Source organism: Lygodium microphyllum, chromosome 19 (assembly GCF_053477565.2).
Source record: "Lygodium microphyllum isolate KBCC chromosome 19, Lygodium_microphyllum_v1.1.10, whole genome shotgun sequence".
In the NCBI taxonomy this organism is placed as follows: domain Eukaryota; kingdom Viridiplantae; phylum Streptophyta; class Polypodiopsida; order Schizaeales; family Lygodiaceae; genus Lygodium; species Lygodium microphyllum.
The window spans coordinates 134,026,567-134,098,655 of NC_141153.1; the positions used below are offsets into that span (position 1 = coordinate 134,026,567).

Genomic DNA, 72,089 nt, shown 5'->3' on the forward strand with positions numbered 1-72,089 from the left:
ATGAAACACCAGAATCCAAAAGACAGCACTGTGCATACATAGAGTGAACATCGGTCAATGACATAGCATCACAAGAACTAGCTGCAAGTATGTACTCCTCATCCGAGTCATCAGTCTGCATGACATTTATCTCCTTGATTTTCACATTGGATTTCGCAAGCATAGTGCTGCGATCAAAGGACTTTTCTTGTACTTTGTCTTTCCCCTTCTGTTTGCGCTTCCCATTGTGTAACTCATGACACTGTGGGCGTATATGACCCTTTCTGCCGCAATGATGACATGTCACATTAGCATTTCTCCCACGGGACTTGCTGTGCAACTTACCACGTGACTTAGACCTAGATTTCTGCAAGTCTCTACCATGGCCATTCCCATGGTCATTCTTGCCATCACCATCTCTGCCTCTAACAGTCAAAGCATGCGACACACAAGAGGCATCCATGTTCTTACAATTGATCTCTTCCTACAGAATATCACTCTCTACATCATGCAAGTTCAAAATAGTAGCAGGAGCACATAAGGTAGTGCAGAATACATCCCATGACTCACTTAGAGTCCCAAGAAAAAACAATGGAGTAACCTCATCATTAAAGATAATACCCTGCAAAGTCAAGTTCTTGAGAATAGCATAGAACTGGCTCAAATGAGCAGACATTGTCATATTCTCCTTCATGCGCAGGTCCATAAGCTGCTTCAGCCAATACATCTGACTTGCTGCTGGACTTTTCTTGTCATAGAGATTCTTAATTTTATCCCAAAGCTGCCAAGCACTTTGTGCTTCCTCAACCACATTGTAATGCACATGTTCAGTGAGAGACAAGATGAGGGTGGACTTGCATAACTCATCAAGCTCATCCCATTCATCATCAGTCATAGTTTCAAGCTGCTCGCCATGCATCCTTAGTGGCTTTATTTGCGATTCCTGCACCAATACCTGCCAAACTTGACTCTTCTAATATGCATAATTCGTACCATCAAGCTTAGTGATGTTGAAGATAGCACTGTCAATGGAAGAAGAACACATAATGCAGTCCAAAACAATGTAGATAGTTCAAAACTACTTGTTGTTTTTTTACTGTAAACAACCAAAGATACCACCAAAACCAAGGCAAAATGACTACGAACTAATAGCTAATGATGTTGCCCACCAAGTACCATCAAAAGTACATAAAATCAAGACGATTCAACATGAAAATTCCACATCAATCCATACATAACTACTTGTTGTAATAAATTATAGCCAGGTACAATGAGAGCAAACTGTAGGCAAAATCACTGCACCAAGTCAACCACCGATTGTCAAAGCATAACCAGCATCAAGCGGGCATAAATCAGCATATGAAAGTCAAATGGACATGGAACAAACACCCAAGCATGTCAAATGGATCCTTCAGTAAGCCGACACACCCCCTGTGTAATAGGGAAAAGTGTACACAACACTAGCAAGACCTAACACAAAGAGGTGTATACTTAGGGGGTGTGAAGCCCAAATCAGCCCAAGTACATTCATGAAAGGGAAGTAGAACCTAGGAGGAAGAAGCTTGGCAGTGAGAGCTATGGCAGATGGAGAGCAAGAGCAAAAGAGAGAGAAACTCAAAAGTGGAAAATGTGTGGCCGGGCTTTCCTTTATTCAAACTGTCACTAAAAGAATAAAGAATAAGTGTCTGTGACGGGCGCCCGCCACCTGCAGTGTGCAGTGGCGAGTACTGTCAGTGTAGTAAAGTGTAGTAATACATGGGCAGCTAGGCGGAGGCGCCTTTACCCCCAACAACCTCCCACTTAAAGGAGAATCTACCCTAGTGAGAGAGAAAAGAAAAGAAAAGATAGTACAACATGTACACATGTACAACAGGATGAGGAAAAAGATGTCATCTCATCCAACGCCCATCAATCTCCTGAGGAAGGCAAAGCACTCTATAGTGAGGCTCGTTGTGAGCAAATCTGTAGGATTTTGCTCAATCGGAATCTTGACAAGGTCAACAAACCTATTCCCTTGCATGGAAGGCCAACTGAATGGCACTCATAGAATCCGAATGCAGTGTAGGCATAGCATCTGTCATACTAAGGTCTGTAATCAAACGGCCTAGCCAGATAGCCTCCTTGCAAGCCTCTATGGTTGCAATATACTCGGCCTTTGTAGTAGAAATAGCCATACACTTCTGCGCCCTGGATATCCAAGAGATAGCCCCTCCAGCATAAGTGAACACATAGCCTGAATTGGACTTCCTACTATTTGCATGTCCTACATAATCAGAGTCAGTGTACCCCACGACTCCTATATCCTGGCTGCCATAGCAAATACACATATCTATTGTGCCCTTCAGGTATCTCATGATACCCTTCATGGCATTCCAATGTTTCTTGCAAGGTATAGCCATATAACGTGCCACAACCCCAACTACAAAAGCAATATCTGGACGAGTGGCTATCATGGCATACATAAGACTGCCCACGGCTGATGCATAGGGAATCTTGGCCATCTCGGCCCTCTACTCATCTATCTGTGGACAATCGGCCTGTGAAACCTTCACATGAGAAGGTAGTGGACAGCCAATAGGCTTAACATCCTACATATGGAAGTGCTCAAGGACTTTATGAATGTACTCCCTCTGTGACGATAGATAGAGTAGTCCCTGAGATCTGTCACGCGTAATGCACATGCCAAGTATATGAGAGGCCTCTCCCAGATCTTTCATCTCAAAGTCTTCTTGAGCTGAGCTTTAAGAGCATCTAGCTCCTCATGAGCTATCCCTACTAAAAGCATGTCATCCACATAGAGTACCAAAATCAGTAAAGAACCGTCACAGGCTTTCTTCGTGTACAAGCACGAATCCATAGCACTGCGGTTGTAGCCCTGTGACTGCATGAATGCATCAAACTTATGGTATCATTCCCTAGGTGCCTACTTCAAGCCATATAGACTCTTGTTTAGCCTGCACACTAGGTGTTCCCTACCAGGGTCTGCAAAGCCCTTAGGCTGCTCCATGTAAATCCCATCATGCAAGTCTCCACATAAAAAAGCCGTCTTGACATCCATTTGGTATAAGTCCAGGTCAAGTTGTGCAACCAAAGCCAAGACTAAGTGTAGGGTGGTCATCTTGACCATAGGAGAAAAGACTTCATCAAAGTCAACACCATGCTCCTACTTAAAGCCCTTAGCAACCAATTGAGACTTGTAGGCCGGCTTGGGGTATCCAAGAGTACTTTTTAGCATGTACACCACTTGCATGGCAAAGCCTTCTTACCCTGGGGCAAGGAAACCAAATCCCAAGTCTGATTCTTATGCAATGAGTCAAGCTCAAATTGCATAGCCCTCTCCCAAGAGTGACAATCACCCCTGTGCATAGCCTCATCATAAGTGAGAGGGTCTCCTACATCTGTAACTAGTACATAATCCATAGAGGGCTCAAAACGGTCAGAAGGTCATCTATCTCTAGTAGAATGTGTCAAGATTGTGGGAGAGAAGGAAGGAGTCTCACTTGTAGCTTTCTCACTTACACAATGGGGGAATACACACAAAGATGGACGCTGAAAACAGTTTTCCTCTTCTTAGTTGTGTAAACCAAAAGAACTCTAGTACAGAGAAATAGAAGAACCCTATATATGGGTCTGAAACCAAACTCAACTAACTAAGGTGGCATACTAACTGAGCCACGAACTAGAATAGATAAGGATAGCTGTCATCTAGATTTTATTCATGGGCGGTGTACCAACCGCATCTGCAGCTAACAAGTTGGTGACATAAATACACAACGGTCACCCTGGCGTATCACGAGTGGAGCTCAATATCTCAACACTCCCCCTCGAGCTCAATCCCAATTCCTGCACACCAAGCAGGTCTCTGAACTTGCGCAACTTCTCTGCGCCCAATGCCTTTGTAAATATATCAGCTACCTGATCCTCTGCGCTGACATAAACTAGATCAATAAGACCTAGTAAAACCCTCTCCCACACATAGTGATAATGCACCTCAATGTGCTTTGTTCTAGCATGATAGACTGGGTTATTTGCCAAGTGTATACTACTCATGTTGTCACAATAAATGATAACTCGCCAATATGTAGGCTGATGCATATCATAAAGTAGCTTATGCAACCAAGCTACCTCACATGCAGCCATTGATGCACCCCTGTACTCAGCCTCTGTGCTCGACAAGGCAACTGTAGGCTGTTTCTTGCTGCTCCAAGTGACTGCAGCACTCCCAAAAGAGAATACATATCCACTGGTAGATCGTCTATCAGAAATACTACCAGCCCAATTAGCGTCACTGTATCCATGCAATTATATCTGAACCCCAGTCTCATAAAATAGTCCATACTGCAATGTGGACTTCACATACCTGAGTATGCGTCTAGCCACATCCAAATGAGGTTTCCTTGGAGCCTGCATAAACTGACTTACCAATCCAACAACATAGCTCAAATCTGGCCTGGTAATAGTCATATAAATCAAGCTTCCTACTATGCGTCTGTACATAGTAGGGTCTTCCAGAAGCTCACCTGCATCTGCGCTCAACTTCACATTCTGCTCCAAAGGAACTGAAATAGGCTTACAGCCTGTCATCCCATATTTGGACAGCATGTCCAATCCATACTGCCTCTGCAAGAGCTGTATCCCACTTGGTGACCTAATCACCTCCCAAGAAATAATGCAGTTCTCCCAAATCCTTCATCTCAAACTTCTGCTTTAATAGCATTTTCACATGAAGGATATCTTCATCACTGTCACCTGTCATAATCAAATCATCAACATAAATGACAAGTAGCATAATGCCTTTCTCTATTTTTCTCACATAACGTGAGAAATCTGCCTTGCAAATCTGAAAGCCAATAGTGACAACATACTGTCCTATCTTGTCAGACCATGCTCTAGGTGCTTGCTTCAAGCCATACAAGGCTTTCTTCAACCTGCAAACAAACTCAAGATGAACAGCATGCACATAACCTGGTGGCTGCTCCATATAGACCTCTTCTTGCAAATCACCATGCAAGAAGGTATTCTTTACATCCATCTGATATAAAGACCATCCCTTTGATGCAGCCATAGCAATGGCTGCTCTTACGATTGCCATCCTTGCAACCGAATTGAATGTTTCTTCATAGTCAATGCCATATGTTTGTGCATACCCCTTGACTACTAATCTTGCCTTGTATCTGTTCACAAAATCATCTGTATTGTGCTTCACCTTATAAACCCACTTACAGCCAATTGCATTCTTACCTTTAGGCAAAGGTACCAATTCCCATGTAGCATTTGCTTCCAAGGCATCCATTTCTTCATCCATGGCTTTCTCCCATTTTTCTTTTCCCATGGCTTGCTCAAAAGAAGTGGGTTTTGGTTCATGTATCACTTTGACCATATAGGCATAGTGAATGGCTGTAAATCCATCATATTTCAACCTATCCACACGATACCTAGCTTTGGTAGACCTGCGCAAAGTAGGTTCACTCCCAGGTGCTCTCAAAACATCCCTGGTCTTCCTTACTCCAAGTGTAACAATAAAAGGAATACCCAACTCATCATCAATGCTCTGTTCTGAGCCACTGGATTCACCATCCACATAAGAGTGACCTGTATTCACATCAAACATGGGCTGATCTACCTTTTCTTTTCCTTTTCGTGATACCTGCATACCACTATCTGCATTGTTTTGAGAAGATTCTCCTGATCTCAATCTGCTTGTCCATGGCGAAGAATGTGAACCACTGCTAGAGGACACTCCAGGTCCACTAATATCTTGTGACTGCTGATGTGAATTCTGTGCAGCATTACCATTTTGTGCATCTACATTATCAATCACATTTACTGGTTTATACCAGCTACACATCTCATCAAAAACAACATCTCTGCTCACTGTAAACTTACGAGTAGAAGGGTTATAACATCTATAACCTTTCTATTGCAGAGAGTAACCAATAAAAATGGACTTCTCAGCTTTTGGATCCAACTTGGATCTCAACTCATTTGGCACATGAACATAGGCAATGCAACCAAAAATTTTCAAATGAGAAATATCTGGTTTCGTACCAGTATACCTCTCCTCTGGAGTCATCCCATGTATTGCTGCAGTGGGAGTCCTGTTCATTATGTAGACTGCTGTAGCAACTGCTTCAGCCCAGTAAAAATCTCGCAAGTCTTTTTCGTTGAGCATGGCACGAGATACCTCTCCAATATGTATGTTTTTCCTTTCTGTAATTCCATTTTGTTGTGGGGTATGACTGCATGAATATTGCTGCTTTATGCCATGCTCCTGCAGGAACCTTGCAACCTCATTTGAGAGGTACTCTCCCCCTCCATCTGACCTTAGGCATTTTATTTGCAGGCCTGTTTCTTTTTCAACCATAGCTTTAAGAGTTTTGAAATGCCCAAACACTTCACTTTTCTTTTTCATAAAATACACCCAAACTTTTCTACAACAGTCATCAATAAAAGTGACAAAATAATGACAGCCTCCAAGAGATGTAGCTTTAGTAGTCCACACATCAGAGTGGATTAATTCCAATGGCTTCTTACTCTCTTGAACATGTCTAGGAAATGGTTTCCTTGCCTGTTTTCCAAACTGACAGGCCTCACATACCTTATGCATTTCTGCAACCTTGAATTTTGGCAATCCTGCAACAATATTTTGGGCCTGCATTGATTTAAGTCGTCGTACATTAACATGACCAATGTGTTTATGCCAGATATCAATATCTGCAACTACACCGGTCCCATGTGCAAACATTGCTGCACTCAATTCAGACATATCTGCATCCAAAGTAAACATTCTGCCCTTCTTCTTTCCTTTTGCTATCAAGCGACATTTATTTTTCATATCCTCAACAAAGCATCCATGAGGATTAAATCTGACCTACAAGCCCTGCTCAACCATTTGACCAACAGAAACCAGATTCTTGGTGATATTCGGGACATGAAATACATCGGACAGGTATTTCTTTTTCCCATCCTGCATAGACAAAGGAATTTTTTCAATCTGCACAATAGGATGTGCAGTATCATCACCAGTCTCCACAAATCCTGGTTTTTCCATTTTCCTTGCATCCTCCATCCATTCTGCATGACCTGTCATGTGGTTTGATGCACCTGAGTCAACATACCACACATCGTTGCTTTCTTCTGCACTTGTCACAGAATTGGTCATGTGATGCACCATAAACAAATGCTCATTTCTGTCATCACCCTGTCTACTAGAAGATGCATAATTCCCTTGTTGCAATTTTCCATTCATGATGTCATTATCCTTTTTATAGCAATCTTTAGTCATATGACCCATTTTACCACAGTAGTAGCATTCAACATTGCTGTTTGCATTTTGGCCTCTTTGCCATCCACCATGACCTCTTTGGCTCCCCCTGCCTCTAGAGTTACCACGTCGTCCTCCATAGGACTGGTTTTCTTGAGTTTGCTGCATATTCTGATTTCTACCACGGCCTCCAGATCGACCTCCTCTACCTCTGCCTCTACCTCTTCCAGCATTTGAGTAGAAGACTGCTTCTTTTGAAGTTCCTCCTGAAGAAGATGCACCACCATTTCTCTGCTCCTTAGAAATTAGAAGAGCAATCAACTCCTCAAAATCAAGAAATCTTTCATGGATGGAAATCAATGTTTGGAACTGTGCATAATCCTTTCCTAGACCATTCAAGGTCACAGAAACTAAATCATCATCTTCCATTGGCGACCCAATGGAAGCAAGTGCATCTGCAATCTTCTTCACCTTCATGTGGTAGTCATTGATGCTCATACTTTCTCTTTGCACATTGTGCAACTCTTGCTTGAGCTGCATTTTCCTGGCTTGCGTATTTGTGCTATACATTTTTGACAAAGTATCCCATGCCTCCTTTGGCATACTTGCATCCTGAATATGCACAATCATAGAGTCTGAAATACTGATAGATAGCCAGTACATAACTTTTCTGGCTCTCTCATGCCATCCTTTAAATGCTTGCATTTGTTGTTGATTGGGAACATCAAGAAGAACTGGTTCTTCTTCGTTTCCTGCAACGAATTCCCAATATCCTTTTCCCATAAGGAAATTCGTCATTCTAAACTTCCATGCTTAGAAGTTGTTCTTGTCAAGCTTTTCAGTGACAATCTGTGAAAGAGAATCAGACGCCATTACAGAACACTGCAAAAAATTCTGTCACTGCAAAAAACACAGCTTCAGCCTCACAAGGGCAAATCTGCAAAACTGACGAAAGTAGTATTTGACCACACAGTCACTTCCTAGTGACGATTTTGCATCAACAGGCAACAAGGATGATTCTGTAACTCCCAATGTCTCTACGCAAAGGCATATGATGCAATTTCTACGGTAACTTTTCACCGACCTGTAGAACAGTGGTCACATAGCAAAAAACATGGCCTTTTCCAAAGTGCGTACAGAAAACTTTCACCTCCAAAATGGGCCCCGAAATGGCCTCAAATCAAAAAAATAGAGCAACCAAGGGTGCACTTTCCGGCTGTGCTACCTGCAGAGACTTGCTCCCAAACTCGAAAAATGAAAGCAACACTTGTCCTCTTACCAGAACGCCGCGAACTTGGTTTGCTTTCTTGAGCTCCTTACCATGAACCAGGCTCTGATACCATGTCAAGATTGTGGGAGAGAAGAAAGGAGTCTCACTTGTAGCTTTCTCACTTACACAATGGGAGAATACACACAAAGGTGGAGACTAAAAACAGTTTTCCTCTTGTTAGTTGTGTAAGCCAAAAGAACTCTAGTACAGTGAAATAGAAGAACCCTATATATGGGTCTCAAACCAAACTCAACTAACTAAGGTAGCATACTAACTGAGCCACGAACTAGAGTAGATAAAGATAGCTGTCATCTAGCTATTATTCATGGGCGGTGTACCAATCGCATCTGTAGCTAATAAGTCGGTGACATAAATGCACAATGGTCACCCTGGCGTATCACGAGTGGAACTTGATATCTCAACAGAATGCCTCAACCCAGGCTCTACTGCCTAACCAACATCCTATCTAACATCAACATGTCTAACATCTGGGCCATGAGCATCAGGTGATGCTGCACATTGTCTAGCTGGCCGTGGAGCACAGGCTATACACAGGAGCAGGTGGCTCCTCTTAAAAGATAACTCTGCGTACCTCAACCACTTTCTCAAGCTACATATGCATTTTGTCCTCATGAAAGATGACATTATGGTGGTTGCAGATCACTTTCCGCGCCTGCGGATCCCATAGATGGTAATCCATCTCTCCTGCATCTCCAGAGCCAATGAAAATGCATTTGACACTTTTAGAATCCATCTTATTGCATTTGTCTTTGGGCACATGGCAAAATGCATCACATCCAAAGACACGCAAATGATCATAAGAGGGGGGCTTGCCTGCCCATACCTCCTCTGCAACCTGAAAGTCAATGCCAATGCTAGGTGACCTGTTAATGAGATGCATTGCAGTAGTAACTGCCTCAGCCCAAAAGTGTTGCGGTAAGCTAGACTGGCTAAGCATGCTACGGACCCTTTCCTGAATGGTCCTATTCATGCGTTTAGCCATACCATTCTGGGGAGGGATTTAAGGGGCGATCAACTGATGCTTAATACCCCGCTCATCACAAAATCCTCAAAAGCACGTGATACATACTCACCCTCATTATCTGACCTTAGGCATTTCAGCCTATGCCCAGACTGGTTCTTTGCTAATGCAAGCCAACACTGAAATGTGCCTAAGACATTGGATTTTCTCTTTATGGGATAAGCCCAAACCTTACGTAAGTAATCATCTATGAAAGTAACAAAATACTTTGCCCCACTGAGTGATTGACAAGGCATGGGCCCACATACATCTGAGTGCACAAGAGCCAAGGGCTCACCCATGCGTTTCTTACCAGACTTTTTATGCATATTCCTAGTCTACCTGCCATACTACAAACAATGATCACAAAAATCAAAATGCGAAGAGTCAAAAGGCGGAAGATATTGCAAAGCACTGAGCATTTTCATTCCTTTAAGGGACATATGCCCCAAACAAGCATACATGGGGGATAGAACCCACAAACAAAACATGATTCAATATAGCTCCAGATACAAGTAAGGGATAAAGGCTGCCAGACTTGGCACCTCTTGCAACCACAAGCATGCCCACAAGTAATCTTCCATGCAAAGTTTCCAAAAGACACAAAATACCTTGCATCATCAAGCTATCCACCTGACATAAGGCTATGAGTCAACACAAGTACATGGCGTACATCATGCAAAACAAAAGAACTACCAGAAGGAAACTGCAGCCTAACATATCCAATGCCCATAATGTCAAGAGACCTGTCATCACCAAGACGCACAGAACTAGAGATGGTACGATAGGTGTGAAACCAATCTCTACAAGGTGTCACATGAAATGACGCACCCGAATCCAAAATCCAGCACCGCACATACATAGAATGTGTCTCAGAAGCCTGTAAGGCATCACATGAAGAAGTTGCAAGTATGTAATCCTCATCAGAATCAGTGGCCTGCATGACGTTAACCTCTTCTATTTTCACACTGGACTTTGCAGGTATAATGCTACGCTCAGAAGACTTTTCTTGCACTTTCTATTTTCCCTTTTCCTTGTGCATCTTATGGCATTGCGGTCTAATATGTCTTGCTTTCCCACAATAATGACAAGTAAGATCAGACTTTTGTCCACGGGACTAACTGCGGCCATGTGACTTTGACTGAGACTTCTGAGAGTCCTTGCCCTTATGATCATTATCATGCCTGCCATGTCTGCCACCTCTAACGGTCAATGCATGTGAAGATCGGGAAGCGTCATTGTTTCTCCTGTTGAATTCCTCAGTCAATATAGCACTCTCAACATCTTTGATTTTTAGCCCATCAAGCTTGTTTATGCATATGGCAATACGGAAGACATCCCATGACTCAGGCAAGGTGCCAAGCAGAAACAATAGGTGCAAGTTGTCTTTGAACTCAATACCCTGTGACAATAGATTCTTCATGATAGCATGAAATTGGCTAAAATGAGATGATAGGGATGCTCCCTCCTTCATGCACAGGTCCATTAACTGCTTCAACCAATGCATCTATGACACAAGACTCTGTTGCGCATAAAGCTCCCGAATCTTCTCCCATAAGTCCCATGCACTCTAATTTTCATATTCAACAACATTATGATGGACCTCTTCTGAGAGTGACAAGATAATGGTAGACTTGCATAGCTCATACCGCAACCCACCAAGGGTAGCCAGCCCACTAAACTAGCTGCTCCTACTTCCAATCAGGAATCACAGCAGTCACAGCCCTTAGCCGTGACAAGACCCCTTGCAGACGATGTCCTTAGTAGTTTACCTATGGAAGAGGTGTCGCAACCAACTTCCTCGAAAACTCCAGCACTTTCAGAGCGGCTAAAGCCTAGGCTGGAGGAGTTAAACTCAAGGGAGTTGGTTGAAGAGCTAGACTCTCCGAAAAGGGAGGTAATTGTGCTCTCACAACCTAGCAAGGCTATTCAGCAGGCCACGGCCATGTCCCGTAAGGACACACTAGAGGAAGAGAATGCTGAGACCCAACCAAGCACATCAACGGTTGATCTAGTTCAGGGTCCTGAGTCGTTGAGCGATGCACCTTCATTGACCAAGAAAAAGAGGAGAAAACAACGGAGGCAACAACAATCACAGGTGGTTGTGGACCCCAAGAGCATTGAGACCAAGAGCGATGGAGAACTGGGGAATAAAGCATCGAGTCCATCCACCAATGAACCCGTTAATGCCTCTCCTAATAGCGGTGAACCCTCAGACTCACCCGTGTGCTCTGAAAAACCAAAGCAACCGTTGCCATCAACAGTTGCTTGCAACACTCTATCCACTGACAATAAAACTCGCATTGACCAATCAAGAGGGGATACAACGTCATCACAACAGGGTGACAAATCTATACCAGTCACATCCAAGAAGAACCATGATAAAATAACAGCAAAACCTCAGGAGAAACGTGAGAACCCAAAGAGCATAAGAAATCCTAGCGTTTACCAATCTTGCTCATCTAGGCCTGAGCCCCTAGCCATGCTAAAGCCTAAGAAAACTCTTAGAACTTTGCATGAGATAGAAACCGAGCAAGCCCTCGTTGAACATAGAAGTGTCACAGAATGCTTAACTGAGTTGGATGCTAAGCTCAAAGTGGTCGCACGTGTCTACGTCCTTGTGGACATAGGCACAATCCCCAAGGAGCAACTTGGAGGGTACTTGCCCTTTTCCCTATCCTGGGAAGAGCAAGAACATCTTAACGAGCACTATGACAGGCTCCTGCATGAACGCATGCGACTCATCTCTGATGAGGAGGCTGACGAACTACGCTTAACCGTCATGTTCAATGAAGTGCTCTATCGATCGAATCTCGTAGACATAGAGCAACTAAAGCGACTGTCAGCAGGCCAGAGTCAATTTAAGCAGCGTTGGTGCGAAAGCCGTGTTGTAATGGCAGAACTAGGGGCTCAGATCATGACAGTCTCAGAGGAGCGATTGGCCAAATGGCGGTCTCAAAAGGACCCAACCTATCTAGCATCAACTTCCCTTCGAGTGCTAACTGATGTTTGGGGTACGGACTTAGCTGGAACTAGACTAGAGGGCCCTTTGATTGATAAGGTTCTCACTGAGGAGGAGTTACATATTGCTAGTAGACTCGATCAAGGTTCCATGCTACTCAACGTGGCAAAGTATCTATCGGTATTAAGTAAGCTGTCGCGAATACTAGATGCGTGTGCCACGCTCCGATACAACCCCGAGTTCTACACTTGGTTCTTATCCTCGTGAAGTGACATGGATTCATAAATATGTATATAAATAAACACTGCTTTTTGTGTCATCGTGTATAAACAATGTCAACACACACAAGCAATGATAGTCAAGCGCAGGGAGGAGAGTTGGGTCAGATAAACTAAGCTCCTCAAGTCCTCCTCTCATCACGCATTTAAAATCCGTGTAACCATCCCTACCTCCAAGTGAAGGGCATGCAACCCACATTTCCGCTATAGGAAGCCTTGACCAACAACTCTGATGGTGTAGACAGGGTGTAGTCCCTTTCTATACACCTTCTTCCCTTTTTGGTCTATCCTTTCGAGGATGTGCCCTGTCCCACTCCATGACAACCAGTCCATGCGACTTAGCATAAGCTAATATCCGCTAATGACTGGAGGCAAAGCAAACACATCCCTTCCATGCAAACAGTTGTATCCTATATCCAGGTCTAACCCTTGGATTGCATCTAGCAGGCTTCCTTTTTTGACGGAACGCATGGAGAATAATGGACATCTGGCATGCAAAGATGCTCTTCACAGACGACGGGAGCATGTGGCACGTGCCCTTCCATCGGAGCGCTATGTGCCCACCCTCAAGAGGTATGCCAAGAAGCGAGGCCCTAAGCGACACCATCCCAGACGAAGGCCGAGGAATCCTCGAGTCAAGAAAGTCGAGACTCAAAACGCGCAACAGATGGCAAAACTAGTGGCACAAACCCCCAACTTACGCTCGGGCACCAGATGCTCAAGGGCAGAAAAGGCGGCCAGGGATAGGGCATAATTTAATGAATTGTTTAAAGACATTCTGGAAACAGTAGCGGCCCGGGACTACACCATTCATGTCCCGACCGACATGTTTCCTGTCCAACCCCATGGGAACCCCACACCAGCAGCAGAGCCCCAATCACCCGGCCACCCAGACTCGCCCCGCCTCGTACAAATAGAGTAGCCCCATGTTGTATAAAGGGCTTATCAAATGCTACCTGGCCATGACTTTTTGTCTTTAAATGGTTAAGTGTTGACATGTTCCCGAATTGTACGAACTTTTCATATCTACATTTAATATATTTCACGTCTTTAGCAAAAGAAAAAGCTAATCAAGCGCAGGTGATAAATATCTAAGTCAACACCATAGAATTCGGATAAGTGATGTCTCCTTGCATTGCACTGGTTTATTATAGTTGCGGCATATACCATGCATGTACTCTCATGAAGCGACAAGTGGATACAGGATGAGACAGGTCTTTGGGCGAAAGTGTTCAATGCCTGATCACCGCAAAACCATCGACCCCACAAAGAGCCGCGGCAAAGCCACGCTGCCGACCACCCACATCGCATAGCCCAAAGCATATTCATGGGCTATGCTCTCTTTCTGGGTCAAGCTCTATAGTTGGCTCACGGTAGTCGTTATCTCAATTGTACCAACATCACATGTGTCGCAAGGAGGTTTGCAATATCTCAAGCGTATCTCTTCATCTCAACAACAGTTCCTCTAGCATCAAGGTTGGTGACACAATCATCTCTGTAATATCAATTCTTCATAGCCTTGAATCCCAACATTTTGCAATCCAAATGAAAGGCTAACAGTCTCAATGTATGGCATTAATTGTATTCACTTTTTCCACCCAAAAAAAAAAACACGATCACATCACTGCAGCTAGGGGTCCTCAAATTAGGTACGTCCAGTGACCTTGGTCGGCTGGCTCCGTCCCTAATCCCCTAGCCCTTTGTACATCCCCCACAATTGTTCAGGGCACATTAAGGGCAGGACATACCTAGGGTGCTTGTCTTGCCAATGGTTAGACCTGTCACCCTGGACCACTTGCACAATTCTTTTGCACTCCATCTCAATGCCATTACAATCAACAGTGGTAAGCACGACATGAAAGACAATGGATAGTACACCATACTTTTCAAGCACTACGAGTAGCCACTAGCTACCAAAAGCTAAGACATCACAGAGCTTAATTATGCTACATTGCCTTGACAAGACCATAATGATGTCTCGAACAATCTTCAAGTGTACTCCCCATCTTCATCGATAAATTTTTCCATCAACTCAGCCCGTGCTTCACTAACCCATTGCTATACAAGGAACCAGTCCGACAGTCTTCAGGCTAAGTAATACCTAAATATGCATGGGCACTCACATAATATCTGCACCGAAGTATATAAACAGTTTGGGTCCTCAAGTGCAGGACAATACTCCAGGCTTGCTTAGAGTTCAACGTGTCTCCCAACCTAATCAAAATATGTCTTGTGCACGATAAGAAGACTAGCACTACCCCTTAGGGAGAGACCACATGAGACGTTTTCAATTGCAGATATTGACGATTCCAACGAAAGTGTCGTTTGCTCTTCATCAATACCCAACTCTGAATGCTTATCCCTTACCAACCGATAAGCCCGCAAACAATCGTCATGTGCAGCATCCCCAACAAACCAATACTTGTGCTGGCCATCAATGCAATCTCCAATACAGCATAGCCCTACCACCAACTCCAACAACCTTCCACCAGCTACCTTGGCACCAACATGCCCCCAAGACCTTCTGCCACACTACCACCAACACTCCTCCACGGAAACCATAGGAGCCCTTATCACACACGTCTTCGGTGCATGCTCATCATCATCCATATCCTCGGGTTTAACACCCTTTAAACGCAAGGGTTTAATCTACAACTTCTGCATCAAAACCTGCCATATCTGGAACTTCCAATATCCATAGTTGGTACCATCCAACTTGGCAATGTTAAAGAGAGCTTTGTCTTTCAGATGACTAGCCATACTGTCCCAAATCAAAGCAAAAATGCAAAATTGCAGGTTGCTGCAATTAGTAGAAAATGCACTAAAACCACTGCTAAAATTGGCTGAAAGAGTGGATATCACCAAGAGAACCACCTTTCCACCAAATATGACCAAGATAACATCAAACAGTAAGCATTACCCTCATAAAAGTGCTTGAAATCTACAGATTTCCGCTTGCTGGAATAAATTACAGTAGTATGTTAAATTGTCCCAAAGTGAAGCAATCACTGATACATATGGCACTGCAATTGCCATGTAGAAAGATACATCTGTGGGAGCTTTCGCTCAACTGCCAAGACCCACGGACTGCTTATTCTTTCAAGCGTTTCAAGCCGAGCACTAATGGCTACCTCTCACATAACTGGCGCACCATCCATATCTACGGGTGTAGTGAGCTTACCTTCGTGCCGTTCGAGTTACCCCTCCAAGCTCCATTGCCGCGAGCAAGACAAGAGAAGAGAAGAGAAGAGAAGAAGAGAGGAGAAGATGGAGAGCTTTTCCTCCTCAGTCCCTCACCCTCGCACACTCACTCCCTCACACTCTCACACTCCCTCTCTCAAGCACAAGCTCAAGCAAGCAAGCAAGAAGAAGAAGAAGAAGAGGAGGAGGAGAGCTACTTTTGGCCACACACAAGAATGAGCTTCTCATTCTCTTTTCAACTTTATATACAAAACCCTAAATCCCTTTTGGGCGGTCATCCCCTTTTCCCCTTTTTACATAGCCGGCCATAGCCTAGACTCTTTTTTCCATTGTCCTTCTATCTTTCTAGCTTCCTTTCCACCGCCCATCTACATTTACAAATTGCACGGGTGAGAGCCCGACGCTCTTTTACAAGATTTCAGGGTGCACCTTTTTATTTTAAAATGCGCCTTTCCCCTTTTGTATTTGCCTTGGCGTTTTAAGGTTGCCCTTGCGCTTTTGGCCTTTTCTCCTATTCTTTCTTCATTCGGGCTACCTTTTTCCGCTTTTGCCCTGCGTCTCTTTTATTTTCTTTTGCTTCGTTTCCATAGGCATATCCTTGGGCCGAGAGCCACAGATGGTGTCCTGTCTTGCCTCTTGGACATTTGGAAGCTTTGATATAGGTCGAGATTGGGATTGAATAGCCGCACCTAACGAGTGTTGTGCTTCCTATGTCCGTGTAGGGGAAGAGGGTGCAGGAGACTTAGGACTCCTAAGTGGCTTTGACACTAGCTTGGAGATTTGCTCGTGGCTGTTAGATGATTGTGCTATTTGCTTTGTTGAGCGCTCAACCTTGCCCTCAGCAATGTTGTGCCTATGATGCTTGCTATCCTCTTGGGGAATCAAAGGCTCCTTGGGCACCAGCGGCTTCTGCGTTGTCGAGCACGGTAGGCCGAGGATCTACCCTCCGATTGGTCTCGTTTGGTTTCTTGATTTCGACCATGAGGGGCTCGGTCACTCCACTGTTGTTGACTCGAGACTTGGTTTTTCGCTTAGATCTCCTCTTACACTTCCTTGCTCTTGATACAATCTGGCCTTCAGTCGACCACAGAGGTTTAGCAAGGGGTTTTGGCACCCAAATCCATCGGTTGCCTGCATAATACCCTTGAGCCCGAAGCCACGTCTTGAATATCCATCGTGGCATTGTGCTAGCTCTCCATCGATGCTTGTATCTATAAGGCTTGGGCTTCTTTTGGGGTCTTCTATGATATTTGTAAGTCCAAAGCCTGTCCTTGGCATTGTCTCTTGACCTTCTTGGTTCAGGCATGGCCTCACTCACTGGCTCTCGTTGTTCGACCTGTGCTTGTATTAATTCTTCCAACAAGTCCTTGTTCTCGTTAATGGGCTTGACTGTTACGTCAGCACCTTCCTTGCCTTTCCCTCGAGGTTTGTCGAGGTCACCCTTGCTAAAGGTCGTGACTATCCTCACACCTGGTAATGTCAAGTGTATCCTCTGAGCTACGTAGTCTGCCTCACACTTGGTAGCCTTTTTGAAGGACCTTCCTAGTAGGATTTCCTTTCCACCATTCTCGCTATTGGGAGAAACATAGAACAGGAGTGGCAAGCTTTCTGTTTCAATTGTTACAAGGATTCTGCACTTCCCTAGAAGTGCTTGTGGATGTTCGCCGTAAGGATTAAGAGTTGCATCAGTCGGTGTGAGCTCTGGTTGGCCTAGTAGGGTCCATGATTCATAGGTCAAGATATTAAAATCTGCTCCTTCATCAATTAGAGCATCAATAGTATGCTCTCTTTTCGCGGTGAGTTTGACCCTAAGATAAGCAGGTGGTACTATGTCTTCATCTTCCGGGTCTTGGCTTGTAAATTTGAGCCTTCTAACAGATGCCCTTGAGTTCTCGACTGCATGACCAGATGTGGATTCTCCACTGCCATCTTGGATCGTCAGTGCAGTGCAATTCAAGGTACATCTCTCGTCCAGAGTGTCATGTCTAGTCATCTTGGCATTTGTAGCTTGCTAATGTTGCATTTCGCTCTGACTAGACATGGTATGAACACAATGTCATTGTGTTCGCGTGGTGTGGCCTTTTTGCCCTTGATGGCTAGATTGGCCCATTGATGTTCTAGGGTCTCTGCTTCTCTATGTTCGGGTATGGGCTTTTGGTTGCTCTTTTGCAAGTGAGAATCCATGCTCATGTAGAGCCATTACTACTCTAGGGTCCAATTTGGAGGACCTGTCACGGCGCACGCTTTCTCTCCAACCTACTTGGGGGAGGTGCAGAGGGGGCAGAGCCCCCTCTGCGGGGGTCCGGGGGGGCAGTCCCCCCCGGCCCGCAGGGCCATTACGGTAAAAGCCATGCACAATTTGGAGGACCGTTTATAGCTAAATTTGAACCACTTACTCTAAGTTTTAGCCCGGTAATGGATCCATGATATGGTTTCGGCTCTATATGGTTTCTCGGTTAATTTCACTGTCTTCAGATTAAAATTTGAGAAAATCTAAATTCAGCCTAACAGGTCCGAATTGCAGGGTCCGAGTGGGTCACTCGGACGGGCCGAGGCGCATGGGCCGAGGGCTAAGTTCGGTCAATTCGGACGAATTCGTATGAGGTCACTCGGACGAGCCAAGGCGCATGGGCCGAGGGCTAAGTTCGGACGATTCGGACGAATTCGGATGAGGTCACTCGGGCGGGCCGAGGCACTTGGGCTGAGGGCCGAATGTGGGACGTGGCCGAGGGCCGAATTTGAGTCTCGGACGGGTTTTTCCTCTCGGACGGTCCAAGGCCGACTAGGGTTTGGCCGAGTGGACCGGGTGGTCCGAGGGCCGAGTCTGGGCCTCGGACCAGAGTCGACGTGACTCGGACGCGCCGAACGCCACGCGTGTTTTTTCGCCGAAGCTTGCAAAATTCGTCGTGCAAGGCGCTGGGGGTCTTCCCCCTTGTCGAGCAACTCCAAATTGGTCCTACTACTATAGGGGGAGGTGTAGAATTACCTGGGCTAGCCAAAGATCTCCCTGATGCCAAGATTGAAGCGGATTTCCTCGCCAAGCTTTCCTCTTCTCTCCTGCTCTCCTGAAACCCTGCAATGCACACTGTGGCCTTTCTTGCCACTTCTGGCCCTTATACCCTCTTCCGGGTATGGTATTGGCAACCCTAATAACTCACTTACCGACCTTAGGCATCACAAGTAAGTTTTTTACCACTTTTGCATGATTCTTGCCCTATTTCTGCCCTGTTTTGCAATAGTAACCCTAATGCTTATTTTCTTTGTTTTTCTTTGTTTTCTCCTACTCTAATGCATCCAAATCGCAAAGTAAATACCTACACTACTCCATCTCACAACATAAATCTCAAGAAAAACGACAAACCTACTTGCCAAGGAGATCGAATACCATCTTCAACCTCCTCGCTTCCTACCTATCTCAAGCACCGGTTCGGGGGAAACCCTACTCCAATGCTCGATTCGAAGCGCGCAAGCGCTCAAGGCTTGAATCTGTTGGTCCTGGCAACGGAACCAAAATGTGGGAGCTTTCCCTCAACCGCCAAGACCCACGGACCGCTTATTCTTTCAAGTGTTTCAAGCCGAGCACTAATGGCTACCTCTCACATAGCCGACGCGCCATCCATATCTACGGGTGTAGTGAGCTTACCTCTGTGCCATTCGAGTTACCTCCTCTCCCGCGCACTCCGATAGCTCCACGATCCAAGTGCAAGCTTCAAGCAAGCTCGATCCTCCCGCTCCAAGCTCCAAGCTCCATTGCCACGAGCAAGACAAGAGAAGAGAAGAGAAGAGAAGAAGGGAGGAGAAGATGGAGATCTTCTCCTCCTCGGTCCCTCACCCTCGCACACTCACTCCCTCACACTCTCACACTCCCTCTCTCAAGCACAAGCTCAAGCAAGCAAGAAGAAGAAGAAGAAGAAGAAGAAGAGGAGAGCTACTTTTGGCCACACACAAGAATGAGCTTCTCATTCTCTTTTCAACTTTATATACAAAACCCTAAATCCCTTTTGGGCGGTCATCCCCTTTTCCCCTTTTTACATGGCCGGCCATAGCCTAGGCCCTTTTTCCCATTGTCCTTCTATCTTCCTAGCTTCCTTTCCACCACCCATCTACATTTACAAATTGCACAGGTGAGAGCCCGGCGCTCTTTTACAAGATTTCAAGGTGCGCCTTTTTATTTTAAAATGCGCCTTTTCCCTTTTGTATTTGCCTTGGCCTTTTAAGATTGCCCTTGCGCTTTTGGCCTTTTCTCCTATTCTTTCTTCAGTCGGGCTACCTTTTTCCGCCTTTGCCCTGCATCTCTTTTATTTCCTTTTGCTTCCTTCGTGTTGGGGTTAACAACATCCAACAGTGAGTGTCAAGGGGCAAGAAGGTACCAATAACTGTCAAAACAATAACTTGTCAGGCAAGATACATCTCATAGGTCTAGAAGTCATGCATGTAATGGGCCTCGGGGTAAGAGAAGAGACCGAACACAAGCACAATGGATAGAGCAAGAAGCTCAATGCATAACCATCCAAGATGCATACAAAACTGACAAACCTGGTGACAGAGATAGGTGCCTGCCCCAATAGGCATATCAAATCAGCCCACTATAGACTAACTACAGATGTAAAGCTCTCAAGAGAGCAAATGCATGTAACTGTCCCATAAGCTCAAGCTCAAGTGTAACTAAAACTCTGTGTACATGCGAATATGCCAAGAGGCTCCTACTCAAAGTAAAGTTAGATACAAATAGAGCAAGCAATACTCAAATACATCGAGTACATAGCATCAGACATTCCAAATCCTAGTAGGGTATATCCGGAGCATAAATCCCAAGCTATCTCAGACCCATAAAGCATAAGCCTGAAAGCATTTAAATAGTATGTAATTGACAACCAAATGTAATGCCCAGTAGGTCCAAAATGCTCAAATACATCCAACGACGAAGCTCCAAGTGGCTGTCAAGCATGGGCAAACCAAGTGACATCCATATCTGACCAAAGCATAAATGCAAGAGGCCTAAATATCAAGCAGTGACAATAGGCATAAACCGGTCCAAAGCATGCCAACTCAATCCAAATACCAGTGAATGATGACCAAGACGAAGTCTAATCCAAGCTTAAAAGCATTCTAGAACCAAAAAGAAGCATTTGACAATCTCCAAATACATTGGTATTATCATTCAAATCTGCAGTAAGTGCCATGTATCCAAGAACCAATGCATACACCAAGTAAACGAGCTTTAGCCCACTGTATTACAACAGCATATTTACTGTTAGATGAAGCTCAATCCGTACCCAAATCTGCTTCAAATCAGTCCCAAAGCATAAACATAGCATCCCATAACATCTGGGCATCACCGGGCATCAATATGCATCAAACAGGCAATGCTAAGAAGCATCAAACATCAAATGTCAAGTGCTGCCCTGTTTTTGACAGTCCTGGGACTATGTATACAGCAATGGTTGAAGATGGAAGCACTCGTATCGGTTGTCGGGAGCCAAGAACCAATGTCGGGGAGTCCGAAGATGATCAGGAAGGTTGCAAACAATGCCGAAAAGCCAGGGAAGGAGCTAGAAATTCTAGGAGTGGATCAGCCTAGCCCCCTAAAAATGCACCACATTTTGTGCTGGCTGCTCCTGGGGGGGCTGGGGTTCTTTAACAATACTACTGAGTACTTGGCAATGATTAGGGGCTCCAATGCAGCCCTACAAGGTGCCGAATGAAGGCTGAAAGATTGGGGAGGAGGCGGGAGATCAAAATAAACCTGCAAATGAAGGTGTCATGGCTGCCATTGAAGCTCTTCAAATTCGGACTGAAGAGAATGTTTGGCAAGCTCCAATGGCTTTGCTCTGATACCAGTTGAAAGAGAAGTAGAATCCAAGAGGAAGAAGCTTGGCTGTGAGAGCTATGGCAGATGGAGAGCAAGAGCAAGAGCAAGAGCAAGAGCAAGAGAGAGAGAGAGAAACTCAAAAGTGGGAACTCCAACAACCACAATGTGTGGTCGGGCCTTCCTTTATTCAAACTGTCACTAAAAGAATAAAGAATAAGTGACTATGTCGGGTACCTACCACCTGTAGTGTACAGTGGTGGGTACTCTCATTGGCCTTTACCCCCAACATTTCATGTGTAGCCCACCTTCTTTCTGTTGGATCCAATTTCTTTGACTCATAGCACACTGGATGGCCATTCTACATGAGCACACCACTAATGGCATAACTTGACGCATCTGTATGGACCTTAAAAGGTCTGGAAAAACCTACCATCTTCAACACTAGGGTTTGAATCATCATACTCTTTAGCTGCTCAAAGGCTTGTTGTTCTAGCTCTGTCCATTAGAAGGTCGCTGAATTTGTTGTCAAATTTGTTAATGGGGCTGTGATTTTGCTATATCCTTGAATAAATCTGTGACAAAAGACTGTAAAGCCTAGAAATTCCCTCACTTGACCAACCTTGCGGGGAGCCTCTCACTTCTTCACTACTTGCACTTTCTTGGGGTCGATGGCAATGCCATTTTCTTTGACCAAGTACCCCATAAGTTCTATCTCTTGTACTGCAAACTCACATTTCTCAGGCCCTGGTTGGGCCCGGAGTCGGGAGAAGACATTCTCTAGGTGTTCCAAATACTCTTCCACAATTTTGCTATAAATCAAAACATCATCAATGTATATTATCACAAAATCATCCAAATAATCAATGAATATTTTGTCCATGAGCTCATAAAAGGTAGTTGGTGCATTATGAGCCCTTCTAGCATAACAAGCCATTCATAGCTTCCATACCAGCTTCGGAAAGCCATCTTCTCTTCATCACGTTTTACTATTTTGATTTGATGGTTCCCTGACCTCAAGTCGATTCTGCTAAAATAGCGTGCTCCTTGTAGTTGATCCAATAATTTGTCCACAACTGGCACAAGGTACCTATTCCTTATTGTTTATTTGTTGAGAGCCCTATAATCTGTACATATTCAGAGAGACTCATCCTTCTTCTTGACAAATAAAACAGGAGTGCCATAGAGTGATCTACTAGTTCGAATGTGTCCAGAGGCTTCCATTTCTCCTAGCTACCTTTTTAGCTCCACTAGCTCCGTTCCCATTGTCCTATAGGCTGGCCTGGCTGGAGGCTGCACTCCTGGCAAGAGATCAATCCTATGATCCACACTCTTGCAGGGAGGCAACCAGTCTGGCATGACATCATGGGACTTGACTAGGACTTCTCGGACCCTGTTATCTCCTATAGTCCAGATGATTTGCTGAATCACTGGTTCTTCTTCAATGAGCCACATCATACAGAGCCGTAATTGGCCCTCATGCTTCAACTCTTTCTCTAGTTGCTTGGCAATGATCTCTATGGAACCATGGGTCTTCGTTTTTTCTTCTTGCTTCCCTTGAGTTGGCTTCATTGCTTCAACTTGATCCTTCACTGGCTCCATCTCTTGTATGCTCTTAGCTTGTTTCTCTTGTTGTTGCCGATCCTTTGTTGGTGCCTTTGGCATCCATACTTGTGTGGCACTATTCTTCGCAGGGCTCCTTGTGTCATTCAACTTTGTAACCACTAGCCTAGCATCCATTGCATTGCATGCCAGTGCCATCTTGTGGCCTTTGCACTTTGTGCAAAAATACAGTATCCACACAACTGATTGTGGGGTTTGTAAGTATATTTTATTCTTTCTCATGCCCAGTATTTGTACAACATGGTTATCTATCCAGTCCATGCCTAGTATGCCTTCAAAATTGTCCATTGGGACCATTATGAAATCCAAGCTTGCTTGCCATTGCCCAATCTGAACTAGCACATCTTTTGCCAGTTCACAATATTTGCATTTCCCTTGAACAAATGACACATCCAGTCCTTCCGTCCTCACACGCATCACACCTAGTCAAGCGGCTACTTGAGGTGATAGAAAGTTATGCATTGCACATGTATCCACAATCATTGCTTGTGGTTGATTTCCCAACTTAGCATGTATAAACATATTGCAGATGCTCGGAATGAAAGTTGGCATGGTGGGTGAGGGTTTTGCTCCCACAATGCCCACCTTGGCCTTTGCTTCCCACTCCTTGTCTTCATCTTCTATGTTCATAATCTGCACTATTGACTTCAGTCCCTATATGTCTGCTTGTGCATAAGCAAATCTTGACCCACTTGTAGAGGCTGCCCCTCTCGGGCAATCCTATGCAAAGTGAGGTCCCCCACATGTGTGGCAAGGCAATGGGCCTCCTCTTCCATGACCAAATTTGTTACCCCCTCCGTAGCCATCTTTGTTTGTGTTGGTCCCTCGACCCACCCCCGAGTTGGTCATTTTAGAATTGGCAGAATTGTTTGCTGGGTTGACTTGGATTGTCGAGTTTCCTCATTGTACTCTAGCCTGAGGGGTTGTCTGTTGTTCCATCCACTGCTTCTAGGTGCATTACTTTGGAAAGATCATTGGCTTTGTCTATTCCCCCATGTTGAGTTTGAAGGAGATTACACTTCATGGCTCTTATTTCTCTATTTCCCTTCAAGCCTAGGGTTGCATTCCATATAGAAAACCATGTAGTTTGGTAGTCACATCCATATTGCGGAGCTATAACATTAGAGATTTGTACTTTTGTACATAGTCCCTCATCCTTGCGGCATTCTGTCTTAGATTTCTCCATTCATCTCTAACTTTGAACGACTCATTCTTTAGCACAAAGTAATCTTTCACGTTTCTCTGTAACTCTTCCCATGAGAGTTTTCTGCCAGAATGTTCTTCTTTATACATTAGCCACTTCGAGGTGTTACCCTTCAATAGCTGAATCCTTTCCTCTTGTTTGAGACCTTGAGTAGTCTCATGTAGCCATCCACTTCACGTATCCATTTGTTTAGACTCACCAAATCCCTTTCTCCTTTGTACTTTTTTGGTGCTTGAGGCTTGTATTTTCCCATCTCATCAAATAAGGAGTCATCTCGATCCTTCTTTTCTTTCCTTCGGCATCTTTGGTGATTATCCCCATCATTGTCGGTCTCAACTTGAGCCTTTCCCAACGCCTTGGGTAGCATGGTAGCCAACAATTCCTTCATCATCTCCCGCATGGCATCCATTGGGTTGGTCGAGGCACCTCTTCATCATGCAGTGTGGCATCTAACTCATTCTCATGTTCGGTTGCATACCCTTCCCCAATCTCTAGTTGAGGTCTACTTGCCTCGATTCCAAGGGCCACCGAGATCTCATCTTGGTTATCTCGTATTTCACCTTTATTCTTGTTGAGTTCATCCATGTTGATGAACCATAACTATCTTTCCCTCCTAATCGCTCCCATGCCCATTGAAGGACTCACCTTCGAGTGAGTAGAGCTCTGATACCAAGTGTGATGCACTAGGAGTGCGTAGAGTAAATTTTCCCACATTGTATTCGTTACCCACGGTTGGCACCATGATCTTTCGTAGTCAAACCACTACCTTTGCTTGCAAGAAGGCACTTTGCAATAAAAGAGAATAGAAAGCAAGATAGCTTTGAGAATGAAAGAGAGTACTTGTATTATGTTAGCGCAAGGCCCGGGTGGAGGAAGGAACACCCAGGCGTTTGCAGGATGAAAAGTTGTTACAATGCTTCTTATGCGCTTGACCTCCCTCATAGCCTTGCTTGCCCTCCACATGATAGGATATCAACATGGTACAAGACCTCTCCTCACCCTTACGTGCCGGGTGTGACGTGGCTCTTAAGGAGGACAAAAAATGAAAGAAATTTCATAGAGGCGAAAAAAAAGAAAGACAGAAAATACAATCCCGTTTGATTGCCGCCGGAATTTGAACATTTCAATCGACAGGCCATGGTGATGGTGGTGTTATCTCCTACTCTGCCTTCTCCCTCCTGTTGTGCTCACTGCGAGAAGTCTCCTGCAGCCGTGGAATGCATTACCGAGGGCCTCCTCTTCTGCCCTTCTTGCTCGACCTCTCTGCACAGCAAAAAAGCTCGGAGCCACCATGTCCTCAGGAATTTACGCACTTGCGACGAATGTGAAACAGCCACAGCTTGTGTGGAGTGCCCGCAGTGTGGAGGCTCCGGTGAACCTCCGCTTTACTTCTGCTCAAATTGTTCGTCTGTCCTTCACTCGAGAAAGGCAAGGGCGCATCATGAAGTACGTCCCGTCTGCGGGTCGACTGTAGAGGGCCTGCAGGAACATGTGGACGGTCAGGGTAACGAAAAACGTAGGATTAAAAGATGTAAACGTGATGCTGACGCCGAGAAGGGAGCCGCTACTTCGACAGACTCGCAGGATTCGCATACAGAAGATCTGCAAGTACATGGAAATGGCATCACACGAGGTGGTTCTCACAGGCGGCCTTTGCAAGAAAGGGACCTACATTCTAACCATAGTGCCGGATGCTTGCATTCTGAGAAGTTAATCAAGAAGAAAGTGCTTCACAGTCATCAGAATTATGAAAATAAAATTGAACACAGATCCACGTGCCAGTCGAATCAAAGGTCATTGCATCCCGATCCAAGTAAATCACCTTTGATAAGCCAAAGACAACGAGGAAACTTACTTAGATCACTCCAGTCCCAAGCAAACCAGGGCTCTTCTTCAAGCCAGGAAGATGAAGATGAAGATGATCTCAGTAGTGAAGAAGATACTAGTGCAGATGATGAGACTTATGGCACCAAAAAATACAGGAAAGGTTCAGTAATGCTTGAAGCATTTCTTGTGGATGCAGATGATCTGATCGAAGAGTGTGCTGATAAAGGTGAAGCCCTCCAACACATCACTACTTTGTGTTCTAATTCTGCTTTAAATAACTTCCCAAGGCTACACTAACCACTTCATGATTTTTGACTGATAATGAAAAGACACGATGTCTGAGCCACACCAAGATCATGCAGAAGAGGGTTTATTAGGAAGGATACGAAAGATACTAGAGCTAGGACTTCATCCAGATACTCCTGATTTTGAAGCTCAACAGGCCCTAAAAAACGCTCAGAGACTTCTTACAAAACACAATCTTCAACAGGTAAGGGGCATTGTGTGGGATTGTTTGTCTTAGACTTAAATCTGTAGGCTCCTTGAAAGTTTGATTCCCAAGCAAGAACTTGTTTTAGCTCTGTCTGTTTACTGAGGATGAAAAGAAAGCTGCATCTCACTTTTGATGAATAATGGGCTCTGTATATTTGAGGAAGCAGGATGAACAACATCTTCCAAGTTAGGTCCCCAACTTTCTGCAAGTCCTTCTCTTTTATCCACAGCATTTGCTCCGGGTATGATGTACACTAGCAAGCATGCATGAGAGTTGCATTACAAGCATGCATGAGAGTTGCTAATGCAACTCACATGCTCAACTTTTAGAGGTGCTCCAGGTCAGTGGGAATTATGTTCATAAAATCATTGTGCACAAATGTTAGTGGAATTTGAAGATGCTAGCCTGAAAACATGCTGGCTTAAGGCAACTGATGGTGTACACTGATGTGTGTTGACTGTTTGAGGACAAAATGCTTGCATGTAATTGGGAGGACAAGCTAAGGTGTAAACACTATATATCAAAACACAGTTTGGTCAGTGATAGGGTAGCTAAGACTCACATGAAACAATATGAGATTATGGGACGAGGCTAGGCTGGTCTACATACAGACTCTAAATGTTGAAGATGTAGCTGTTGAGCTAAAATACGCTTTACAGCTGATTAGCATTTTTAAGTAGCCCCAAAACATGCTTAATTAATGAAAAATGCAAACTTGGTGTGTGGTTTGAGAGAGTCTCAGTGGTCCCTCAAAACCCTAAAATCTTGGGGCATTCTTTAACATCTATAAATAGACGGGCTGCCCACCATTCAGCCTCATCCTTTTGTGCAGGTTTCTCACTCTACCGTGCAAATTTCAGCCATCAGCCATCCACCATCTGCTGTCCAACCATCAGCGATTGCAGCCCATCACTATCTACCCCTAGGTGGCTTGTTTTCAGCCATCGCTGTGCTGTTTGGAGGTCTCCATTTGCTGGGTCATCATAGAACTTGATCAGCATGCATTTTCAATATCTGTTGCTAGACGATAAGCTGTTGCTATCTCTCCCACTAAGGGTGACTACTGCAGTATCTGCGTTTTTGTTGTATAGTAGGTTGTCTAGCTACTATTTGTCCCAAGTGGCTTGTTTTCAGCCATTGCCTTGCTGTTTGGAGGTCTTCATCTGGTGTGTCATCATAGCACGTGATTAGCCTGCGTTTTCAGCATTTGGTGTCAGACGACAAGCTGTTGCTATCTCTCCCACTGAGGGTGATTACTGCAGTATTTGCGTTTTTATTATTCAACAGGCTGTCTACATCAATAAACATCTCTTTTGTTTTCGCCTCAGTTCCTTGACACTTTAGTGATTAGTGTTTGATATTTCTTGCACTGTGATACATTGACTATTGGTCATAGCACTTGGGATTCGTCTTTGGTGGATATCACTCTTCAACATTGCATTGCTTTGCCCTTGGGCATTCTGTACACTTTTACATTCATTTACAACATTCATTCACTTCAGAGTTTCTTCTTTTTGTGTTTGTCTTTGCATTTGAGTTTTGAGTTTTTATGTTTTGGATTTTGGGTTTAGAATTTGAGTTTTGCTTGTCTCTATTTGAATCTTTGAGTTTCAGTCTTGGTCGTACATGTGTTTTCTTAGTGCAAACCCTAGCATATCTTTGCATAGTATCAGAGCTAGTACTCTTCTAAAGAGTATCTTGCAGTGATAGTGGAGGCTAGTCTTTGTGCAAGACTCACAAGTGGCTCAAATTTGACTCATAATGTCTCAGACACCTTCTTCTTCCGATCCTATGATGCCTTGTTAGGTTTTTCCATCATTGGAGGCTTTGAGAAGGCATTATAGTCTCGAGAAGAAGGTAGATATATCATAATTATCATATTCTTTTTCTCGTTTTTGTCATCTTATAGATGAAGAGTTTTAGGAGTATTTGCGCATTACGTATAGTTTGGTTTACACTTCTCTAATGAGTGCTACTACTCTGTTTGGACCAATTGGTGAGACTAGCTATTTCTCTAATGCGTTGGGCGATCTATCTCCTTTATCTCAGCTAGGTCTTATATGAGGTTTTTATAATCATTTTGAGTCGTATGAGCCAAAACTCTTTCTTATTTCTTCTTTTGGTGTACAGGAGCTAGATGGCTTTCAGTATGCTAACTTTAATATGTTGGGAGTAAAGGTGCCTTTGCCTAGCTGCTCATGTATTACTACATTGACAGTATTTGCGCTTGCGTATTGCAAGCGGCGGGTGTCTATTACTGTTACTTTATTCTTTATTCTTTCAGTGACATTTGAAGAAAGAGGTCGGTCACACATTGTGACTATTGGAGTTTCCACATTTGGAGTCTCTCTCTTTCTTGCTCTTGTTTCTTTCACCATAGCTCTTGCTCTTACTCGTGCTTTTACTTCAGGGCTTACCTCCTTTCATCAGATTTTTGCTTTATGGGATAAGGTCAAACCTTAAGTGAATAATCGTCAATAAATTTGACAAAGTACTTCGCATCCCCTAATGACTGACAAGGCATGGGTCCACCTACATTTGAATGCGCAAGAGCCAAAGACTCACCCATGCGTGGAATATCAGACTTTTTATGCGAATTCATAGTTTGCTTGCCATATAAACAATGATTACACGACTCAAAATGTGAGTAGTCAAAAGGTGGAAGATATTGTAAAGCATTAAGTATTTTCATTTCCTTAAGTAACATATGTCCAAGATGAGCATGCCAGAGAGATACATGTGGGATATAACCCATTGACAAAACATGGCCAATAGTACCAGATATAACCAAGGGTTAGAGGTTGCTAGACTTGGTACCTCTTGCAAGAACAAGCTTGCCACAAGTTATCTTCCATGTAGAATTACCGAAGTCTATATGATAACTTGCATCATTAAGCTGCCCAGCAGATATAAGGCTTTTAGTCAGTGTGGGTATATGACGTATATTATGCAGAACAACAATGCTATCAAAGGGAATTGTAGAGTGACATCACCAATGCCAATAATAGCAAGAGATTGATCATCAACTAAGCGCACAGAACATATACATTGTGATAGTTATGAAACCCCTCACAATAGGGGATCACATGACAAGATACACCCGAATCCAAGAGCTAACAGTGTGTATGCATAGACTAAGCCTCGGTCAATTGAGAGGTATTACATAAAGAGATTGCTAATATGTAGTCACCATCATATTCCTTAGGTTGCATAACATTTATCTCCTCAATCTTTATATTGGACTTTGTAGGTATAATACTGTGATCATTGGATTTCTCTTGTACTTTCTTTTTCTCATTTTCTTTGTGTTTATTATTGCGCATCTTATGGCATTGCGGTCGTATGTGTCCTACTTTTCCACAATAATGGCATGTAAGATCAGACTTACGTCCACGGGACTTGTTGCGACCACATGACTTAGATCAGGACTTTTGAGAGTCCTTTCCATGACGATCATTATATTTCTTGCTACTTCTGTCATCTTTCATTGATAAAGTATGTGAACTGTGGGAAACATCATTGCTTTTCTTGTTAATTTCTTCAGTCAAAAGAGCATTCTCTACATCTTTCAATTTCAGCCCATTAAGTTTGTTGGTATAGATTGTAGCGTGAAATACATCCCAAGACTTAGGTAAAGTGCCAAGCAAAAACAAAGGATGTAGATTATCTTGAAACTCAATACCTTATCGAAGTAGATTCTTCATGATAGAGTAAAACTGGCTAAAGTGAGCAAACAATGGGGTCTCCTCCTTCATGCAGAGATCCATCAACTATTTAACCCAATACATTTGCGAAGCAGGGCTTTGCTTTGCATAAAGTTCTTGAATCTTTTTCCATAGATGCCATATGCTCTAATCTTCATCTTCAAAAACATTATTGTGGACCTCTTCATAGAGTGATAAAATGATAGTGGACTTGTATAGTGCAGCTAAATCAGCCCAGTCATCATCATTATCCATGTTCTTGGGTTTAACACCCTTGTTTCTTAGTGGCTTAATTTGCAATTTCTGCACCAAAACCTACCACATTTGAGACTTCCAGTAGCCATAGTTGGTACCATCCAACTTGGCAATGTTAAACAAAGCTGTATCTTTGAGATGACTAGTTATAATGAGTCAAACAAAGGCAGATGATGCAGAAAACAGGATGCTGTAATTAGTAGGAAATATGCCAAAATAACTGCTAAAACAAGTTGAAAATAAGAGAAATTGCTAAAATGACCAGCTGTCCACCAAATATGACCAAAAGGGTGTCAAACAATAATGATTGCCCTCAATAAATGTTCACAGTCTGTAATTTACAGCTTGCTATAATAAATCACAGTAATAGGTGCAAGAAGCCAAAAGCGGAGCTAGCATTGATACATGACCAACTGCAACTACTAGGAAGCAAATACATTTAACAGAGAGTGAAAAAGAGCAATGGGCACTAAGAACTATCAACCAAGCAGGGTGTCAGACAAGATACATCTCATAGACATAAAGTCATGTAAAGTATGTTGGATCTAGAGCATGGCATATGTGGAAGCTATGGAGGTTGATAGAGGAAGAAGAAACTCATGAATACATTGATTTTGACAAAGACAAATTGTCACACAAGTGAATTAGGTTTCAAGATTGAGACTTGGACTCATAAACACAATCTTGTGTATGGACAGTGACATTGATACTTTACTGGAAAGAAAAGAGTACTATCATTGCATTAGAAAAAGAGTGCAAGTACAATGCTTTATAGGAATTGAGTGGTGGTACTTTCTCCTACTGTGCATATGGGATTCTGGTCCTGAGCCCTCACTGCTTCTCACAAAGGGACTGAAGTAGGTGTGATTGCAAATATCTCAACAAGTCATGTATGTAACAAGTCTCGAGGTAACAAAAGAGACCAAGCACATGCATAACTGATAGAGCAGTGTAAGTAAAGCTCAATACAGAGCCATTCAAGATACATACATAACTGACAATACCATGATAGAGATAGGTGCTTGCTCGAGAGTAGGGTCAGATCAGCTCACTAAGCATGAATTGCATACATGAAGCATAGAGAGAGTAGATACATGTCATTGTCCCACCATCTCAAGCTCAACTGCAAAGTCAAAGCTCTATGTATATCCAAATAGGCCAAAATCTCCCATTGGAGGGAAACCTAGATGCAATCGGAGCAAGCATTGCTCAAATACATCAAGTACATATCATTAGACATTCAACATCCAAGTAGGATACATCCAGAGCATAAATCCTAAAGTAGCTCAAGCTCGTAAAGTATAAAGCATTGAAGCTTCCAAAGTTGAGTAGCTGGCAACCAAATAGAGTGTCCAAGTTCTTCAAAATGCTCAAATGCAATCACAGATGAAGCTCCAAATGTTGGTCAAACATAGACATTCCAAGTAGTATCCATTTTTGACATAAGTATCAAAGCATGAAGCTTAGATGCCAAGCATAGACAATAGGCATAATTTGTCACAAAGAAAGCCAACTGTAGTTCAATGCCAATTAGTGTAGACCAAAACAGAGCTTAATCATTGCTCAAAAGCATTCCGGAACCAAAACAAAGCATTTTCCAACCTCCATATACATCCGTATGGTCAAAGGAATCACCCGAGAAGCACCCGTAAGCAATAGGTAGAGCATACATTGACCAAATAGGCTTCAGCCCTGGTTATTACAGCAGTAAATTCAGTGTCAAAACTGAGTAAATCAGTCCTCAAATCAAGCTCAAAGCCACTTCAAATCATGGGCACATAATATACCAGTGTACTAGCATCAATGATACACATCAATAGTGCATACAGAACACCCGAATCATAGCCAGGAGCAATAGGCATATAAAATCCTTGTTAAAAGAGATTCAGTACTGCTGTATACAGGAGTGAATACACTGTCAAACCAAGCTTTTTCAATACTAAAATCAGCTCCAAATCCAACCCATAATATGGGCATAGCATTCCTATACATGTAGACATCACCCTAGCATAATTGGGCATCATAAGACCAACAAAGCTGGCTATAGAAGCATCAAATGAGGTGCTGCCCTGTATTTCCAGCCAGCAAACCTCAGCCAAAATATAGTAAATGAAGTGGCTAAATTAGTCTAAAATCAACTCCAAGCAATGACATAGCGTCCTCGAATATATAAGCATCAACCGGGCATAACCGGGTATTGTCCAATCAATGGCAATGAGTGTAGATATCAAAGATAAGTGCTGCCTTGTTTTATGACAGTCTATGGATCGTTATAACAGTCCAAAACTGAAGCTGAACGCTCAAATTGAATGCCAAGAGTGGAAGGATCAATGCCAAGCATCAAAACCAAGTGTATAAGTGCTTGTATAGCTGCTTAATGAAGAAGATATGTTGTAGGAGATGAAAAACGTGAGTTGCTGCTAAAAAAAGGGCTTGTTCCACGCAATGTGATGTTGCACCAATAGGGTGAGGGCTATGGGGAGCTGCTCTAAGACTTGCTCGAGAAGGCTCAAAGAGTGCCCAAGAAGAATGCAACCAATAGGAAGCTCTAATAGAGTGGCTATGATTACCAACAAAGGTGATTGTTGTAGATATTCGAATGAAAGCTTCCGAACCTAGCTCGAGCTCACGAAGAAGGCTTTGATGCTAGTTGAAGGGAGGTGAGCCCTGAAGTGGAAGCACAAGCGGGAGCAAGAGCTATGGTGGAAGGAGCAGGAGCAAGAGAGAGAGAGAGACTCTAAATGTGGGAACTCCAACAGTCACAATGTGTGATCGGCCTTTTCTTTATTCAAATATCACTAAAAGAATAAATAATGAAGTGACAATGATGGGCGCCCGCTATCTGCAGTGTGCAGGTGCGGGTCTTGTTAGTGTAGTAATACTCAGGTGGCTAGGCAGAGGCTAACATGATAGAGGAGGCTTTCGAAGTAGATATCGTTCATTAAGTATGTCTCTACAATCTGTTTCGTTTGAGCAAGTAAACCACACTTCTCAACTCCCTTTCATTTCACCATTATCTTCTCCACATTTTGATCTACTCACATCTTAATTCCTAAATCTTGGATTACATTTCACTTCCGCTCAAAACATACTAGAGTTTGAATCTTCCATCTTTGCTTCTAACACTTTCTCTTTCTCCATTCCACTATCTATCTATCCTCCATTCACTCCACCTCTTGGTGCATTGTTAGGGGAAATATATCCTTTAACATTGTACCTTCCAAATACCCCCACTTTACTACATCCTTCCACTCTGGGACGGTTGTGATGGAAACTCCCCTCACTACTCCCGAACACTCACAACCCCTTCACATGACCTTTCAGATGCAGGAATATCCATCCTCTACTTATGGATTGTTGTCACATATTCCTTGGATCACTTCTAAGCAGAGATTTTTATCCATTGGTCCATGCGTCCCTATCCCTCCACCATGGGCTCCACAGATAGTTACCATGCCCACATTTGGATTCGCTATGCACACTTCTCGTATGCATGGTGGGCACTTTGGGATTCCTTTCCAAGTGTACTTTACTTTATCTCTCTATCCTCCCTATCCACCCTACCCCTATTACACACCTGAATCTCCTTGCACCACCACTCTTTTTGCAATGACCAAGAATGTGTTTATAGATAATACTCGTTTTAATAGGTTGAATTTCACCACTTGGTCAAACTTCATGCAGCAAGTGCTTGAATCTTAGGAACTTTAGGACCTCATCGTTGGTACTAATAAGGGATCCTTGATTAGCTTAGCTTGATCACATCTATTAATGAAGAGTCCGTAATACTATATCGAATGTTGAGTTAATGCAAGGGTTGCTTCTTGAGTTTCTCTCTCAATTATAGGATTTTTTTCTTGCATCTGAGTGTTGGAGTTATCTCATTGATTGCTATGTGGCTTGAGATCACTCGCACTTTAAGTATCAATCTCGATTTTGAGCTTCAGGATTTTTTCATTAAGGGACGATTTGAAATTCAAGTTGGTTACTTTCGTTGAGTTTGCTACTATTGGCTCTTTGAAGTCAAGTCATGTTTTTCTTGAACAAGTTGCCCGGCAAATACATCCATTTTATCTAGCACATTATCTCACTATCTAGATTGCTGACCTATGGGTTTGAGTGCGAGTTTCTGCGTTATGTGAGGTTGCATGATTAAGTCCACAAGAAGTTTTCCACACACATCCATTCAGAGGGGTGATGGTTGGTTGTCTCTTCTTCGGGAGGGAAAACCAATAGTGGCAAGAACTCGCACTATGCAAAGGCAAGCCAAAACAAGGGTGACACAACTTTCTCAGACTCAATATGGAGGCTTTTCCTCCCGCAATGGATAGTGTAGCATCTCTTTGATGCTATCATGGTGGTAACTTCTATCCTTGCTCTTTTAGTAGGGTTCCTTCATCATTTTCATCCACATGGTTCTCGACACCACATGAAGACTGACATGCTCAGGCTCCTCTTTTTTCTTCGACATCAACATCCAGGTTGAGAAGGGGTTCCTACCCTTGTTTGTTTTCTATTGGTTTCGGCACTTGTCTTCGATATCAGCCTTTCTAATTTGTTGTATCTTTCGATAAGCATTGCATGATTTCATCATCTTTGTACTAGGACGCTTGGGGAAGTGACTAATTTTCCTGCAAGAAACACTATCCAAGTGGCTTCTGTTGCACGAGCATTCAACATGTAGCATACCATGCATCCCATTGTGTAGAGCACCATTGAACGGATCCTAAGTTGTTTCCATCGTCATTGATATACTCGAGTGGTTGGGTAAGCTTACATCGTTTCGTTTGATATGTTGGGTGTATCATCCCTACTTCCGTCTTCTAGGTTACTATTACTTAATCGGCCGCCACTCCTAAAATTTACTTTCCAAAAAAAAAGAAGAAGGTCAAATGTCCGCCTTTGTAGAGCTTGGTAGGCTACTGGGCAACCGATGTGGGCAACCAATGAGCACCCTTTATCCGATATCCTGTCCTCTTTGGGGTGACTACTTGGACTCCTTTGGTAAGATAACCATCGTCTCTGTAGTCTTGGTAGGCCACTGGGCAGTCGACGTATGCCTTTTGTCTGATGCCTTGGTTGCTTTAGGGTGACGCCTTGGAGTAAACATTGTCGGCCTTTCCTTTTAGGCTTAGTTTTGGGCTTAAGAGGGGGTGTTGATTTAAAATATGCTTTACAATTGATAAGTATTGTTGAGCTAAAATACGTTTTACAACTGATAAGCATTTTTAAATAGCCCCAAAACACACTTAATTAATCAAAAACACAAATTTGGTGTGCGGTTTAAGAGAGTTTCATCAGTGGTTCCCCAAAACCCTAATTTTTTGGAGCACCCTTCAATATCTATAAATAGATGGGTTGCCTACCATTCAGCCTCATCCTTTTATGTAGGTATCTCACTCTACCTTGCAGATTTCAGCCACCCAACATTTGCTTTCTAGTCATCACTGCTTGCTTGCAACCCATCACTATCCAACCCTAGGTGGCTTGTTTTTAGCCATCACCCTGTTGTTTGGAGGTCTTCATCTGTTGCGTCATCATAATACTTGATTAGCTTGCGTCTTTAGCATTTGGTGCTAGGGGACATGCTACTGTCATCTCTTCTACTAGGGGACTGTTGCAATACTTGTGTTTTTGTTGTCTAGTAGGCCGTCTATTTCAACAAACACCTCTTCTATTGTCACCTTAGTTCCTTGACACTCTAGTGATCAACGTTTGGTGTTTCCTGCACTGACACTTTGATTTGGTGCTAGGTGATATGCTACTGTCATCTCTCCCACTGGGGGACTGTTGCAATACTTGTGTTTTTGTTGTTTAGCAGGTTGTCTATTTCAACAAACGCCTCTCCTATTGTCACCTTAGTTTCTCGATACTTTGGTGATCAACATTTGGTGTTTCCTGCATTGTGACACTCTGATTGGTGGTCACAACACTTGGGATCTGTCTCTGGTGGATGTCACTTTCCAACATTCCATTGGGGGATATCCCATCCTCTTTTGCTATCCCTTCTAGCAAATTAGTTTGGGATGGCCTCCTTACATCCCGGGGGCCTAGGATGGTTGTCCCCTCTTCATATGTCTACAACATTGTGGTTCAGTGAGGTATCCATATCCACAATCCTCTCATCAATGACAGGTTGAAACCATCGTCACATCACAGGGAACGCACATTCCTTGAGTTTGGGTATGTGTGGAGAGTCCTAACTAGCCAAATAATCTGATTAGTACCATGGGGGAGACGCATAAGCCTCTATGTGACAACGTACTATGAGATGTTGAGATGTGCGAACTTGAAAGCATTCATATATCAGCTATGGCTTACATTCATCGTATAGGGGAGAGTGGGTCAAACTGAGGAGCTTGCATGATTAATGCTCTTATACTTAAGTGACGGTAAGTAATTAATGTGTGCCTATGATTATAGTTACAAAACATAAGTGATTTGTTATTGCGTGTTTTCTATTGCATACTTTCAGCGCTTAACCACATTCATTGCGGGTTGCTCAAAATTTTCCTAATTTGCCACATTAAGTGAAGTGAGCAATGTGTAGTGGCGATGCAATGTTCTGCGATGAAAATGTCAAGTAGAGAGCAAAGCGTGAGCAAGAGTAGAGAGTGAGAGTTAGAGAGAGAGATATGCATTGATGTTCTTGGGTACAATTTTTTGTTGTGTGTACCTCTTTAGGTTTTAGATAGATATATATGAAAGTATAAATGTGCTAAGGGTGTGTTCACACCCGTGCACATATAAAAGGCACGATGGCCTTTTATTTCCAACAACCTCCCATCTAAAGGCAATGTGCTTTAAGAGGAGAAAATAATTAGCTAAGTCTAGGTATGTACAAACTTGAAATACATATATCTATTCAATTTCCATCATCTGTCGGCAATGAGCAAACCGCTCTGTTGAAAGACTCTTCGTGAGAAGATTTGTAGGATTATCATTTGTATGTACTTTGACAAGTTCAATGCTTTTGCTGTCAAGTACATATTTAATGAAGTGATACTTCATCTGTATGTGCTTTGTCTTTGCATGAAAGACGGGATTCTGTGCTAGCATGATAGCACTCTGACTATCACAATGGAGAACATGTAACTTTGTAATGTCAAGCTCTCCCATCAAACGTGAAAGCCATAAAGCCTCCTTGCATGTCTCAGTGGCAGCCACATACTGTCTTTGTAGTAGACAGTGCAACATACTTTTGTAGCTTGGAGATCCAAGAGATTGCTCCTCCTGTGAAGATAAACACATACCCAGAAGTGGACTTTTTACACTTTGCATGACCAGCATAGTGTGCATTCGTAAAGCCAATGATAGATGCCTTCTGCTTTCCAAAGTAGATGGGAGTGGTTAGCAAATACATGGCAAACCCTGGTAAAAAGCATTGCTTCCCAATGCTTTTTACCAGGGTTCGCCATGTATTTGCTAACCAGGAAGCAATGCTTTTTACCAGGGTTTGCCATGTATTTGCTAACTACTCCCATTGCAAAGGCAATGTCAGGACGTGTAGCAACTATAATATACATCAAACTACCAACAACTGAAGCATATAGTATCTTGGCCATTTCGGCCTTCTCATCATCAGATGTAGGGCTGTCCTCTACACTGAGTTTCACATATGGAGGCAATGGAACTCCAATTGTTCTCCCTCCCTCTATATTGAAATGTTGCAAAACCTTGGAGATATACTCTTGTTGAGATAGATAGAGTAATCCTTTTGATCTATCTTTGAGTATTCGCATGCCAAGAATGTGATTTGCATCACTAAGATCCTTCATGTCAAAGCTACTATGAAGACTTTGCTTGTAAACCCATGAAGCATGTCATCAACGAGAAGTGACCTTCATCTTGTAAAAACCCATTTGTATGGAAGGGTTTTTTGCTCTTTAGGCAATTGCACCAAGTCCTAAGTGCCATTTTTCTCAAGAGATTTCATCTCTGACAACATGGCTTTATACCATTTCTTGCTGTCTTGTCTGTCCATTGCTTCCTTGAAGCTAGACGGTTCACTATAGTTTATCAACATGACATAATCAGCCCCATTGTTCGCATTAGGAACGAATCTATCAGGTTGTCTAGTAGCCCTAGACGATCTCCTAACCCAATGATCATTGTTTGTTGGCTGTTGAGCATGCAAATTTCCATTTTCAGCTTGCTGTCTTGGCATTTCAGCTTGCAAATCAGCATTAGCAACTTGTTGTCTTGGCTGTTCCTGCACATCCAGTGGCTCATCATTATGGGCAATGGCTGACTGATCATTTCTAGCATTATTTTTTGCATTTTCAGGTTTATTTACAGTAGGTATTTGCTGTTGTACAGCGGGCATATTTTGCTATTCAAAATGTATTTTTTCTCGGAATACAACCCTACGGACCTCCTCAATCTTTTTGGGCTGTTTATGCATGCAATCTTCTCGGAAGATAATATCATTGTTGTGTACTATTTTCCTTTTCTCGGGATCCCATAATCTATACCCTATTTCACCCTCGTCACCATATCCTAGGAAAATGCATCTACAAGACTTTGGCTCAAGTTTGTTGCGTTTTTTTTTACAAATGTGCACAAAAGCCTTGTAGCCAAATACTTTCAGGTAAGCATATGAAGGTGGCTTGCTCGACCACGCTTCTTGAGGGATTCTCCCCTCCAAAGACTTGTTCGGTGGCCGATTAATTAAGTGAACAGCTGTCATAACTGTTAGCAGTCATGTTTGTCATGCCTTGTCATCTCCTGCCTGTGAGCCTCAGTCTGAGTCAGACGAGGACTTTAGGAGCTCTGACTTGTCTATCACTTGTTTTGACGGAGGAGGTAGCTCATTCTAGAGCACTCAGATGTGCATTTCCCGGGGCAGTTTCTGCATTCATCAGCTTGCCTCACCTGCCGGACATTGTCCACCCTTTTCGGGATTTTTCTGAGCATTCCTGGCATTTTTACCAGCATTAAATGCTGGTCAGATCAGCATTAAATGCTGGTCGGACATATTTATGGCCTCAAATTTCAGGTCGGCCAGTTTGTGGGTTTTTTGGCTATTTATAGCCATTTCCCACTTGGCAGTCGGTTGTATTATCAACTTCCCTCCTTCTTTGGCAGGTGCACACTCCGACTCCGTCATCTTCCTCCGTCTTCGGTGCTGCTGTCATCATCAGCCTGATCTGGTGCCCTTACTGACGCTTTGGGCTGCGTGCAGGGACTGATCAGTCCATTTCAGTGTATTCAGCATTCATTTCAGTCAGTGCAGATTTTCTTCCTTCATTCTCTGCTTTCTCTCTCCTCTCCTCCGTGTTCGTGTTCTTCTTCCGTTGCGCACTCTCACATGGTATCATCGCCAAACTGAGAGCACGGAGGTCTTCATCGACTGGAGAGAGACCACACCTATCATCTGTTGCTGCCCCCCTTCTCTCCAACAGCCAGGCGGCCCCTCCAGGTGGTCTGAATACTTGCGTTTGCTGCATAGGTGGTCTGAATATTTGCGTTTGCTGCATCAGCCCCTTCCAGAGGCTGCCATGTCATCAACCAGCCTTGTCTCCTTGCGTTTTCAGCTGGACGGCCTTCTCTTCAGCTGGGCGACTCCACTACAGGCTGCGTTTTGCATCCAAGGTGGTCGTTTTCCCTCCTGGCGGCTCCTCTCCAGCTGGCGCTTCTCTTCTTGGCTGCGTTTTGGTGCCTGGCAACTTTCCCTCCGGATTTTGTGCCCTACACAGCTGCGTTTTCACCTCCTGGTGATAGGCGACCTGATTTCCTGGAGTTTGGTGGTTCTTCTGGTGGTTGGTGACCCTTCTGGTGGTCATTCTTCGGCATCGGCACAGTTTTCTTTGGTGTTTGGTATTTTGCAGATTGGAAGATGTCTTATCATCAGTTTACAGGTTTTGATGACTCAGTTGATGAGCTTTTGTCTCGACATTCATCTGAACGGAGGCGTGATTTCTATCACGAGGACCGTCGTCCGGAGTCTATTCCTCTTTCCCGTCCCCCTTCTATTCATGTATCTCGGCGAGCCCCTTCCAGTGGGCCGAAGATGCAGCCTTTGGTACCCCTTGTACAGGTACCCGTACTTCCTCAGCTGCCCAAAGAGGACCGGTTGGATGGCTCCAACTTTTCTCTATGGTCCTGCAAGGTGGAGTGTATCTTGGACTCCTTCGATCTTTGGGAGCTTGTTTCTGTTCCTATTTCCCGGCCTATGGTGGATCCCGCAGATGGGACATCTATGGATCGTGCAGCCTTATGGGATCGGCTCAATACTAGAGCCCGATCTTTCCTCTTTCTGAGTTTGCAGGATTCTGTCCTTGTTCATGTTCACAGGTTGAAGACTGCAGCGGACGTGTGGAGAAAGCTCGCGTCTCTCTATCAACAGAAGACGTTTGCCCACCGGATATCTCTTGAAAAGAAGTTGCGGATGCTCGCTATTGATGATAGTCCTTCCATGAAGGACCACATCAACAGATTACAGGATATGAGGGATGAGCTTGCATCCCTCGGTCAGACGATATCTTCTGAAGACATGGCTATGATTCTTTTGACTCAGCTGCCATCGCCTCGGTTTGATGTCTTCTACACCAGCCTACTTACATCGAGGACCCGTGAGAAGCTTCTATGGGAGGAGCTATCTCCGCTTGTCTTGGAGCATGACGAGCGACTCAGAGAGGTCAGTGCTAGTGGATCCGACTCCACTAGAGCCTTTGTTGCAGGTTCGGGAGGACAGAAGACAAAGAAGAAGAAGTCAAAGGCTAAGAAGAAGGACAGTTCTTCAGGCTCTGACTCAGATTCAGAGAGACCGAAGTGCCCACACTGTGGGAAGGGACACATCCCGAGGAGAAATGCTGGAAGAAGTACCCTCACCTTCGTCCGGGAGCGAAGGGTGGATCTACATTGGAGCCTTCTTCTACCTCTACACCCGCTGTTACCCATGAGTCAGTGTTTCTTCATATCCATGCTTTGGAGGAGGATCCTTCTTCCGTGGCTGCAGTGTCTTCTGCGCAGCCTTGGTTAGTGGACAGTGGTGCTACGAGTCATATGACTCCCCGAGGTGATTTGTTACAGGATCTCCGTCCATCAGAGGGTTCAGTCACTGTTGGTGACATTTTATCGGTGCCTATTAGTGGTGTTGGCACATTGCCTTTGTTTACAGACCGACCTACGAGCTTCCTTTCACAGGCCCTACATGTTCCGGATTTGGGCCTTCCCCTCCTCTCAATTTATGGCCTTACGAGGCTTGGCACACGAGTGATCTTCACCGAGCATGCCGTTGTTATTGAGGATTCTTTTACAGGAGCTGTCTTATCTACAGGTTGGCAGGAGAGCGGGCTTTACACGCTCCATTCCCCTTCTTTGATGCAGGGTCCTCCGAGGCAGTCTATTGCTACACCCGTTCCCGCTTATGCACCTTCTATTCCACAGGTTCCTTCCCATCCCCCACCTTCTTCTCCGGTGGTTCCCTCGTACCTCCCATCCCTTTCAGAGGGGGACGATCTCGGTGATGCGGCTGTGGATTCCCTGGCCCCTAGTGTTTTAGAGGGGGATTCCCAGGATCGTGAGGAGCTCCTTCAGCAGCAGTCTACATCGACGGACTTCATCGACCTTGGCATTCCTCTTGCCACCCCAGGATCCGTTTCTTTCTTGGCCTTCCGCCACATCCAGGATCTGAGAGGGGGTGTTAGCAGTCATGTTTGTCATGCCTTGTCATCTCCTGCTTGTGAGCCTCAGTCTGAGTCAGACGAGGACTTTAGGAGCTCTGACTTGTCTATCACTTGTTTTGACGGAGGAGGTAGCTTATTCTAGAGCACTCAGATGTGCATTTCCCGGGGCAGTTTCTGCATTCATCAGCTTGCCTCACCTGCCGGACATTGTCCACCCTTTCCGGGATTTTTCTGAGCATTCCTGGCATTTTTACCAGCATTAAATGCTGGTCAGATCAGCATTAAATGCTGGTCGGACATATTTATGGCCTCAAATTTCAGGTCGGCCAGTTTGTGGGTTTTTTGGCTATTTATAGCCATTTTCCACTTGGCAGTCGGTTGTATTATCAACTTCCCTCCTTCTTTGGCAGGTGCACACTCCGACTCCGTCATCTTCCTTCGTCTTCGGTGCTGCCATCATCATCAGCCTGATCTGGTGCCCTTATTGACGCTTTGGGCTGCGTGCAGGGACTGATCGGTCCATTTCAGTGTATTCAGCATTCATTTCAGTCAGTGCAGATTTTCTTCCTTCATTCTCTGCTTTCTCTCTCCTCTCTTCCGTGTTCGTGTTCTTCTTCCGTTGCGCACTCTCACAATAACAGCCTTCGTCTAAAAGCCAGGGGGTAATGCAGCGTGAGATAGCATAGTATGGATTTTATCATGTAGGGTCCAATTCATACGCTCTGCAACTCCATTTTGGGGTGGATTATGAGGGGCAGTGAGCTCTCTCTTTATCCCTTTGTTGTCACAAAATGCTTGAAAGGCCTTGGACACATATTCCCCACCATTGTCAGAGCGAAGACACTTAAGTGTCTTATCGGTTTGATTTTTAACTAATACCAAGAATTTTTGAAACTTTTCAAGCACTTCGTCCTTGCTATGAATAGGGTAAATCTATATCTTCTGTGTAGCATCATCAACAAAGGTGACAAAGTGTTTCTTTTCCCCTAAAGATAATTGTGGTATTTAACATATATCGGAATGTACTAACTCTAGAGAAGAAGATTTCAATGAAAGGGGCTTTTTATGAGACGTTTGTTCATGCTAATTATAAACACAATGATCGCAATGCTCAAAATCAGCATAACGAAGACAAGACAAGTAGCCTAAATGAGAAAGCACTTTCATTCCAGTTTGACTCATATGTCCCAAACAGCCATGTCACAAAGAAACACTTGGTTGCTCGGTCACGGCAACAACATGGTCACGCACACTAGATACATGGAGAAGATATAAGATATCACTTTTACAATATCTGACAATCACTCTTAATTCCTTACAGATCTTCCATTTTCCATTACCAAAAGGTGGTATGGAATCCATCATTATCTAGTTGCCCTGTGCTAATCAAGCTCTTCTTGAGTTGAGGTATATGCCGTACATGCTGCAGTGTGAAGACAGAACCATGTTGAAACTGCAACTGCACATTGCCAATACCTGCAATGTCACATGCATAGTTGTTTTCAAGATGGACAACACCATGTCGATCGCTTGTATAGTCAGAAAACCACTCACGATGAGGGGTGACATGAAAGGAAGCACCTGAATCTAAAATCCAAGTGTGCATGTCATCATCCGTATCTACAAGTAAAGCATGTGCACTAAAGTGTGAAGAGACAAAGAGTACGTCATTCCCACTATCACTGTCATGAGTGTCTACATTCAATTTTGACACTGCTCTTTTTAGGCTGACTCTCTTTCTTCTCTTTCTTGCTATCATCTGTCTTCTTGTCCTTTCCTTTCTCTTTCTTCCATTTGTAGCAATCACGTTTAAAGTGACCCTTCTTGCCAAATGATGGCATTCAATATCCTTACCACGTTGTCGCCGTGTTGGGGGTTGAAGGTCTACCACCGGGGTTTAGAGCAGAAGAGGAGCGAGGGATTCAAGGTTAGGAGAGGGAGAAAAGAATGGGGTTTGATAAGTCTTAGGTTTTAGAGATGATTCGGTTGGAGAAGAAGACCTCAAGCTTTTTCATATACTTAGCATACATGAATGGAATTAAAGACTTTGACTCGATTATATCAAACGCGTATGAGGTTAATAGACCAATACATATAGAGATTTTATCTCAGATTTAATCCAAATATATATTTCAAATGCAAGCCCAAACGGTTTCAATCTCATGAATGCCAATGAACAACTCCTCCAAGATACAAGTATTTGAGTGGTAGACTCCACTACTTCCAAGACATAGACAAAAAACTCTTGAAATGCATTGACAAAGCTTTTAATTCACTTCAGCCTTGTTTTATAACAGTAATTTTCAGCCCATAAACAAGCTCCAAAAATGCACATAATCTCAAGAATAAGCCTCTCTAATCACTCTCAAATGAAGCCCTGATGTTTAGAGGTCAATACCATCACTTGCAACCACATAGATCACTTGATTTACCTTCAAGAAGACAAGAACAGTGGGTTGCCCTGTTTATGACAGGTTTTAGCAGTCCAAAACAGCCCTGTACACCTCCAAAATCTCCCCTTTACTTGCCCCAAAGTCACTCAAGTACTTGGGCACAAGAGGGGCTTTAATGGACCATGAATACGGTAAGAGAATGGAAGAAGACGTATATAAGAGCAGGCTGAATACTTTATCTCTGTTTTCCCCTTTTATGGACTATCATACCACTCATTTTTGTGATACCAAATGGATGAGCTAGAAAGACTCTCACCTTCTTTGTTTGTATCTCCTCTCTTTCTTTAGTTTGCTCTGAGTTTGCATGCTTTGGGGCATGCACCATAGCCTTCAGCTCTCCCTCCATCTGCCACAGGTATGTAGACCTAAAAATTGCGCTAAAAAATGTGGGTTGCTCTTCTCTTTAGCTTCCACACAAAAGTTAACCATATAGGTCACTTACAAGTCACACAAGTTCATTATTTCACGTCCCATACAAACCAAGTGGACTTTTGGGCACTCTTCTTGATTTCCAAGCAAATACTCCTCATGAACCAATGCGACATAACCTGTAGATTGTCAATTACCTCCTATTGATCAAGTTGAGGGTTCCCATAGATTTAATTTTTGTCAATTTACATGATACAAACTGAAAATTGGATGTCAAGTTACAAAGGAACTTATGAGATTAAATGATATGTAAGTCAAATGTTGGGAAATAATGATTGAATTATGCATGAAAGTTTCTCATGTGAATCCTAATGAAGTTCTCCTGCAAACATAAAAACTCCATAATTTATGCCATGAACATAAAACTCTTTGACATTCACCCCCTCCTAACCTGCACATCCTCCGGCATGTGCCACTTCATGAAATTGCAAGTTAAGGAGGCTCTTCTTCTGACATATCTTCATCTTCATCCTCTAAGTCTTCTTCTTCTTCCTTGTCTTCAAGTAGATGGCTCACATCCAAGTCATCAAGCTCATAAGTAGAAGACTCTCTTCGTTTGAAGAGCTTGATACGTTTGCCGGCTATTGGTATCTTGATCATGGTTCCATCCATTTCAGCCAAAGTGTAAGTAGCATTATCATGTATCACCTTCACCACATATGGTCCAAACCATCACTTGGCTAGCTTCCTATGAGTACTATATTGATTGTCCAGGCTGCTGTCATAGACAAGTACCCAATCATTCTCTTGGATAGCTCTTGGACGGAGTCTATGACACTTGTCAAACCTCTTCTTATTTTTCAACCTTGTTGCCTTCAGCCTTTCAATGGTTGACTTGATATCCTCTGGCCTTCTTTCAAGCTACCTTATGCGCAAAATCAGCAGCTCTTCTCTATTTATGCATTCATCCCAAGGCAAGATACTCCATGTGATAATAGACTCCTCAATAGGCATAATAGGTGGCTGTCCATATATTAGTTCAGCCGGCATATAACTTGTTACTGCACTATAGGTAGTTCTATCAACCCATAACGCGAATGGAAGCATTTTAGGCCATTCTCTCATCTTCCCTCTGCAATACTTTACCAAAGCTTTGAGAATCGGTTGATGATCTTTTTCACTCTTACCATTGCCTTTAGGATTGTAGGCTGATGTAAGAGATAGCTTGATTTCCAATTGAGCAAAGAAATGGCGAGTCTCATCGGTATTCAATTCTCCTCTATCAGCAGTTACTTTGGCAACACAGCCATACCTGCAAAACACTTCTTCAAGTAAAAATCTACAAATAGCTTGAGTGGACTGTCACAACTCTATAGAAACAGAATTTGTATCCTTTTTCATTAATTTGTCTATATAATGATTTATTAAATTTATTTCCTTTGCACTAATTAGATATAAAGAAAAGTGCATTGGAGCTGGCCATTGGTGAGTGGTCACAGGTTATGGTGGATCCACGTGGTGGGTTAGAGAAAAGATAGTTCACACTTCCACCTATATGGCCCGATTGGGCGCTTGTGACCAGAACTCATGCATATCAGGGTTAGACTCGCACACAGAAAAGATTGATGCCTTGAAGTGTGGGCTAGATCCACCAGAACAGACAGTTACAATCAACAAGATGGTATGATCATGAAATGCTTGTATAATGTGCATGTGTGGGCTGAAAGCTTGAAATGCACATTTCTTTGCATAAGGAAAGTCACATGAAGATTCTGATACCGTTTTTGCGATGTACACGGAAAAAGCTTTCATATGACATCCATATTGGGGGGGGGGGGTTCCTAAATTTTAGGAGATCCCTAAATTTTAGGAGCCTCGAATTAGCCTAAAAATGCATGTCCTAAAAAATAGAGATGTCATTCTAAAAATAGTAAGTTCTGTACTCTGACTGTGCTTACTAAATTTGGTTGTTTCTATTCTTGACAGTATTCAGCCCAAAAAGGAAGGCCATAGAGAAGAGACAATTGTCAAGACACTTGTCATACAAGTTTTCAAGTGTTTTATCACTTGTTACATCTCATGACATGTGGTTGGACACTTGTCTTGTGCTACTCCACTTTTCCCTTTTGTACTAGCTCTTCCCTCTTCTATAAATAAGAGCTCGTTTTTTTTCATTCAACATCATTTTTCTTTGCTGTAAACTCATGTACAGCACCCACAGATAGCCAGAAACTGGCCCCATCCATCCCCATCATCATCCCCCACTTCTCCATTATCAAATTCCTCCATATTCCCTCTTCTATCACTGTTGTTTTACAGGACAACAAGCTTGTAAATTCATTACAGCACCTCCTTCTCAAGCTCTTTCTTCCATTTTAGCAACAAGAAGCAAGCCCTATCCATGTACTACTGTTCAACGATGGAGAAAGATTGATTTCCTCTCTTTCTTTTCTCATACTGTAAAGAAATGAGTTCTTATCATTGCATAATAGATAATGCATGTGTGTTTGTACATCTTTGCATGATCTTGTGAGAGTGAGAATTACTTCTCCTCACTCTCAGGTTGATTGTAACTGAGCTCTTCCCTAAGGGACTTGGGTTGAGCAGAAATACATTCCTTCGGGGGGGGGGGGGGGATTGCCCATCTTCAACCCTCAATCTTGTCTCCATTACTTTTACATTTTCATGGTTGTAATTTTGTGAGTAATTTTCATTTTCAGCTTTAGGTGTTCATTCTCTTTTATATTAAATCTCGAAAACAAGCGAATATCATAATTGTTAAGCATACTACGTTGTTCGGGGCGTTTACATGGACTTTGTTGTCAAGGCTTTTCCTTCCACCTGATTTGTGAGATCTTCTCTAGCAAGCACTAGATATCTCATGTTCCAAATTTCTGTAGGCATGGTTACTAAATCAACAACCCATTTGTAATGAATAGATAAAGGAAAGGTAGGCTGAAGCCTATCTCTATGCTTAACCATAGAGTATATTTGACAAACATGACAAGTCTTAACAAAATGCTCAATGTCTTTATACATATTTTGCCACAAAATTTTTTCTTTTATTTTGGCAAAAGTGCCCCATATGTCTCTATGGCTAGCCAATAGGCTTTTATGAAATTCTTGCATGACCTGTCTTTGAGTCTTTTTGTCTCCTAAGACACGAACAGGCGCTCCTCCTTTCTTTTTCGCATGTCTCCAAAGGTAGCCATCTTTGAGAAAGAAACCATAAGCCTTTCTCTTGATTCTCTTGAACTCTTCATTAGTCCAATTTTCCTTCTTTGTCATAGTGCTCAAGAATTGGCCAATTTTTAGCCAATCATCTGCATAATATTCTTCCTTAAAATGAGAACAAGCTAAAACAAAACATTGAGTATGCTGTCTTTCAGCTGCCCACCGTCCTTTCATGGTTGTTTTTTCTATCTTTGCTGTTGTAAATTCTGTTACAGCAGCTGTACCTGCTGTTTTTGTCGTAATTAATGATGTACCTGCATTTATGACAGCTCTAAAATCTTTAAGAACAGATGTACTTGCTGTTTTCAGATTTAAACCTGCAATTACAGTATCATTTTCAGCAAATATAGACTCTGTTTCTTCCTCATCCATCATCTCTTCTTCATCTTTATATCTGTCACGCGAAAGCATGTCAGCAACTGGATTATCTCTTCCTGCAATATGTTTCAAATCAAGATTTAAGGATTTAATATAGGCTATCCATCTTAGCATAGCTATGTCGGGAGTGGAATGGTTGGCAATCATGCCCAAGAGTGGAAGACAATCTGTTTCAACTACTACATGTGCGCCCATGAAGTACTCGCGATCACACTTTAATGCAGTTACAACTCCCCACAGTTCTCTTTTAATTTGAGCATACCTTCTTTGACGTTCATTAAGAACCTTCGCTCCAAAGCGGATTGCATATCTGTTGCCCTCAAGATCATCTTGACCGACTGTCCAGCCTATCCCAATAGGACTTGTGTCTACCGTGAGTATGATAGGCTGTCCATTAGAGTAATCAACCCTCTTCAAGGTGGGGGCTGAAATCAACAATTTCTTCAATTTTCGAATAGCTTGAGTATGCTCTTTTTCCCACATAAACCTTTGGCCTTTTCTTAACAGTTGATAAAGATTTTCAGCAACATGAGCGAAGTGTAGGATCCAAATAAGATAGAAAACACATGCTCCAAGAAATCTTCTCACCTCCAAAACATTTGTGCATATTTTCCGCATTTTGCTGATAGCATCAATCTTGATTGGAGAAGGCTTTCGGCCATATGGGCCACACATATGTCCAACCACAAGAACTTCTTCAACTCCAAAAATAGATTTAGCTCTTGAAAGAGTAAGATGAACTTTTTTCAGTTTAGACAAGATTCGAGCACAATCATTAATATGATCGGAAACAAACTTGCGGTATCCAAGCTCATTGAGCTCTTCATTCTTCTCATGAATTTCACATCCTTAGATCGGTACATCATCAAGGAAAGGAAAAGTTAGTTGGGGAATATAATCTCTCAATACTTTATGCATGGCATTCATCATGTGAGCTACTGAATTTGTAGCTCCTTGAGGTAGAGTACACATGCGGACTAAACCAAGAGGCGTTTTCATTGTGGTAATGTCTCGACTCTCCAAAGCAAGCTGAAATTAGTCATAGCCCGAATATAAATCACCCATGGAATAAATTGCTTTACCTGCAAAAGCCTCAGCAAATTCATCAACAATTGGCCCCGAACCAACATTTCTAATAGTGACTTTATTGACAGGCTGTAAATCTTGAATGAATCGCAAAGATCCATTCTTCTTAGGCATGGTAAACCATCGGTTAGAATACGGAGCTGAAGATGGCTCCAATATTCGCATCTTTATCTTTTCATTTAAAAGCTCCAATAACTTAGACAAATGAGTCCTTGGTACCGGAATTGGTTTAAAATTCCAAGGGATGTGTGGAACTGTGAAAATCACCATTGGTGCCACAACACTTGGATCCACACAGTCAATTTCATGAGGTTGAAATGAAAAAGCTTTTTCATGTTTCTTTAATATCTGCATAAAGGCTTGCTTTTCAACTAGCAAGAGAAAAGAGTCTTCACCAATTTTTAGCTCCTGTAAGCTTTCAACTGTAAAATGGTGACCAATATCTTTGGGGTCACGAAGACTTGGCTGTTTGGATGCCCTTTCCACTAGTCTCTCACTTTCGGGAGGTAGTGGAGTTGCCACCAGCTTGACCTTCTTGTCAATTGTTTTGTACTTCGTTTCTACTCTTGCCTCATTCCTATTTGGCTGTCCAAAAGCTTCATGATCAGCAAATTCTTGAATTATGTCATAAATATTCAATTTGCATACCTGTATGGACTGATTTTCAGCCTGATTTTTCGCATAAATATTTGCATGTATTTCAGCCAATGTATCATTATAAATTAGCCCATAAAATAGTCCTGAAATTTCTTCATTTTCAGCCAAAACATCAACTTGCTTCAGCTCCCGTTCCACATGACATAAATGCTTTCTTTCAGTTCTATTCATGGCTGAAAACTGTTTATAACAGCCCATACTGTTGGCCGTAAATACTTGCAAGTCAGCTTTTGGCATAGCCCCCTTTACCTGTGGAGGCAAATTTTTATGACATGAAGCATTGCCATAGCCTCCACTTATAACAGTGCAACCCGAAAACCCTTAAATTCTCGGGCATTAGGAGGCACAGGATGATCTCTCAATCGATCTCTATTCCGGTGATGATTTACACATACAGTCAGAAATTGGACAGCTTTGTCATTATCCTTACTTCTTATCCGAGCATATGATGAACCATCATCAAGGGCCTTTGTCTCCAAACGAGACTCAGAAATAAAAGGTTGACCGAGAATGATAGGATAGCTACAGGAATCTTGAACAAAGAAATGAAATTCATCTTTTACATTACCAATAGTAACCCGTACATGAGGACATGCCGCATAGAGATCACCAGAAGAATTATTGGCTGCTTTCATGCGCCATCTCGGATCCACATCTATGGACCATCCGCCATTCTCATAGAGACTTCTTGACATGACGTTGATCTTTGAACCATGGTCTATAAGGGCAATGCATGGAGTCTCTCTTTCTCTAATCTTGACAACGGTTTCGGTGGTCGCCTTGCCCAATGGGTACGGGAGTAGTGACTACTTGGAATAATATGAGCATCAATCTCTTCTTACATGTTGTGAAGACGAGCTTCTTTCTTATGCATGGGCTGCTCTTTGGATTGAGAATATCCCACCATAACATTCTCTGCAATAGCTTCTTTAATTTCAGCTTCATAGATGTCTTCATCTTTGGCTTCTATGGCTGCAATCAATTCTTTGATTGTCTCCAATCGAATCCCTTGAGTATTCAGCTTCTCTTCATCTTGCAAATAGACATGAAGAGCTTGCAAAAAAGCATGCACAGATTCTTCAGTTTTTTCACCAACATATTGTCTTTTCCGTTTAATTACATCAATTATTACATCATGAAATCCTTGTTTTGCAATTCTGAGAATTTCACCCAATGTAAATTCAATTTTGCTTCCAAGAATCCTTTCTTCTAGGATCCACTTGAGATCCATCGCAGTCTCTATGTCAGACTGCAGCTTGTAGCTGGGATGTTTACCTTTTCTCTTTCCTTCCGTCTTCTTTGCTTGTGGGGCATTTTCCATATCATGTTCTGGCGGTGGTGGTGGATTTTCAGTAGCCTTCTGCTGATCTGGTTTACTTCTTGTCACACGTTTGGTTGGCCCCGAAGAGGAGGGACCGGCAACATCTTCGTCTCTTCTTTTCTTTTCTTCTATCATAGCTTCTTGATTATTGATTTCAGTCAACTGAGCGAAAGCTGAAAATGAATCAATCGGCTCGGTCCATCCGGTTCTTCCTTGGATGCATTGACTGGCAGTAGTTAAATCATCTTTGGATGCCTTACCTCGCTCCATGCGATCTAAGGCCTGCATCCACACTTTAGATTTTATATCAGCTTTACATGCTTTAACAATCTCATTAGTTGGCTCAATTTGCAGCCCATAGGTAGCTGCATCAACAGTTGCATAGGCCATTCTTGTTGCCAAATCCTCCAGTCTTTTCTTCATGCCACCATTATCGAAATTTGGCTCAAGAGGAAGCCCAGTTTCGGTCGCATGAATTTTACTATCCTTCCAAAAGACTAATTTTTGTGCCTCAGCTTTAGGGAATGCATTGCACTCCCTCTTATCATGCTGTAGGCTATTACACCAGATACAACGTCTTTTGAAGCCTTCTCGTATGGGTCTTTGGGCAGTTGTCCGTCCTCTTTCTTCCACTTTCACATCAAGCCTTTCCACCTTGGAATTAATCTTCGTTTTGCCCATTAAATTGCTTGAGCTCCTGCCCAACTGCTTCCAAAGATTTAATGGCAGCAGCATCATTCCGCTCTTCATCTTGTCTCCGTTGTTGCTGCAGTTGCATCTGTTGTTGAAATTGCAATTGTTGTTGTTGGCTCTCTTGCATCAGACGAACCAACTGCTGCAAGGCATCTCCTCCCGAACTTGATGATTCTTCCATTGTACTTTCTCTTCTGCAGTCGACCTTCACGTCGGGTTCACCACTATCGCCGTGTTGGAGGTTGAAGGCCTACCACCATGGTTTAGAGCAGAAGAGGAGTGAGGGATTCAAGGTTAGGAGAGGGAGAAAAGAATGGGGTTTGATAAGTCTTGGGTTTTAGAGATGATTTAATTGGAGAAGAAGACCTCAAGCTTTTTCATATACTTAGTATACATGAATGGAATTAAAGACTTTGACTCGATTACATCAAATGCGTATGAGGTTAATAGACCAATACATATAGAGATTTTATCTCAGATTTAATTCAAATACATATTTCAAATGCAAGTCCAAACGGTTTCAATTTCATGAATGCCAATGAACAACAACTCCAAGATACAAGTATTTGAGTGGTAGACTCCACTACTTCCAAGACATAGACCAAAGACTCTTGAAATGCACTGACAAAGCTTTTAATTCACTTCAGCCCTGTTTTATAACAGTAATTTTCAGCCCATAAATAAGCTTCAAAAAATGCATATAATCTCAAGAATAAGCCTCTCTAATCACTCTCAAATGAAGCTTTGATGTTTAGAGGTCAATACCATCACTTGCAACACATAGATCACTTGATTTACCTTCAAGAAGACAAGAACAGTGGGCTGCCTTGTTTATGACAGGTTTTAGCAGTCCAAAACAGCCCCATACACCTCCAAAATCTCCCTTTACTTGCCCCAAAGTCACTTAAGTACTTGGGCACAAGAGGGGCTTCAATGGACCATGAATACGGTAAGAGAATGAAAGAAGACGTATATAAGAGCAGGCTGAATACTTTATCTCTGTTTTTCCCTTTTATGGATTGTCATATCACTTATTTTCGTGATATCAAATGGATGAGCTAGAAAGACTCTCACCTTCTTTGTTTGTATCTCCTCTCTTTCTTCAGTTTTCTCTGAGTTTGCATGCTTTGGGGCATGCACCATAGCCTTCAGCTCTCCCTCCATCTGCCACAGGTATGCATGCCTGGAAATTGCGCCGAAAAATGCGGGCTGCTCTTCTCTTCAGCTTCCACACAAAAGTTGACCATATAGGTCACTTACAAGTCACACAAGTTCATTATTTCAAGTCCCATACAAACCAAGTGGACTTTTGGGCACTCTTCTTGATTTCCAAGCAAATACTCCTCATTAACCAATGTGACACTGTCAATTACCTCCTGTCGATCAAGTTGAGGGTTCCCATAGACTTAATTTTTGTCAATTTACATGATACAAACTGAAAATTGCATGTCAAGTTATAAAGGAACTTATGAGATTAAATGATATCTAAGTCAAATGTTGGGAAATAATGATTGAATTATGTATGAAAGTTTCTCATGTGAATCCTAATGAAGTTCTTCTGCAAACATAAGAACTCCATGATTTATGCCATGAACAGAAAACTCTTTGACAACATGATTTATTGTATCCCTTGCTATCAGATTTGCTTTTTTGCTATGATCTATCCCGAGTATGCGAAGCACTGGAAGACTTACTGGATGCATTGTTCTGTCGATTCATTTCTTCCATGAGTAGAGCACTCTCTACATCAGCATACAAAAACATCGCATTAGAATTGCTCATAGCAACCTTTAATGTATCCTAACTCTCTGGCAGAGTGCAAAGTAAGATTGTAGCCTTAAATTCTTCATCAATCATGAACTTCAAGGCAACCAGTTGGTTGAAAATGGAGTTAAACTCACCCAAGAGAGTAGACATTGCTATACTCTCTTTCATACGTAAATCCATAAGTTTTTTTAGTCAGTAAACTTTGCTTGCGGCACTCTTTTGGGCATACAATTCTTCGAATTGAGTCCAAATAGCATAAGCAGAATCCAAACCTTTAATGTTAAGCAGCAAGGCATTAGAAATCGATAGCTCGATGGTTGAGCGTGCAAGCTCATTTAACTCATCCTAGTCTTCCTGTTTCATATCTGCGGGCTTTGCTCCTTTGGTCTTAATCGGCCTTGCTTGCTTTTTTTGCAACAAGATATTATAGCATTGTTTTTGCTATACTGCAAAGTTATGTGCTTCTTCAAGCTTCTTAATGTGCATGAGATGATTGTTGTCATTGCTGCCAGCCATGATTTTCAACCCAAATGTGACAAAAAAATTCAGTAAATGTAGGCCCAAATTGTTACACAAGTGACCAAGGTATAAACAAGTACCAACTAGTAATAAATAACCACGTAAAAGCAAAAATTTCAGATCTGCAAATAAATTTTCAGAAGCACTAAACCTTGTGCTATAGCACTCCACAATTGATTACAGTTGTTCCAAGGACAAATACATCACGTTATATGAGAAGTTCCAAATTTTAGCTACAATTTTTGTTGTACATGCATCCACAGACACAAAATTTGACACTTACAATCAAAAGCCCCAAAGTTTTTGTGCTCAAAGCATCAACCATACATCTGCACATTCTCTGATATATATAGAACAATCAATTTTGCCAAAATAGAGCAATTTCAGCAAAACCCCCAAAATTTTCAAGTGCTAGGTGTCCAAATTGCATGGAATTAAACCTGCATGTACATAAAATGACCAAATGGCGCACAAATTTCACCCAAACAGCAAAAGTCCCAAATTGTACGGGCTCCAATGTGCATCAATGTTGAGAAATTGGGTAAATTTCAGCCCAATTCTTGCATGTATATGAAAAGCCCCAAATGTCGAAGGCAAAATGTCACAAATTCTTGCAATTTCTGAGACAATTTCACTGTTGTCTTGCTCGCATCAAATTTGGACAAATCCCTAAATTTTTGGTACAAATCTGTTCAAAATTCTGAACTATGCTTACAGGCACGAATGCTTGTTAGTGAGGAAAGGGCTTGCTTGCAGGGAACCTTTGAAAAAGTAAAAAGTTTGCAAAAGAAAAGTGACGAATCTGCCCCGTTTACAGCCGCCAACCCGTCTTTTACTCGCGTGACTTGCCTGTGACCTAAAAAACGACGTTTTGACATGCGCTTGGAGTGCGTGACTTGCTTGTGACCAAGGAATGATGATTTTGACATGCATGCAACTTGAAATTGTCGCCTGACTGAAAACGTGGCTTGTTGACCTGCGCTTGATTGCACGAACTGTCACTTGTTTGTTAGTGACAGAATAACGACGAGCTGACTTGCACGAACTCCGAGAAGGGCGAACACCTTAGCCGCAGCTTTGATACGAGTTTGAAGTGAGTGATGCACAGTGGCGATGCAATGTCCTATGATGAAAATGTCAGGTAGAGAACAAAATGTGAGCCAGAGTAGAGAGTGAGAGTGAGAGAGAGAGATGTACGATGTTCTTGGGTACAATTTTTTGTTGTGTGTACCTCTTTAGGTTTTAGATAGATATATATGAAAGTACAAATGTGCTAAGGGTGTGTTCACACCCGTGCACATATAAAAGGCACGATGGCCCTTTATTCCCAACATTAAGTGCGCCTGTAATCCAGTATTTTTGGCTCTCAACTCCTACTTTGAGTGAGGGAGGTATTGCTTTTAATTGTCAAATCAGCTGCTCATTGGATGTTTGAAGTTCCCTTCTGATACATAAAGCTGGCCCAGAGCAGGCAGACGTGATGGAAGGAAGACTAAAAGCTAACCACGCCCTTAAAGGAGGGATGAGAATGGTGGAGTTGAGGTCTAAGAAGAGCAATAGTTGTGGCCGAGTTGAACATTGGATTCCTCTTCTAGCTATGACAGTAGCAAAGCACTTTGACACACAATACTTCTATCAAAAGCGCTCCTCGCTTCAGGTATGTTGATTTCTAATGCTGAAACTAGTCTTTGTTTCTGTCAGGTGGTCATCCGATCCACGAAATTCGCTGGTTTCTATTTCAGGTTGTCTTCTATGGCATAAAGCAGAATGCAGATTGTGCTGGGTATGCATTCGCAGCCACTTTCAATCGTGTGACAAAGCTTTCTTCTGAGTTTGTGCCATCCAAGGATGGCAAGGTTAAGGCAGGCAAAGTCCAGAGTACATACAGCAGAATATCAAGGATGAGCTACAGGAATGGCCTTGTGGAGGGATTGTTTGAGACCGTGAAATCATCAAAACAATCTCATCCGAAGCCAAACTTTGCGAATGGAACAGATAAAACCCACACCTCAAGTGGCATAGATGTGAAATCAGACCCCTTTGATTCCGACACCGAAAGCGGCCCACCTCAATGGGAGTCTGAATTGTGTAGCAGTGAAGATGATAATGGAAAGGAAAATTGCAGGTGGGAGAGGCCTCAACAAGGAGAGCAGCGACGATCTGCAGCTCTCAGTGCCATCATCTTGCATTCACAGAAAGTGGGTGAAGATTTCCTCAAGGAAAAGAAAATCAAGGTGAAAACCAGGAAGATGGACGGGCCTGTGATTTGGGATGGCGATGCCTTCCTGAAGGGTAAAAAGGACTCCAAAGCCATTAACATTGGACAAAGGGGAATCACAGCAAAAGCAAGAAAGGCATAAAACTTTCCTCCTCGAGATCAGCATTCTTCATTCACCTGTAAACGTTCTCTACGTTATTCAAGTTTTGCTCAAGTATGAAACAAAGTCGAAGGTCTGAGTAAGTTTTGCAGGATGCAAGAAACTGGCTATGGGGACTCACGTTGATCGTGGCAACAAGCAAGTCACGCGTGCTGCATTGTCGCAAGTACATGTAATCGGCGAGTACGACCAAGTATTTGGCAACCCAATGAGTTGGACCACTTAATAACTCTCTCAGAATTCTTATTACTATCATCGTTGCATCCCATCACAATATTTGAGTTTCTTTTATTGAATGTAAAGATTTGACTCAACAATAAATCTAATAGTGTCTATATATTAAAAAGCTCAATTATATTAGTATAGTAATAGCACAAAAAATCCTTATTATTTTGGTAATTCTTGAATTTGCAATAACTTTTTGGTATAGAATTTACTATACTAATAATTCTCGAATCTTGGATACTTTGGAGATGAACTACTTAGTTTTTCACAAAAATATAGAAGCAAAAGGTCTAATGATTAAAAATACATGTAATTATAACTATAATCTCTATAATATGTTGAAAATCATTGACGTCCAACTTGTAAATTTACATGAAAAGTACAATTAGGTAAGACAAAAAAAACGTGTACCTTTAAGTTCTTGTGTTTGGTGTTTGCTCTAGGTTATCTATGTTCTTTGCTTTGTGTGACAATAGGTCACATTATAGTAAAATACTCGCAAGAAGGAAATAACTTATTTAGAATATTCTCTTAAACCAATTCAATGATAAACAAAAGAGATGATCTCGAATGATCAGAGCTACAATACATAGCAAATCAAAAACTTCAAAAAGTGTATTAATGTAAAATTGATAATGTATCAACTTTGAGATTATCTTGTCCATGATCATAATCATTTGTATATCAATCACTATCATGGTCATGAATATCATCAGGATGATCATAATCATCATAGTCTATAATTAGAATAGTTGTAATATCATAATCAACCTTAAACTTGTTAATTCTATAATGAAATGGTTGTCAAAATCCAAACTATGAAAGATTGAGTGTTGACAATAACTATAATCGTATTGATGAAGGTCGAAACAATTATAATTATTCTAATTTGGATGCTTAATAAACCTATAAACACTTGGATTACAAGTGGATTGTAGGTAGCAAAGGTATGATAGAAGTGATACACAATATCACTAAGGCGAGGACTAAAGTCTACTTACAATACTACAATATATTCATTTTTCTAGTATCCAACATTTTGAAAGTGATATTGTTATATTGAGGGTGGCATTTATCATGGATAAAGTGGAAAACTCCACAGGTAGTCCACAAGCAAGGTGATAGCTCTTTTAGCTTAGCATGGAAGGGCAATTTTTGGATTGGTGTAATGTATTTGAGAATTGCCATAGTTATTGACAATAACTATAATGTATTCCAAAGCTACTATGGTCATTGGAAACAATGGTGTCAATAGCTACCAAGTGGTGTTGATTATGACTATGGTTGATGATGCCAGGAGGCATATTCCACGGTGGATTCCGTGAGGTTTTACGGTGGATTCCGTAAACTTAGATGACCGGGGCTCATACGCAAAGAGGATTCTTTGTGCGAGAAGTTGATGGGGACGCCTGTCCTTTTCGGGCGTTTCATTAATTTAGTGTGTACATGGGTGATTCCATAGCGGGTGATTCCGCAAAATGCATATTAAATTAATAAACATTTATGAGTTTAGAGTGCGCACTCGTAATAAATTAAGGTTAGGATTTATTTCTAACCAGTTGATTTATTTATGTAGCTGAAGACTGCTAGGTATTCACTTTTGTCGGTTTAATTGTGTTATTTTACTAACGATTGTGAATGCTTCAGTTGATGTGTAGAGATAGCAGCAGTGGCGGAGGAAAGCATTGGAGTCTAGCGGGTTTTCGATCTTTGGACTATATTTTGATAGGCGCCACGCCTATATTTTGATTATGTCTATAGAGACATCGATTATTTATTATTATTTTGTATGCGCTTATGCGCCTGGATATGTTATTTCTATTTGGACATTGAGATTGGGCGTGCCAGACTCTTTGGGCACCGTCCATTAGCTTTATTTTCCTATTTTTGGTAGAAAGCAAACTCAAAAGCTAAAAGCTTGTCATATTTTTGTAATTGGGCTATTTTTGAGCAAAAAGATTGGAAATATACATTAAATACATGCTTTGTGAAGCGTTCACACAAGGCATGGGGGAGATTCAACCCAATTTGTCTCTTGTCTCATGTCGTGCTTGTTTTTACATTGATTTTTGTGCTAAAAAGTAGAGTGCTTTGTTCTTGGGGACCTTTGGGAATTCACTACGTGAGCTACCTGCGTCCGATCTGCGCACCAGTGGTATCAGAGCGGAGCAGAGATCAAGGGCTTCCAATCGCTACCAATCTCGGGCGAAGGCGGAGCTCCAAGAACAAACGGCCTCTACAGTCAATCTCGTCGCGAACCGTCGATACAGGCAGACTTCTGGCGATCAAGAACCCCTGTTTCCACTCTCAGATCGCGAAGGACCACTCTCTGACGGCGGAGGACCACTCCCTCAACTTCATGAACAAGTCGTGATGAAACTGTGAGAAAAGCTCTTAATCCTATTAATCAAAAGCTTAATCATAAAGCTTAAGGGTATTAGAGAAGTTTGATAAGCTTCTAATCAACAAATCGTTGCCAAGAGGAGGACCCCCGAAAATTGCGCGGAATCAAAACGGCCCCCCCCCCCCCCCACGATTGAAAAACGGCGGCCTCTGTCCACTTACTTAAGCTTATTAAGCTTAAAGCTTAACTAATTAAGCTTAAATCCTTCTATACTCTGCAAGTTCTACTGGGCAGACAAGTCTGCAAACTCCGGGTCACGCACTCCAGAAGACAAGTTTCGCAAGTCGACACTAATCAAGTACTGCAAGTCCTGCAAATCGGCTAAGTTCAGCAAGTCAACAACCCTGCAAGTCTGTTAAGTCTGCAACTCTGCAAGTCAGACTAAATCAGCACTGACTAACGCTCGAAACTCCTAGAAGACTTGTTCGTTTGCAAAAACTCAGAACTGGAAAGTTATTCGCAGCAAGCTGTTTTACCTATCTACAAGTTCGTTGAAGTACTTTCAGCAAACGGAGACAGAAATATTTCAGAATTTCTGAAAATTGAAGAAGAAAATACCCAAAATACATAGCCTTGTAACCCCAAATTTGAGCTACGCTCATCCCGCTAACTGATTTTGAGTGAGAAAGGTTTGTTGAGTTTTACAGGATGACTACCCCACATATGGATGATCCTATGGCTGAAGACGACCTACCTGAGCCTACCATGGAACAAAAGCTGGATCTTATCATGTTACAATTGGAAGAAGAGCGAAGAGCTAGGCAAGCCTTGCAAGCGCAATTGACAAAGCTACAAGGAGCGTCCACTGATAAAGAAGAACCTCAAGCTGAAGATTTGATACGCCGTACCATCGACGCCACTCTTGAAGCACAAACCATTCGCAAGGAATCCAAGATAAGTAAACGAAGTTTCAAGTTTCGTACTTTCAATGGCATAAGAGAAGGAAAGACTGTTTTATCATTCATTAGCCAGTTTGATGACTATTTCCATGAGGAAACTTATCCTGAGAAAGATAAAATCAAGTGTGTTACTAATCATCTGATAGATAGAGCATCACTTTGGTGGACTGTCGTCCGCAAGAGCATAGAATGTCCTGCTTCATGGGAAGATTTCAAGAAGAAGTTCATGCAAAATTTCCTTCCACCGCAATTTCATGAGAAAGCTATCAAGCAATGGGATTTACTTCAACAACGTGATCGTGAGCCTATTCCACAGTATACAGAGCGTTTTTGGAATGCACTCTTACAGCTACGCATGCTTGAAGATGTACCAGAGACGACACATAAGCGGAAGTACATGTCTGGACTTCTTGGACATTACTACGCTGAGGTGAATATGTTTAAGCCTGCTACCCTTGAAGACGCCATCTCCTTAGCTCACGACACTGAAGATAAGTTACGTGGAAGAGATCGACGACCACAGCCATTCCAAGCAAACGGTAATTATGGATCTAAACAATTCAATTCCAATTTCAGAAGGTTTAATCCAGGTCGTTTTTCATCACTATCTTTCCGCAAGAATTGGCCTAAACCACCTGCATTACCATCCACTGTCAATCCAAATCCTAAGCCTATTCCACAAGCAAATCCAAATATACCCAGACTCCCAGCCATTGCAAATAATGTGACCAAAGCTAAGCCCATCGTATGCTACAAGTGTCACCAGCCAGGCCATCTCGCAGCAAATTGTCATTCAAAGAAGCCATCAGCACATATCAACTACCTTGGAGCTATGGACGAGGACGAGCATGAGGATATGCTGGATTTCACTGAAGAAGAAGATGATCCTACTACTACTTCCGACACTTTACCAGGTATGCCTACTTTACATTCATTGTTGACTATGAAATGTATGGTGCATGGAAAAGAAAGAATTATATTGCATGATGACGGTAGTACGCATGACTTTATTTCAGCAAAATTGGTAAAGGAATTGAAATTGCATACAGTACCTACGCACTATCGCATAAAAGCTGCATTTTTAGGCACTAGGTACAATGGCACACAAGAAGTTCAAAATTTAGAAATTCAAATTGGTCCATATACTGAAAGAAGAAATTTCTTAGTTGTCCCATTACAGTCTAGCGACATTATTCTAGGAATGCCATGGAGACACCAACATAATCCTAATATAGATTATTCCACGCACACAATGAATATAAATTTTCAGGGAAAATCTATTACCTTATTTGGTATGCATGCATCTCATATGTTTCCACTGCTTTCGCATACTCAAGCAAAACGTGCACTACGCAAGAATACTAAATCATATCTCATTTGGGTGAATGAATTGCACGCAAAAGAAACTCATATGCACCCTAGGCATAAGGAATTTCTTGCATATTTTAAGGATTGTTTTGCAGAAGACCTACCACCAGGTTTACCTCCATCACGTCCAGAAGACCATAAGATTGACCTAATACCTGGCACACAACCACCTTGCAAAGCCCCATATAGGCACAATCAAATAGAGCAAAAAGAAATCCAGAGTCAAGTAGAAGAATTACTCAATAGAGGTTTAATTCGACCTAGCAGTTCCCCATTCGGTGCACCTGTGCTCCTAGTCAAGAAAAATAATAATACTTATCGGATGTGTATTGACTACCGAGCATTAAACAAGATCACTGTAAAGAATAGGTATCCTATACCTAGAGTTGACGACCTTATGGACAAATTGCAAGGATCTTCTATATTTAGTAAAATTGACCTTAAATCTGGATATCATCAGGTGAGGCTAGATAGATCCGACATATTTAAGACTGCATTCAGGACACAGTTTGGCCATTACGAATTCTTAGTTATGCCATTCGGATTAACTAATGCACCTGCCACTTTCAATAGAATGATGAACCGTATTTTTCTAAAATATCAATATTGTGTGATTGTTTTCTTTGATGATATTTTAGTGTTCAGTCAAAGTGAAAAAGAGCATTATGAGCATTTATCATTAGTTTTTCAATTACTGAAAGAAAATCAATTGTTTGCAAATCCTGACAAGAGTGAATTCTTTAAGACAGAAATAGAATATCTAGGTCATATTGTATCAGAAGAAGGAATAAAAGTTGATCCTAAGAAAATTGACGCAATATTGCATTGGCCTATTCCTAAAAATGTACATGAATTACGCTCATTCCTTGGTCTTGCTAGTTTCTATAGGAAGTTTGTACGTAATTTCTCATTACTTGCTTTACCACTGACCAAACTTCTTAAGAAAGGCATTGTTTATCAATGGACTGAAAACCAGCAGAAATCCTTTGATTTACTTAAACGTGCATTGACCAATGCCCCTGTTCTACAATTGCCTGACTTTAACAGACCATTCTTTTTAGTTGTGACTGATGCTAGCGGATCAGGAATAGGAGCCGTGCTAATGCAAGATAACCATCCAATAGCATATTCTAGTTCTAAGCTGAAACCCTCTGAGCTCAAATATTCCACCTATGACAAGGAACTCTTAGCAGTTGTCCAAGCATTGAAACAATGGAAGCATTATTTAATGGGTTCAGAATTCATGATAAAGACTGACCAGCAAAGCATTAGACATCTACTTAGCCAACCCCAAATTTCTGACCGCCATATCAAATGGGCTTCATTCATTCAAAGTTTCCATCCTATCATTCAATACCAACCTGGAAAAGAAAATGTAGTTGCCGATGCATTGAGTAGAAGACCTGCAATTCATAACATTTCTATCATATCTTTTGATTCTTTGATTGCTATGAAAGACACATATCACCAGGATATTACTTTTCATTCTGATTGGCAAAAATTAGTTCAAAATAATTTCATTCCTGTTGATTCATTATCATATAATGATGGATTCATGTTCTTTGAAAAGAGACTGTGTGTTACTATTCCATTCCGATCTTTTGTTTTAAATGAAATTCATTGTCCCCCATATCAAGGTCATAGAGGTATCATCTCTACATTACGCATGTTAACTGAAGATTTTTATTGGCCGCATATGGATGCAGATGTGTCTAATTTTGTTTCTGAATGTCTGATTTGTCAAAGAATAAAAAGACATCATGGTAAACAATATGGGTTATTAATGCCTTTATCTATTCCATCTAAACCTTGGGAACATATATCTATGGATTTCATTACTGGCTTACCAAATACTAAATCTAATCATGACATGATTTGGACAATTGTAGATAGATTTAGTAAGCAAGCATATTTCATTGCATGTAAGAAAACTTTAACAGCATCACAAGCAGCACAGTTATTTTTGAAAACTGTTTTCACTAACCATGGATTGCCGAAAGTGATTATTTCAGATAGAGATTCTAGATTTTGTAATAATTTCTGGATTACACTGTTTGCAAATCTAGGCACAAAGATTGATTTTTCATCTGCATTTCATCCAGAAACAAATGGACAAATAGCACTATTTTAGATCTTTTACGTGCATACACTATCTCTAAACCTCAAACATGGGATACTCATTTGCATTTATTACAGTTTGCTTACAATAATACACCTCACACATCTACAAAGAAAGCACGTTTTGAAGTTATTTATGGACATAGATTATCTACACCTGTTGCCTCTTTGTCTAATAGAATACAAAGTGCCGATGATATTGCTGTTATGCATAACACTATTTTTGATGAAGTAAAGGATATGATTGCTAAAGCCCAACAATCATATACCAAACAAGCCAACAAGAAAAGACAAGCCATGAATTTCAAAGTTGATGATTATGTTTGGCTTAGAATAGAAAAGCGTAGACTGCAAAGTGTAGATAGACATCCAGTTGTCAAAATAGCCCCTAGATTCTACGGACCATTTAGAATCATTCATAAAATTAATGACAATGCATTCAAATTAGAACTGCCATCTCATTGGAAAATTCATAATACCTTTCATATTAGTTTATTGAGACCATTTAGAGGACAATTACCTATCCACCCTGTCTATGAAAACCCACCTTTACTACAAGAAGAGACTGAAATCCTTGAACCAGAAGCCATCATAGACACTGATTACATGACCACTAGAACTGGCCGAAGGTACTCTAGATATCTCGTGAAATTTAAGAACCATCCTGTAGAAGAAGCACAATGGATGCACGCTAGAGACCTAAATGCTTTCCCCACTCTGTTAGCTCCACATTGAGCTAATAGCAATTGAGGTCAATTGCTATCCCACCCCGGGGGTATGATGCCAGGAGGCATATTCCACGGTGGATTCCGTGAGGTTTTACGGTGGATTCCGTAAACTTAGATGACCGGGGCTCATACGCAAAGAGGATTCTTTGTGCGAGAAGTTGATGGGGACGCCTGTCCTTTTCGGGCGTTTCATTAATTTAGTGTGTACATGGGTGATTCCATAGCGGGTGATTCCGCAAAATGCATATTAAATTAATAAACGTTTATGAGTTTAGAGTGCGCACTCGTAATAAATTAAGGTTAGGATTTATTTCTAACCAGTTGATTTATTTATGTAGCTGAAGACTGCTAGGTATTCACTTTTGTCGGTTTAATTGTGTTATTTTACTAACGATTGTGAATGCTTCAGTTGATGTGTAGAGATAGCAGTAGTGGCGGAGGAAAGCATTGGAGTCTAGCGGGTTTTCGATCTTTGGACTATATTTTGATAGGCGCCACGCCTATATTTTGATTATGTCTATAGAGACATCGATTATTTATTATTATTTTGTATGCGCTTATGCGCATGGATATGTTATTTCTATTTGGACATTGAGATTGGGCGTGCCAGACTCTTTGGGCACCGTCCATTAGCTTTATTTTTCTATTTTTGGTAGAAAGCAAACTCAAAAGCTAAAAGCTTGTCATATTTTTGTAATTGGGCTATTTTTGAGCAAAAAGATTGGAAATATACATTAAATACATGCTTTGTGAAGCGTTCACACAAGGCATGGGGGAGATTCAACCCAATTTGTCTCTTGTCTCATGTCGTGCTTGTTTTTACATTGATTTTTGTGCTAAAAAGTAGAGTGCTTTGTTCTTGGGGACCTTTGGGAATTCACTACGTGAGCTACCTGCGTCCGATCTGCGCACCAGGTTGGGATATGATCGTATTGATGAATTTGAGAATCATGATCTCAATAATGAAATAAAAGAAGCATGAAATCTTATTGCTTAGGTAGTGAATAATTAAACATGCAAGAAAGAGAACTTGATGAGTCACATCAACTCGCTTGAAAAAACTTGCAATTTTAGAGACTTTTCTAAAAACCTTATCTCATTGTATTAAGTTGGTCGAAAAATATACGGGATTCATAGCTTTTTGAACTTGTAGATAAAAATGTAAAAGAGCACAACAGAAAAGTATGAAAGCAGAGTGGAAAAGAAACCAAAAAAGGAAAAAAAATATATTTAAAAGAAAACTCAAAATATCATCATTGAATTTCAACAAAATTTGGCTTTGAGGGAATTGCTCTTGAATCCCTGTCTAGGGGAATGGGAGCATCCCCCCTCTCGCCCTCGAACTCGCTTGGCAATAATTATAATAAAAGAAAAGAAAAAACTTGGTGAACTAATTTTGGGGTCCGTTACTAGACATTTGATGCATTATAGCAAGATTGAGAGAACACAATTAGACTAATTCATGGTAATTTCGTGTACTATAATCAAGTTATTAAAATGGAAGAAAAATTTCCAAGAAATTTGATGTGTTGATCATAAACATTTTATCAAGTGTCGCAAATTAAAAAGATCCAAAACTAAAGCGAACTTGATGCACTATATCAAAACTTGATGGATTCCATCAATCTAGCTTAAAAAGTAATAAGATTTCAAGGAGATTTTATGCATATAAAATAATTATATTAAAATTTAAGTGAACTTGATGCATCGCATCAATTGAACCAAAATATTAGCCAAAATTTAAGGAGACTTGATGCACTCCATCAATTCGGTAAAAGAATTAGCAAAGTTTATGAGAAACTTGATGCATTGTATCAACTTGGTAAATAAATTAGTAAAGTTTATAAGAAACTTGATGCATTGCATCAACTTGGCCAAAGAATCAACAAAGTTTATAAGAAAGTCAATACGTTGCATCAACTTGGGTGGGAAAAGTAGTAAAATTTCTAAGAAAGTTGATCATTGCATCAACTTGGTAACTTTATAAAAAATTTAACAAACTTTTTGTTGAGAATTTAGGCAAGCATACCCAATGTAGCCTCTTTGTATGGAGGAGTTGGACTAAGGATATGAAGGTTTACTAAATCCCATAAGCACAGTGGTGGAAAGTGCTACCTACCCAAAAGACTATAAAGCATTGTACTTGGCTACCATTTGAATGTAATATCATTGTACTTTTGTTCTTTTAGTCAGTGTCATTGTCTATACACACAAGATTGTGTTTATGAGTCCAAGCTTCCATCTTGGTGTTGAGATATCGAGCTCTACTCGTGATATGCCAGGGTGATCGTTGTGCATTTATGTCACTGACTTGTCAGTTGCAGATGCGGTTGGTACACCGCCCATGAATAATAGCTAGATGACAGCTATCCTTATCTACTCTAGTTCGTGGCTCAGTTAGTATGCCACCATAGTTAGTTGAGTTTGGTTTGAGACCCATATATAGGGTTCTTCTATTTCTATGTACTTGAGTTCTTTTGGCTTACACAACTAAGAAGAGGAAAACTGTTTTCAGCCTCCACCTTTGTGTGTATTCCCCCATTGTGCAAGCAAGAAAGCTATAAGTGAGACTCCTTCCTTCTCTCCCACAATCTTGACATGGTATCAGAGCCTTGTTCGTAGTAAGGAGCTCAAGAAAGCAAGCCAAGCTCGCGGTGTTCTGGTAAGAGGACCAGTGTTGCTTTCATTTTTCTGTTTTGGGAGCAAGTCTCTGCAGGTAGCACAGCCGGAAAATGCAAGAGTGCATTGTCTCAGATTGAGACGCCCTTCGCGGTGTAGCAAGAGGGTAGTATATGCTGCGAAAAAAGGGCTTTAGCCCATTGGTTGCTCTATTTTTTTGATTTGAGGCCATTTCGGGGCCCATTTTGGAGGCGGAAGTTTTCTGCATGCACTCAGGAAAAGGCCCTGTTTTATGCTGTGCGACCACTGTTCTACAGGTCGGTGAAAAGTTACTGTAGAAATTGCATCGTATGCCTGTGCGCAAAGACATTGGGAGTTACAGAATCATCCTTGTTGCCTGTTGATGCAAAATCGTCACTAGGAAGTGACTGTGTGGTCAAATATCACTTTTGTCAGTTTTGCAGATTTGCCCTTGTGAGGCTGAAGCTGTGTTCTTTGCAGTGACAGAATTTTTTGCAGTGTTCTGTAATGGCGTCTGATTCTCTTTCACAGATTGTCACTGAAAAGCTTGACAAGAACAACTTCCAAGCACGGAAGTTTAGAATGACGAATTTCCTTATGGGAAAAGGATATTGGGAATTCGTTGCAGAAAATGAAGAAAAACCAGTTCTTCCTGATGTTCCCAATCAACAGCAAATGGAGGCATTTAAAGCATGGCATGAGAGAGCCATGAAAGTCATGTACTGGCTGTCTATCAGCATTTCAGACTCTATGATTGTGCATATTCAAGATGCAAGTACGCCAAAGGAGGCATGGGATACTTTGTCAAAAATGTATAGCACAAATACGCAAGCCACGAAAATGCAGCTCAAGCAAGAGTTGCACAATGTGCAAAGAGAAAATATGAGCATCAATGACTACCACATGAAGGTGAAGAAGATTGCAGATGCACTTGCTTCCATTGGGTCGCCAGTGGAAGATGATGATTTAGTTTCTGTGACCTTGAATGGTCTAGGAAAGGATTATGCACAGTTCCGAACATCCATTTCCGTCCGTGAAAGATTTCCTAATTTTGAGGAGTTGATTGCTCTTCTAATTTTTGAGGAGTAGAGAAATGGTGGTGCATCTTCTTCAGGAGGAACTTCAAAAGAAATTGTCTTCTACTCAAATGCTGGAAGAGGTAGAGGCAGAGGTAGAGGAGGCCGATCTGGAGGCTGTGGTAGAAATCAGAATATGCAGCAAACTCAAGAAAATCAGTCCTATGGAGGAGGACGTGGTAACTCTAGAGGCAGGAGGAGCCAAAGAGGTCGTGGTGGATGGCAAAGAGGCCAAAATGCAAACAGTAATGTTGAATGCTACTACTGTGGTAAAATGGGTAATATGGCTAAAGATTGCTATAAAAAGCAAAATGACATCATGAATGGAAAATTGCAACAAGGGAATTATGCATCTTCTAGTAGACAGGGTGATGACAGAAATGAGCATTTGTTTATGGTGCAGTACATGACCAATTCTGTGACAAGTGCAGAAGAAAGAAACGATGTGTGGTATGTTGACTCAGGTGCATCAAACCACATGACAGGTCATGTAGAATGGATGAAAGATGCAAGAAAAATGGAAAAACCAGAATTTGTGGAGACAGGTGATGATACTGCACATCCTATTGTGCAGATTGGAAAAATTCCTTTGTCTATGTAGGATGGGAAAAAGAAATACCTGTCGGATGTATTTCATGTCCCGAATATCACCAAGAACCTGGTTTCTGTTGGTCAAATGGTTGAGCAGGGCTTGCAGGTCAGATTTAATTCTCATGGACGCTTTGTTGAGGATATGAAAAATAAAGATCGCTTGATAGCAAAAGGAAAGAAGAAGGGTAGAATGTTTACGTTGGATGCAGACATGCCTGAATTGAGTGCATCAATGTTTGCACATGGGACCGGTGTAGTTGCAGATATTGATATCTGGCATAAACGCATTGGTCATGTTAATGCACAACGACTTAAATCAATGCATGCCCAAAATATTGTTGCAGGATTGCCTAAATTCAAGGTTGCAGAAATGCATAAGGTATGTGAAGCCTATCAATTTGGAAAACAGGCAAGGAAACCATTTCCTAGACATGTTCAAGAGAGTAAGAAGCCATTGGAATTAATCCACTCTGATGTGTGGACTACTAAAGCTGCATCTCTTGGAGGCTGTCATTATTTTGTCACTTTTATTGATGACTATAGCAGATAAGTTTGGGTGTATTTTATGAAAAAGAAAAGTGAAGTTTTTGGGCATTTCAAAACTCTTAAAGCTATGGTTGAAAAAAGAATAGGCCTGCAAATAAAATGCCTAAGGTCAGATGGAAGGGGAGAGTACCTCTCAAATGAGTTTGCAAGGTTCCTGCAGGAGCATGGCATAAAGCAGCAATATTCATGCAGTCATACCCCATAACAAAATGGAATTGCAGAAAGGAAAAACATGCATATTGGAGAGGTATCTCGTGCCATGCTCAATGAAAAAGACTTGCCAGATTTTTACTGGGCTGAAGCAGTTGCTACAGCAGTCTACATAATGAACAGGACTCCCACTGCAGCAATACATGGGATGACTCCAGAGGAGAGGTATACTGGTAGGAAACCGGATATTTCTCAGTTGAAGATTTTTGGTTGCATTGCCTATGTTCATGTGCCAGATGAGTTGAGATCCAAGTTGGATCCAAAAGCTGAGAAGTGCATCTTTATGCCAATAGTGACAAGATATTGTCCTATCTTGTTAGACCATGCTCTAGGTGCTTGCTTCAAGCCATATTAGGCTTTCTTCAACCTGCAAACAAACTCAGGATGAACAGCATGCACATAACCTAGTGGCTGCTCCATATAGACCTCTTCTTGCAAATCACCATGCAAGAAGGCATTCTTTACATCCATCTGATGTAAAGACCATCCCTTTGATGCAACCATAGCAATGACTGCTCTTACGGTTGCCATCCTTGCAATCGGACTGAATGTTTCTTCATAATCAATGCCATATGTTTGTGCATACCCCTTGACTACTAATCTTGCATTGTATCTATTCACAGAACCATCTGCATTGTGTTTCACCTTATAAACCCACTTACAACCAATTGCATTCTTATCTTTAGGCAAAGGTACCTTCAGATTTCCAAGGCAGATTTCTCACTTTATGTGAGAAAAACAGAGAAAGATATTATGCTACTTGTCATTTATGTTGATGATTTGATTATGACAGGTGACAGTGATGAAGATATCCTTCATGTGAAAATGCTATTGAAGCAGAAGTTTGAGATGAAGGATTTGGGAGAGCTGCGTTATTTCTTGGGCATTGAGGTGATTAGATCACCAAGTGGGATACGGCTCTTGCAGAGGCAGTATGGATTGGACATGCTATCCAAATATGGGATGACAGGCTGTAAGCCTATTTCAGTTCCTTTGGAGCAGAATGTGAAGCTGAGCGCAGATGCATGTGAGCTTCTGTAAGACCCTATTATGTACAGATGCATAGTAGGAAGTTTGATTTATATGACTATTAGTAGGCCAGATTTGAGCTATGCTGTTGGATTGGTAAGTCAGTTTATGCAGGCTCCAAGGAAACCGCATTTGGATGCGGCTAGATGCATACTCAGGTATGTGAAGTCCACATTGCAGTATGGACTACTTTATGAGACTGGGGTTCAGATATAGTTGCATGGATACACTGATACTGATTGGGTTGGTAGTATTTCTGATAGACGATCTACTAGTGGATATGTGTTCTCTTTTGGGAGTGCTGCAGTCACTTGGAGCAGCAAGAAACAACCTACAGTTGCCTTGTCGAGCACAGAGACTGAGTACAGGGGCGCAGCAATGGCTGCATGTGAGATAGCTTGGTTGCTTAAGCTACTTTATGATATGCATCAGCCTACAGATGGGCCAGTTGTCATTTATTGTGACAACATGAGTAGTATACACTTGGCAAATAACGCAGTCTATCATGCTAGAACAAAGCACATTGAGGTGCATTATCACTATGTGTGGGAGAGGGTTTTACTAGGTCTTATTGATCTAGTTTATGCCAGCACAGAGGATCAGGTAGTTGACATATTTACGAAGGCATTGGGCCGGAGAAGCTGCGCAAGTTCAGAGACCTGCTTGGTGTGCAGGAATTGGGATTGAGCTCGAGGGGGAGTGTTGAGATATTGAGCTCCACTCGTGATATGCCTGGGTGACCGTTGTGCATTTATGTCACCGACTTGTCAGTTGTTGCAGATGCGGTTGGTACACCGCCCATGAATAATAGCTAGATGACAGCTATCCTTATCTACTCTAGTTCGTGACTCAGTTAGTATGCCACCATAGTTAGTTGAGT

At 42.0% G+C, this 72,089-nt stretch overlaps 1 protein-coding gene across 2 annotated transcripts; it reads left to right on the forward strand.

Moving 5' to 3' along the window:
• Window positions 1–25,711: 25,711 nt before the first annotated feature.
• LOC148020406 (uncharacterized) lies at window positions 25,712–57,700 on the forward strand. 2 transcript variants are annotated; one of them, XM_087700706.1, is made up of 5 exons: window positions 25,712–26,664; window positions 26,768–26,928; window positions 56,469–56,654; window positions 56,740–57,394; window positions 57,468–57,700. In XM_087700706.1, the coding sequence occupies exons 1-4, from the start codon at window positions 25,749–25,751 to the stop codon at window positions 57,355–57,357; spliced, it is 1,881 nt and encodes a 626-aa protein (XP_087556832.1). In that variant the 5' UTR covers window positions 25,712–25,748; the 3' UTR covers window positions 57,358–57,394; window positions 57,468–57,700. The 2 variants fall into 2 exon arrangements, with proteins under 2 accessions (XP_087556832.1, XP_087556831.1); XM_087700705.1 differs by having other exon boundaries at window positions 56,740–57,700.
• Window positions 57,701–72,089: the final 14,389 nt, after the last annotated feature.

What these genes read in the sequence shown, in the direction of transcription:
- LOC148020406 (XM_087700705.1), top strand. Translation starts at nt 25,749, where the DNA reads ATGGTGATGGTGGTGTTATCTCCTACTCTGCCTTCTCCCTCCTGTTGT. An exon ending in CAAAACACAATCTTCAACAG is followed by an intron (nt 26,929 to 56,468) that starts GTAAGGGGCATT and finishes GGCCCAGAGCAG; the next exon opens with GCAGACGTGATGGAAGGAAG. An exon ending in AAAAGCGCTCCTCGCTTCAG is followed by an intron (nt 56,655 to 56,739) that starts GTATGTTGATTT and finishes TTTCTATTTCAG; the next exon opens with GTTGTCTTCTATGGCATAAA.